Source organism: Cygnus atratus, chromosome 28, assembly GCF_013377495.2.
Source record: "Cygnus atratus isolate AKBS03 ecotype Queensland, Australia chromosome 28, CAtr_DNAZoo_HiC_assembly, whole genome shotgun sequence".
NCBI lineage: Eukaryota > Metazoa > Chordata > Aves > Anseriformes > Anatidae > Cygnus > Cygnus atratus.
In genome coordinates this window covers 812,199-876,804 of record NC_066389.1, presented here as the reverse complement: position 1 = coordinate 876,804, position 64,606 = coordinate 812,199, and the positions used below count along the sequence as shown (strand labels likewise).

The 64,606-nt window shown below is 42.0% G+C and overlaps 9 protein-coding genes across 11 annotated transcripts; 1 reads left to right on the top strand and 8 right to left on the bottom strand.

Moving 5' to 3' along the window:
* Nucleotides 1–2,583: 2,583 nt before the first annotated feature.
* Nucleotides 2,584–3,234, bottom strand: LOC118258478 (scale keratin-like). The gene has a single exon (XM_035567345.1). It carries the CDS (start codon nt 3,232–3,234, stop codon nt 2,584–2,586), a length of 651 nt encoding a protein of 216 aa, XP_035423238.1.
* Nucleotides 3,235–8,056: 4,822 nt separating this feature from the next.
* On the top strand, nt 8,057–8,743 carry LOC118258476 (scale keratin-like). Its single transcript, XM_035567343.1, has one exon. It carries the CDS (start codon nt 8,057–8,059, stop codon nt 8,741–8,743), a length of 687 nt encoding a protein of 228 aa, XP_035423236.1.
* A 1,205-nt stretch (nt 8,744–9,948) lies between these two features.
* LOC118258607 (feather keratin B-4-like) lies at nt 9,949–11,857 on the bottom strand. The gene is made up of 2 exons (XM_050715882.1): nt 11,805–11,857; nt 9,949–10,622 (listed from the first exon to the last, which is right to left on the bottom strand). The coding sequence occupies exon 2, from the start codon at nt 10,599–10,601 to the stop codon at nt 10,257–10,259; it is 345 nt and encodes a 114-aa protein (XP_050571839.1). The 5' UTR covers nt 10,602–10,622; nt 11,805–11,857; the 3' UTR covers nt 9,949–10,256.
* Nucleotides 11,858–16,713: 4,856 nt separating this feature from the next.
* On the bottom strand, nt 16,714–22,221 carry LOC118258481 (feather keratin 1-like). Of its 3 annotated transcripts, none has more exons than XM_050715880.1 (2): nt 22,206–22,221; nt 16,714–17,542 (listed from the first exon to the last, which is right to left on the bottom strand). In XM_050715880.1, the coding sequence occupies exon 2, from the start codon at nt 17,519–17,521 to the stop codon at nt 17,171–17,173; it is 351 nt and encodes a 116-aa protein (XP_050571837.1). In that variant the 5' UTR covers nt 17,522–17,542; nt 22,206–22,221; the 3' UTR covers nt 16,714–17,170. The 3 variants fall into 3 exon arrangements, with proteins under 3 accessions (XP_050571837.1, XP_050571838.1, XP_035423241.1); XM_050715881.1 differs by lacking the exon at nt 22,206–22,221 and adding an exon at nt 18,847–18,941; XM_035567348.1 differs by lacking the exon at nt 22,206–22,221 and adding an exon at nt 17,739–17,852.
* Nucleotides 22,222–23,116: 895 nt separating this feature from the next.
* LOC118258606 (feather keratin 1) lies at nt 23,117–25,222 on the bottom strand. The gene is made up of 3 exons (XM_035567475.2): nt 25,176–25,222; nt 24,933–25,035; nt 23,117–23,836 (listed from the first exon to the last, which is right to left on the bottom strand). Exon 3 carries the CDS (start codon nt 23,813–23,815, stop codon nt 23,462–23,464), a length of 354 nt encoding a protein of 117 aa, XP_035423368.1. The 5' UTR covers nt 23,816–23,836; nt 24,933–25,035; nt 25,176–25,222; the 3' UTR covers nt 23,117–23,461.
* Nucleotides 25,223–28,607: 3,385 nt separating this feature from the next.
* Nucleotides 28,608–28,961, bottom strand: LOC118258528 (feather keratin 1-like). Its single transcript, XM_035567386.1, has one exon. It carries the CDS (start codon nt 28,959–28,961, stop codon nt 28,608–28,610), a length of 354 nt encoding a protein of 117 aa, XP_035423279.1.
* Nucleotides 28,962–35,160: 6,199 nt separating this feature from the next.
* On the bottom strand, nt 35,161–35,457 carry LOC118258547 (feather keratin 1-like). Its single transcript, XM_035567407.2, has one exon. It carries the CDS (start codon nt 35,455–35,457, stop codon nt 35,161–35,163), a length of 297 nt encoding a protein of 98 aa, XP_035423300.1.
* A 3,915-nt stretch (nt 35,458–39,372) lies between these two features.
* Nucleotides 39,373–39,669, bottom strand: LOC118258541 (feather beta keratin). The gene has a single exon (XM_035567400.1). It carries the CDS (start codon nt 39,667–39,669, stop codon nt 39,373–39,375), a length of 297 nt encoding a protein of 98 aa, XP_035423293.1.
* Nucleotides 39,670–42,861: 3,192 nt separating this feature from the next.
* On the bottom strand, nt 42,862–43,158 carry LOC118258549 (feather beta keratin-like). Its single transcript, XM_035567410.1, has one exon. It carries the CDS (start codon nt 43,156–43,158, stop codon nt 42,862–42,864), a length of 297 nt encoding a protein of 98 aa, XP_035423303.1.
* Between the last annotated feature and the right edge of the window lie 21,448 nt (nt 43,159–64,606).

Below are 64,606 nucleotides of genomic sequence, written 5' to 3'. Positions count from 1 at the left end.
AATGTGCACGTCAGCCAAAGCTGAGTCTTACAAAATCTTTGAGCAGCCCTACTTATGACAAATTCATAAAGGACAAGGTAACATGTAGAGTCAGCTTAATGCACATGGTAATTCCAGTCAGGTCACTGTAATGATAGTAGGAATTACACTAGCCAATTAAGAACTAAGATTAAAGAAATCCATCACATGATACGAGAACATGAATAAAATTATAACTATGGCAACCACAAAAATTTCAACATGCAGAACTGTTAAACAATTTCTGTTAGCAGACAAGCGCCAAATGAGTTTCAAATCCTGAAGGCATGCCAAGAAACTCTATATAACCTTTAGCCCCTGAGTACATCCAGACACTTTCTGGGGCTTATTCACCTTGCTGAGCTTAGTGAGTATGGTTTTTAGATTTCTTGTGTTTCCTATAGGCATACTCAGATTTTGAGGAGCATTAGGTGGTTTATCTCTGTAACTATACTGTTAGTGAAAGCAAGGCTGAATGCAGGATTAGGGGAATGGGTGTGAATGCAGAAACTCATTCCTCATAAACAAAATTTGGATATTCTAAGCCAAGAAGATTAAAAATCACAGATGAAAACAATGTTATTTCAGATCATTATTTTAATATTCTATGAAGTTTAAGATACATCTAATAAATGACCACTTTTTCAGCTTTGTTCAGTGGCATTCTGGGGGATATAAGTAAACACTCTATTTCAAGCAAAGCCACATCTTGGGGCTTGCAGTCTGACCTTCATCCTGCAAGATGGCTTGCTACGACCTGTACCCACCGAAAACCAGCGTCGCCATCCCCCAGCCCATCGCTGAGAGCTGCAACGAGCTGTGCGCGTGACAGTGCCCCAACTCGACGGCCTTCATCCAGCTGCCCCCCTGTTGTCATCACCTTCCCCGGCCCCATCCTCAGCTCCTTCCCCCAGCAAGCCGTGGTGGGCTCCTCCTGGGCACCCGCCTTTGGGGGCTCTTCCACCTCTGGTGCATGCATCAGCTCGGGGAGCCTCTGCAGCAGAACTCTGTATAACTCTGGTGCACTTCTTGGCTGCAGGTACGGGAGCTCAGCCCTCTCCACACTCAGCAACAGGTACTCCAGCCCCTTCTCCTCCCACTTCTCCTCCCACTGGTACAGCCAGCTCCTCTAAAGTAGCTGCAGGCCAAGACAGCAGGAGCATCCCTGTTGATGACGCATTAAACACCTCAGACTATTTATCTAAATTCCTCCTGTCTCATTTCTCATTTCATGCTAGTTGAGGATATTTCTCACAGATTAATTTAAAAAATGCAGGGATTTTAAACCATGTCAATGAAGTTTATTGTTTTCCTCCAACTTTCACTGTCTTTGCAGTTTTGATGCGTAATGCAATCAGATTTCTGCTCCCCCAGCCCCAGTCATGTCTTTGTAACAGTCTTACAGGTTGGGAAGTTCAGCTCTTGGTATCAGGTTTCCATACCCATCACTGATAGGCAAAAGTAGCTCACAAAGCTTGCACAAATCCCACTCTTACCATTGGTGGGCTTTTCCCCTTGTTCCCTTGTCTACTGTTGTCTTACAACAAGAACAGTTAAAGCTAAAGACAAAAAAAAAAAAAAAAAAAAAGGCTACCTCCACACTTTTTCTTCATCATGTGAGAGCTCTGCTGCCAAGCAGGTCAGAGCAGGGTCTATGAACTCGTCTGAGCTCAACACACAATTCACACTTTACATCCTAACCTTCAAAGGGTAATAGGATAATATACCAGGACAACTTGTAAAAGTGGAAATAAAAATAAAATAAAATAAAATAAAATAAAATAATAAAATATTTCCTGCACAGGAAAAAAAAAAAAAACACCATACTGCACCCAGTATGTTTCCACATAAAAACACAAATGCAGAAACTGATGTGTAAGCCATTTTAAGGCCACTGACAGTTCTGCAGAATACCTACTGACTAAAGTCCTAGTAAACAATAATCATTATTATTAGTAGTAGTACTACTAATAATAGTAGTAGTACTACTAATAATAAATTAAATGGACACACCTAAGAATTGCATGAAAGTCTGAACAACAGTTCATTTTTTCACATAACGTTTGGATTCCTGAGGGAATCCAGATACCATGTCACTGTACAAGAGCTAATTTTGTTCCCAGAGGAAACTGGGAAAAAAAAAAGTTAACTCAGCACACTAGGGAGCTTTGCTCCCAGAGGAGGCTGAGGGACAAATGAAAACCAAGGAGTCTCACATGCAACACCACAGGACTTTATTGTGACAGGGAAGCATAGCAGGCGATTACAGAAACTCAAGGTGATCCAAGGGGAAAGGCTTGATGCAGGTACTGCGTCGTGGGTACTGGTGCCCTGCTCAGGGCCCCAGGGCCAGTCGAGGTGGCAGGAGGCTGCAGGGGACGCCGAGGCAGCAGCCAGGGCACACTGTGGCACAGGGCAGTGGGGCATTGGGCACATAGCCACATCCAGTCCCCAGGCCCCGGCAGCTGATGGGTGCTGCTGGTCCCCAGGGTTCTTGCTCCATGTCCCCATGCCAGGGTCCTTGCTTCAGGGCTGTCGCTGGCTCTGGGCATGGCTGCGGTGGCCTTAGAAAGACCCACAGCTACCGCGGCGGGACCTTCTCCACCTGGTACCAGGGAGGCAATAGCCCATGCCAGAGGAGGAGAGGCCAGAGCTGTAGGACCTGCCAAAATTGCCAAAGCCACTAGAGCCATACAGGCCCCCGTAGCCCAGGGAGCCCCCGTAGCTCAAGTCATCCCCATAACCTAGGCAGCTCCCATAGCCCAGGGACCCGCCATAGCCCCCCAGGCCAAAGGAGCTCCCGTAGCCCTGGGACCCACCGTAGCCCCCCAGGCCAAAGGAGCTCCTGTAGCCCTGGGACCCGCCATAGCCCCCCAGGCCAAAGGAGCTCCCGTAGCCCTGGGACCCGCCATAGCCCCCCAGGCCAAAGGAGCCCCCAAAGCCTCGGGACCCTCCAAAACCAAAGGGGCCCCCATAGCCCAGGGAGCTTCGGGAGCTGAAGGAGCCCCCCAGAGTGGCTGGGCCCGAGGATCCCACAATGCTCTCCTGAGGAAAAGAGCTGAGCACAGGGCCCGGGACTGTCACCACTGCCGGCGGGGGGATGATCACAGCTCTGGAGGGGGGACACTGCTGCACGCATGGCTCATTGTAGCTCTCGGCAATTGGCTGAGGGCAGGTCACCCCGTAGGGTCTGTAGGACTCCATGGAGCAAGACATCCTTCCTGTGGTGGTTGTGAGTCTGCAGTGCACAGCAGGAAGCAGGTTTAAGGTAAATGGACAAGCCTTAGAGCTTCACTATGAGGAATCTAATGAATCTAATTTATAAGCACAGCTGAAACAAACAAAAATTTGCTAGTATATTTACAGTAGGTTAAGAAAGGAAGTGTCAGTTATACCCAGTCATTTCTCTATGTTCATATTGCTTCTCTAGTAGTACCCAACTTCCAAGTGTGAACATTTGTTCTTATGTGGCAAATGCTACCACAAGAGGTATTTACTATGCTCCCTCTGATACTTTTAAATTTCCTAGTGCATGTAGCTCCTGAATTGGAACTAAAATGCCTGGGAAATGGATAGTCAAAGTAACATTATATAATTGCCCATTTTGTTGTAAGGAGACCTTCCAACACCTGCAGTTCTCCAAGCCTGCCATTCCATAGCATCACATATGATTTAGCATTAATTGAAAAAAGCTTGAGAAGGACAGAGGTTGAGCCAAATAGGACTTACCCTGTTCACCAAGGAGAATAAGCCAGGAGAAGTGGATGGAGAGGCTTGGAGTAGGGAGAGCTTTTATACATGTCTCAAACTGCTTACAGGATATGATACACCCTTTGTGCCTTAGGTCTTACATAGTAACAAAACAACCTTGATATTGAGGGATTTATTTTTGCTTGCTTTGCACTGCCACTCCCCATCTTTGAAAAAAAAGGTGTGATACAATGCCAGTACCAAGTCATGGGCATTGGATTGATGAATGATGGGATCTTCCAGTCATCTAGTGCCCAGCACCAGCATTGGCGCATCTGTTATTTAAGTACACTTTAAGTTTTATATAACACATACGTGTTTTATGTAACATGACTATGTGCCTTACTGGTTAAAAATAAGCCACAGATAACACATTTGCTACTAGTCAATATTTGCTATATAAAGGTTTTACTTTTTTTTGTTGTTGTTTTTTTCAGATAGTGAACTTACAATGACTGTCATCATTTGGGCTGCTCAGTGCGGCAAATCGAATCTGACATCTGAAGTTGCATCACAGGATAGGAAATGATGGGGCCTTTAAATAATTTGGGTCTGTGGTCTTGAATATCTCATTATAGACCAATCACTAGCTCTGCTGCTTGCCTCCAGCGTAATGCACTCAGGGGAGACCATAAAAGATATCTAGAGATACAGTGGTAAATATTGTTGCTACTGAAGTGAATGCATTGAATAAACTACTTTAATTCACATAGCAACTACCTCTATCAGAAATTTGGAGGAGAAATGGTTTAAAAAAATTATCAAAAAGAACAAACTTTTTTTTTTTTTTATATCTCTCTTAAGACCTTTAATGTGAAGAACAATAAATATTCAAGTATAGAAGGAGTGGCAAAGCATCCCCCAGTCAGCCACTTCAAAACAGCCTTTTTTTTTTTTTGAAAATAGTTACAACAGCAACTAGGAGTCATTTTGGAAGGTGAAACGCACTGAAAGTGGATAAAAAGGGGAGAAAGAGGTAGTACAAAGGAGAATTTCAGGTATCCACATCTGGTTTAGAAACATTTTTTTTTTAATCTTTGTTTGCAACCCAAATGACATTAATTACTGATGAATTATAAAGTGGCTTCTATTGTTATTTTACTGTTGTCTTTGAAATGGCAGTGACGCATCTCAGAGATGTTCCAGATCTTCCTAGGAATGATAAGAGGCTTCACAAACACCTACTAAAAATTCATATTCAATTGTTGTAGGATTGTTCTACACCGACGTGCTACCATCAGCATGCAAATCTTGTGCAAGAGCATCAATTTAGAGGTGTGTGGACCAAGTGCTCTGTGTCATAGTGTACAGCTTCATGTGTAAGAGAGGGGTTCATGTAGGGGTGACAGCATGAGGTCTGGAGACTATGAGAGGAGAGAATTTAGGACATCAGTTTGAGACCTTTTGTTTTTCAGAACATGGATGGATAACTTGTTCAGCCTGAAAATTCAGGTAACCTTTAAGGGGGCTCTTATTTTTTCCTTAGAATTTAAGGTATTAGAATTTCAGGCATATTACCAAAATACAGGCTCATAAAGGGAGATGAAGCTACTATTTGCACCCATAGCATGGACATTGTAATCTCCCCAAACTTATTAATATTTATTAGAATAAAGAGCTTGACATTATGAATGAAAATCAAATTGTTGCAAGTGTCAAATTTAAAAATCACAGCCTGATTATGGAAGCAAAATGAATGACGTTGGTTGGCATATTTTTGAATGATGCTGTTTCATAACAAGGGAGCTTCTAAATCCTGCCCTTCTTCATTTAGCATGATTATAACAGAAATTGCAAGCATTAAGTATTAATGAGTGTTTGTGAAGCAGCTTAAAGTCATTATCTTCCAGGTGCCTCTCATTATTATCAGCAGATCCTGATGACACTTCAAAGGTACAGCTATTTAACAATTTCGAGGTCATTTATAGCCTATCTTTTGAAATATTGTTAAATTAGAAAACAACAGATTGGCAAATAATTGTGTGATACCACAGAATTATCCCATTAATAAAATGCTATTAAAAGGGATATATTTTAATTTCCCATTTTTTCTTAAGTTGTCAGTACTTCTGGGATGGGGATTAAAAAAAAAAAAAAAAGGAAAATAAGGATTGTTTTAAAATGTATTTCTAACTTGCATAAGGTGAGATTCCAAATTAAATTTTCAAGTGGTTATTAGCTTTAGACAGAGACCCCATTAACAGTTCTGATGGCATCAAAAAGGCCTTTTCTGCTTCCCTGGAGCAGCCATTCTCAGCTCAGCCTCCCTCTTTTAACCTGGTGTCATCTGAATTGTCTCAGCAGAGTTGAGTGAGTGATGTTGGAAGATGTTTCAATAGATGAATGCCAGCTCCACTTGGGTTGTAGTTAATATTTATAGCAACAACAGGACTGTATCATTCCCCTATGTCACTGGAAATGCATTAAATCAGATACAAATCTCCCTGCCAGAATTAGTTACAGATAAAACGAAAAGCTTAAACCAAGCTAGAAACTTTGTCATGTCCTATTGCTCTCTTGCTGTTACTAGCAATACTGATCATAGAATCACAGAATCTCCCAAGTTGGAAGGGACCCACAAGGACCCATACCGAGTCAAACTCCTGGCTCCATACAGGACCACCAAAAAATCCAATCCTATGTCTGAGAGCAGTATCCAAACGCTTCTTGAACTCCAGCGGGCCTGTTGTTATGACCACTGCCCTGGGGAGCCTGTTCCAGTGCCCGACCACCCTCTCAGTACCCAACCAAAGGACACCAAGGTGGTGTCTGACCACAACATCTATTCCATCAGAAGTGAGCCTGCAAAACGTCAGCCCTTTGCCCTGATCTGTCAGAATGTTTATAGATCCCCAACCAACTGCAAGAGGACAAGAGGCAATGGACACAAACTGGAACACAGAAGGCTTCACCTGAACATCTGGAAACAATTTTTTTTTTTTTAATTTGAGAGTGACTGAGAACTGGCACAGGTTGGCCAGGGAGGTTGTGGAGTCTCTTCTTGGAGATCTTCAAAAGCTGCCTGGACATGATCCTGGGCAACGTGCTCTGGATGGCCCTGCTTGAGCCCGGGGCATGGAACTGATGACCTCCAGAGGTCCCTTCCAAGCTGAACCCTTCTGTGATTCTGTGTGAGGAGAAATTGTGTCCTCTCAGAGCTGAATGTCTAGCTCACATTGGATGACCTTCACCTAGTTCTTGCACATGGCACAGAAAGGGCCCCATGCCATGCAGGTACTATCCCAAACATTAAAATGGGACTAACATGACGCATGTTTCTTGCTCTGGCTTTCAGTCAATGACTGTACAGGATGCATCCGTTTGGATGCAAGTTTCATAAATCCTCTAAAATGAAAATCACAGATAACTGATTGTCATCAGCATTCTATCACACCCATAGTAACTCCTGGGAGGGACAGTGCTGACAAGGCAATATGAAAGCTCCCACTATCATGTTTGTTTTGTAACAAATTAGGACCAGAGGCACAAATGATGGCTTAAAGACAGCGGCTGGGGAAGCATATAAAAGCTCATGTTACCTGCAGCCCTTCTATCCACTTCTCTTGCCTCAGTCTCCACAGCAAACAAGGTAAGCGTGGTTTCCACTCAGTCTTTCTACTACCATTACCTTTTATTTTTACAGTGCTTTTATCATGGAGAAGATTCCTGCATGTGTGATCACAGACTTATACCCTTTGTTTCATTCTGAAAATGAATCTGTCCAGGCAGAGCATCAGGAGTCACTGCGTTAGGATAGGAAGTAAATCTTCAAGCTAGAAAAATACGAATACTTGAAGTGCCTTAGGAAGCCTGAATTAACACATACAGGCAATGAGATTTTTCTCGTATTCATACTGACTTCTTTTTCTCTGGTTCTTATACCTTGTGAGTGCAGTACAAAATGCTGGAGACAGCATTACAAAACGTACCTGTCTCCAGCATTACAAAACGTACCTGTCTCCAGCATTTTGTACCTCAGCAGTTGAGTTGAGTTGAGTTACTCCAGTCTGGCACCTAGTAATTTCTCCAGAACAGAATTTGTGTTTCACATCAGATTTTTTACAAAGCCAATCATGATAAGATTAAAGATAGTATAAGGGCAGTTGATACAAGGAAGAGTTTCATTTGTTATATATATAAATCTACTCTTAACTTCTGGTGATTCAGAAACGCATGCAACACTTAGAAATCTTGGTTCATCTCCTCATAGTGAAGCTCTAAGGCTTGTCCATTTACCTTAAACCTGCTTCCTGCTGTGCACTGCAGACTCACAACCACCACAGGAAGGATGTCTTGCTCCATGGAGTCCTACAGACCCTACGGGGTGACCTGCCCTCAGCCAATTGCCGAGAGCTACAATGAGCCATGCGTGCAGCAGTGTCCCCCCTCCAGAGCTGTGATCATCCCCCCGCCGGCAGTGGTGACAGTCCCGGGCCCTGTGCTCAGCTCTTTTCCTCAGGAGAGCATTGTGGGATCCTCGGGCCCAGCCACTCTGGGGGGCTCCTTCAGCTCCCGAAGCTCCCTGGGCTATGGGGGCCCCTTTGGTTTTGGAGGGTCCCGAGGCTTTGGGGGCTCCTTTGGCCTGGGGGGGGTCCAGGGCTACGGGGGCTCTCTGAGCTTGGGGGGCTATGGCGGGTCCCAGGGCTACAGGAGCTCCTTTGGCCTGGGGGGCTATGGCGGGTCCCAGGGCTACAGGAGCTCCTTTGGCCTGGGGGGCTACGGTGGGTCCCAGGGCTACGGGAGCTCCTTTGGCCTGGGGGGCTATGGCGGGTCCCTGGGCTATGGGAGCTGCCTAGGTTATGGGGATGACTTGAGCTACGGGGGCTCCCTGGGCTACGGGGGCCTGTATGGCTCTAGTGGCTTTGGCAATTTTGGCAGGTCCTACAGCTCTGGCCTCTCCTCCTCTGGCATGGGCTATTGCCTCCCTGGTACCAGGTGGAGAAGGTCCCGCCGCGGTAGCTGTGGGTCTTTCTAAGGCCACCGCAGCCATGCCCAGAGCCAGCGACAGCTCTGAAGCAAGGACCCTGGCATGGGGACATGGAGCAAGAACCCTGGGGACCAGCAGCACCCATCAGCTGCCGGGGCCTGGGGACTGGATGTGGCTATGTGCCCAATGCCCCACTGCCCTGTGCCACAGTGTGCCCTGGCTGCTGCCTCGGCGTCCCCTGCAGCCTCCTGCCACCTCGACTGGCCCTGGGGCCCTGAGCAGGGCACCAGTACCCACGACGCAGTACCTGCATCAAGCCTTTCCCCTTGGATCACCTTGAGTTTCTGTAATCGCCTGCTATGCTTCCCTGTCACAATAAAGTCCTGTGGTGTTGCATGTGAGACTCCTTGGTTTTCATTTGTCCCTCAGCCTCCTCTGGGAGCAAAGCTCCCTAGTGTGCTGAGTTAACTTATCAGAAAATCTGCCCTGGTCCATGTCTTTTCAAATTGTAGAATGAAATTTTAACTGGGATCCTTAAGGCATCAGCATTGTGCTAATGAATATTTGTTTAGCAATTCAGTAGTCATTATCTTCCCCAAGGTTTAGAACAGGAGGGGTAATTGTTATTGCTCTGAGGATTTCTGGTGACACCTCAAAGGTCCCCTAATCACCACATAATTTAGTAACCAATTACCCCTTAATTTCAGTATTCCTAAACAAACAAGGAAACAAAGGAAGAATCATACATATTTTTCTTCTCTAATTTGTTAATTTTTAATGTTTTTGCTATTATTTACTGCCATTTTTCTTATTGGTAATTCTCCTTCATAGTGTGAAAAACGAGTCAGGAAAATAGTATAGGAGGTTGCTGGGATTTTATGAGCTCTAAGGAACTGGAAGAGCAAGAGATGAAAAGACATTGCCTGTAAGACAGGATTAGGTTTCCCCACCTGTTTTACCCACTGTTTGTTAGCCAGGAATGAATATTTAATGTAGTTCTGAAAGAAGCATGGCTAAGGAAAAACACCTTATCAAAAAAGGGGTATTACTCACTGTTTACATATGTCTTTAATTATCTCCTTACTAATTGTTATGGTATGATTTAAATGAAGATCTGCCTGGTACTGACAACTTATAAACTGACAAATTTATCCAAAAAAGAGCTCCAAAGAAAAGAAGAAAGGAAAAACATCAGAGGATATGTTTATAATGCACCATAAGTTTAATGAGCAAGAAGTAGAATAACTAAAAATAAAATAAAATATACAGCACAGGAAAGCGATAGGTTTCAATATGGATAAAACTAATCATCCATTTCAAGGCAATGCTTTATGGCTGGACACCCAATGCCAATATGCAGCAATCAAAGTTACATTTTTCACCTCATTGATAACAGAGAAAGGCATTAAATCAGAAATGCCAAGCTCCTGCAGTCCCATTAGCTCAGGGAAAAGCTGAGGGTGGTCAGCTAGCGTAAGGCCATGGTCATGAACTCAGTCCTGTGTCTGGATCTTGCTTTTAAGCTTCTGGTTCCTTTCCTTTGTGGTTTTTCCTTGGGGTTTTAGCACGGCCCACAGCTCCCACGGCGGTTGTAGCGACGGTAGGACCTCCCATAAAGGCCACCCAGGCCTGAATAGCCAAGGCCCCCGAGTCCCAGTGAGCTGCCAGAGGAGATGGGGACCCCTCCAGCACTGAGAGCATCCCCCACAGCTGCAGACGCCGAGGATCCCACAGTGGTGTTCTGGGGGAAGGAGCTGAGGATGGGACCGGGCAGGGTCACCACCACAGGAGAGGGCTGGATCACATATGTTGAGTCCTGGCACTGCCGGACACAGGGCTCATTGCAGCTGTTGGCAAGTGGGGTTGGGCCACAGGGGTTGGAAGGACAGAGGTCATAGCAGGACATGGCTGCAGGATGGAGGTAAATCTGAAACACAGAGAAGACAGTAAGTACAAGAAACAAGTTGTAATTATAGTTGTGTAACTGAGCTGCTGAGATGCTGGAGAGTACCAAAAACTAACTAGAGACTGTGGGGAGAAAATAATGATGTGTTGGATTGGATTGGATGTGTCTTGGATTGATGTGCCTTGGATTGAAAGGGGATTTCAGTGAAACCCAAACTCCTCTCCATTACGGAGGACAGCTCAAGGGGCAGTTCTGCCTGATCCTGAGCTCTGGTAGCTCATTTCTCACAACACTCCCTAGGTTTTATGGAGCCTGCAGTAGGTAGGAAGTAAGGGACTGTATTTCTGATGTCCTGACCATACTGTTATGAGAAACTTTGTCCCATGTTGCAATTTGTTCCACAACAGAGGGAAGAAGATAAAATTCCTCAGCAGGGACAAGTGAGGAGCATAACCTGATAATGTGGCAGTATCCACCCCGCATACAGTCTTGCCTCTTAAACAGTAAAACAACAAAATATTCTGCCTAACTCTTACTTACTCTTCCCCTGTCCTTTGTGCTTATTTCCTCATACATCAGTCTTGAAGAGAAAGCAACTTTCAGCCTGTTTATTAAAGGAAGAAATGCAAGCTGACACTGTCTCAAATTATTTGCTAAGAAAAAATAGATGGGAGCTGTGCTGATATTTCAGTTACAGGCTACTGAGGTGCTGCCATGGAGATCTAGTGCCAAAGTATACAGAGCATTTTAGGAGACAATTCAAACGTTTTTGATCCCAAAGTACTTAGGGATGGAGAAGGATTATTTTTCCTGGTATCCTGGTGCAAGAAAGGATACACTTTCAATATTACTCAGCATGCTTTTGAAAAATTCAAGTCCACATACCTCTCTACCTTCAGAAAAAGCTCCAAGAGCCAAAAATCTCTGTGAAGGTTCTCCACACCCACTTCTAGTTGCTGAGCAATTCACATGCAGTGATTTCAGCATCTTGGAACTGAATGCTCCAGTGACCCAACTGAAAAATGAGTGAAGTCCTGTGCCCAGCAATTGCTACCCTTCAAAGACCAGCTGCCTCCCTGCATGGGAAGAGCTACTTGCAGGTCTCCCACACACACTGATGAAGAGCATAAACCTTAGACTGGTATAAAACAGGCCAGTGTAAAAATAAAAAATCATTCAGGACATAGAAAGATTCAGACTTACCCTTTCACCAAGGAGAATAAAATAGATGTGGATGGCAGCAACTTGCACTGTGCTGGCTTTTATACTCTGTCCCAGAGTGCCTGAGGACCTGAGACATACTTTCTGCATGAAGCTATTTACCAGCCAATTGCTAAAGACTTCTTGTATGCAAAATATTCCCAGCTGATGATTTATTTTTCCTTGCTGTTGCCTTGTTTTAATTTCCTCATCATAACGTATGCATCCCACTATAGAAGTTTCTTTTATCTCAAGCATCTTATGAGCCCTGTTAATTCCTGGTCAGATCAACTGATTCATCTCAGCTACTAAGGAAATTATTTTGCATCCTAAGGGCAATATATGCCGTGCACATCATTTGACAGAGATGAATAAATATATTAGGAAAGATGCATATGATAAAAACTGCCCTGTGACTTCCCCCTCCCACTTCATGAAGACCATAAGTTGCTCACACATCTGGCTCTGACTTGGAACCAGAGCAATTTCCTCTCAAGCAGCTGTGCAGCTGCACACACTCGGATAACCATGTTGCTACAGAAAGCCCTTAGCAGAGTTGATTCCACTTTAGCACCCTCAAAAGTACTTCCTGGGAAACAGGGAATTATTATTTGAGGGAAAATATTATTTTACTTCCTTGACTCAGGAGACAGGATGAAAGAGTGTCGGCAGTTTTATCTATTCATTTAATATAAGCTAGTGCATTTCCATGAAGGAATTTGAGATCCAGGTCTTCAATTTGGAGACTGAGCGTCAACATCCTTCATCTAAGGAGTCTGCAGTTTTAACTTTATTCCTACATCAGACTCTAGGGAAAGCAGCTCAGGTCAAATTGAGGATGCATGTGAATTTTTTGGCTAGTCAGAGACACTGGCACGCAAAGTTTTGAGCAAGCTTACCTATGGGGTCATTAAAGTCACAGGTTTTACATTTGCAGCTACATAATTCTTTTCCCCTACCCTGTCTTCCAATATTATACAAAATTATACTCCAAATTAATGGTAGCTACCTACAGAAGTGTATAATATATATATATATATATTTTTTTTTCCCTTTCTTGAAAGCAAATAACTTTGTCTTCATTTTGCATGGTCTCAAAGAACATTGCAACGTGCAACATTTCAATTTCTTTTTCAAAGACAATTTCTAGATTAAGAAGTAATTGTATACAATGTATAAGCAGACTTTAGGGCAGAGAGCAGTACTCCAATCTCCCACTCCTAATGTTTAAATCACTTAGAGACATGTAAATTATATCTAAACTGTGAGTATCTTCATGAAGATCTCCTGGGAAATAAATGCTGATTGCACAGTTTTCAAGAACAAAGGTCTTCAAAGTTCACAACAAATTTTCATCAATGGCTCAGACATGCAAATATTGAGTTAACAGAAGATTTGAAGGTGTGTGACATTATTTGAACATAGTCAGTGTTCAAAATGTGACCAGGATTACTAATAAAGTTCCCAAACTGCATCACATTATATGGCTTCAGAAGCTGGAGCCATTCCATTTTTTCCTCAAAATTTAATTTGTCTGCATAAAATCACATGCTTCAAAAATCTCATTCCAATCATCAGTCACTGGATGTCCTTAGGTATGAGATGACATTACCCATACTGCCCCAACCAGTGACACTACTGTCTGAAGCTCTCCTGTCCCTTGAGATTTATCGGTTATTCTCCAATACCCTTACCAATACACACATACAAACACACCACTGTGGTGTCAGAATGTTAAAATACATATTCCTCTGTAGAAGTAGCTATTTCTTGACCATGATAGAAGCATGTATTAAAAATAAATAAATAATAATAATAAAAAAAAAAGCTCATCAAAAGGTACGGTGATGATAAGAGAGTCACAATTTCTCTCCTGAAGGTGTTCATGTGTCAAATTAGCTCCACTGATTCAATCTCATCATCCCAGGAGCTTTGGGATATTGCTCATTGGAATATTACAAAGAGTAGCAAACCTAAATCTCACAGTCACTTATCAGGGATGAAATTGCACACTCAGGTCTTAAATTAAAAGTTCTTGCTATGACGTTACTCTGATGAGCCAGTGTGACCAAAATGCTGAAGAGCAGACAAAATTCCTAACCAAATTGAATTTTGACTCATCCACATCTTGGGAAGGTGGAGTTGGTATTGTGGAGCCAGACATATTTAAAGGATGCAAACCATAAAGATGAAAGAGACACCATGGATCGTGGTTTTCATCTAACACCAGGATAAGTCCAGGCAATAAACATAAACAGTAAACAAAACAATTTTACTAGTTGGAACACAGCCATATGCAAAAAGAGAAGAATTAAAAAATAAAAATAAAAATGCAGGAGCTAGTTAGTAATTGTTCAAGAATGTCTCAGGTCCTCCAGGGAGCCTGAGAAAGCTTTAAAAGCTCTCGTCCTTCAGAACCTTTCTGTCTTCTGTAATCCCTGCAAGCACAGCAGACACTATAATTTTGATTTCAGTTTTATAAAGTTTGGCATTGAAATACGCCTTTACTGACAGCAAGAGCAAAGAGTGTCCCACTTCCGTCCATGGGACCAAATTCTTCAATCTGTTCAGAGATTAACAGATGCAAGTTTATCAGTCTAGAAAGAAGATGATGACTGTTTTTTGTTTGTTTGTTTGTTGCAGAGCATGTATACAGTATCATGCGCTATTTTTTATGCTGCTGCTGTACTGTCTGGTACTGTGTTATTGCACACATGCTTCCCAATTACATAAGCCCCAATCTAACATGGGATGACATTTCTAAAGCCAGAAGAGTAATAATTTGACAAGCAGCTTGTCTTGTCTAGAAAATTTCTTTGGAACACAATAATCTAGCTCACATTCTGCAGCACTGAATAAAACTTTCACTTTTAGGATGGTGCAACACTTGTTGCTACAGTAATTTTATTACAAAAAGGGCAGTCTGTGGTATGAATTAAGGGAGGAAATCATGCTTTAGTTTTTTTTGTTTTGTTTTGTTTGTGTTAAAGAAATAAGCCACATACCAGACCTTTCTCCTTTCTGAATACACAAAGGAAATATCCCAACTTCAGCAAGACTTTATAAGCACAGAGGTTACAACTGCAGAGGGGTTTAATGCAGTCAATTAGATTAAAGCTTATCAGAGAGTTGCAGAAGGAGATTACAGCAGTAGAAAAATGTATTTTTTTAGGGAGAAATGATGCTGTCTGTCCACCTGGGTATGTTAGAGATACTTGAACTGTAGTGCCTTAGTCATGACTCTCCAGTCACATTGCTACTGTGCAATTGTAACTCCTCTGTTGTGTTAGATAGGCAGATTGAGTTCCATAAGAGAAAGTTATTTTGCTGCAACTGTAAATGAAGGATGAAATCTTTGGAATGAATCCCCTTTAATCAAGCAATAGCTTCAGTTGAGACAGCAAAAAATCATATTATACATTTAATTCAGACTAGCCTTCTGCTGTATTATAATATCAAACTGCTAACTTTCCATTCTCTTCTGTTGTTAATTAAGAAAACCTACTCGTTGAAATTATGGATTCTTTCGTCGAACTGATGTACCTCTTTTAATTTAGCTTCAGTAATGACTGTAGTCAATATAACTTTGTCAACATCTTTCTCTGGCCTTAATTATAGTTCAGCATCAGTCTGTACAGACAAAGATTCCAAGTAAGAAATTTCACAGATAGCAGGCTGCGAGCTGTGTGGGGAGACAGAACACTGAATCACCCAGAGCTTTCACATAGAACTTTTCAAGCCTATTTCCTTCAGGGACCAAAGCTCCCAGTCTCTAAAGACCACCTTTATTACAACACATACAACCATGCTAGGACAAAGCAATGCCATATAAAGTTCAGATCTGCTAGGCCCAATAGATAGATCTAAGTATATAAAGACACGGTCGGAAAGGGATGGAACTTAAAATCTTTTAATTTCTCTCTCACAAATACATGTCCCAGGCCAGCAAACTTCAATGACTAATTACTTTGCAAAAACATCACATAGCCTTCTCGTCCTCACTTCCACCACTTGATGGAGTCTGCTCACAGTTGCCAAGAGCTCTGCTGCACCCATCAAAGTGCACTCAAGGGGTTGCAGCAGCTTGCCACCTCTCTCCTTCCACCTTCACCCTTAGCAAGCTCAGGTGCTCTCAAGACAAGCATAAGCACTCCTTTCTTTTAAAGGGTTCCTCTTAAGTGTCACAGATAGGTTAAAAAAGTCACAATCTCCTTCCAGTTTGTAGATCAAACTGAGAACAGATGAGTGGAGGTAGCATTTCAGCACTCCCCATAATTTCTAGTGTTCCTCATATTCCTTCAGATTTTCCTCCAGTATCTCCACCTCTTTTTTTTTTTTTTAATAACTCCTCTTACTTATTATGTCTACAGAAGGATGAGGAGAAATATGATTTCCTTCAGTGAACTTTTCCCTGAATTTAGGCTATTCCACTTCTCATTGAAGGGGAGCTCATCCCCTTTCTCAAGTGAGCCTATTCCTCCATTCTCATCCCTCTTCAAAGAAATCTATGTCAAATTAACAATTTTTCATAGAAGAGTGATATCAAAACAGTTAAAGGACCCACTTCCATCTCCATAGTGCAATAGGTAAAGGGTATTTAAAGAAAGTAAGCAGAAGCAGCTTGCTTACTTTAAGATTGCCTGCTTATGCTACAACAGGAGGCATACCCATTGCAGGGGAACCTCATCTGTTTCTAGCTTTTGACAAATTTTCTTCAGCTAGATTTACCATATATAGAAAAAAAGGAAAAATGTTGTCCACAACTGAAATCTGACTCATTCCCATTTAACAATTGGTTTGAAGTTATTTGCACAGTAGTTTCTGGCATGGATGACGTGCAAACAGACCTGTTTCACCACAGACAGTCTGGAAAATGGGCTGAGAGTAGAAAGAAACACAGACAGACTCAGAATATGATGCAGCACAAATTTAATGAGGCTGAGGAATGGAAGGAAGCAATGTAAAGTGTAAGGAATACATTTTCAAGGTCCAGTAAGGACAGTACCCTCTCATCCCTCCCACAATGACACACTCAGCAAAATGAGATCTTCCTTCTTTGTAACTTAAATGGACTGTACTAATTCAGTCATGCAGAACAACTTCTAATAATTACATATTTTACCTAGTCATTATCAAATACAAAAAAGCATAAGCGAACAAGACATCTGATCAGAAATATATAGTAAAGCATAACAAAAGACAAGCAAAGGCCTGATTTTAGGAGATGCCAAGCTCCCACAGCTCCATGCACTTCAGGTGGAGTTGTGGGGGCCTAACACCACATCTGAAAACCATGGCCATGAGCTCTCTCCTGTGTCAGGTCGTGCTTCAGCGTTTCTGGTCATTTCTTCCTGGTTGCTCCTCATGCTTTAGCATGGCCCACAGAAGCCACTGCGGTAGGTGTTGTAGCGACGGTAGGGCCGGCTGTACCCGCTGCCCAGACCTGGATAGCCAAAGCTCCCAAATCCCAAGGAGCTGCCGGAGGAGATGGGGACTCCCCCAGCACTGAGAGCGCTCCCCACAGCTGCAGATGCCGAGGATCCCACAGCGGTGTTCTGAGGGAAGGAGCTGAGGATGGGGCCAGGCAGGGTCACCACCACAGGAGAGGGCTGGATCACCACTGTCGAGTCCTGGCACTGCCGGACACAGGGCTCATTGCAGCTGTTGGCGAGTGGGGTTGGGCCACAGGGGGTGGGGGGACACAGATCATAGCAGGACATTGCTCTGGGGTGGAGGTAAATCTGAAACAGAAGGAAATCAATGCCATACAAGAATTGGATTAAACTTCTCTTTAATATAGCAAACTGACAAGAGATTAAATGGGGAGCAAGATAAAATTTTTGCTCCAGAGTACTTTGAAAACAGGGTTGAGTTTGCATTTTCTTTAAGGAGACTGCTAAGGAAGGTAGCACTAATGCATTTTGCTCGGTAACTTACCCTGAAGCCTCCGTGGTTAGTAAACTCACCCAGGAACCGGGGCATGTAGCGGTGCTGAAAACCTCGTCGCTCACACTGCAGAGAGTGCCCTAACCACATGGCCATAGTGCTACCCTGGAAAAAGGGAACTTTGAACACTTCCCCTTGCAGTGGCTGCACACAGGAAAGCTATTAGGGCCCGGTGTGTCCTAGAGAAATGGAGGCTGATTCTGTAGCCTTCAGAGGAAGGTGCTCAGCTGGAATGGGTAAGACCTGGCCTGTTATTCCTGATCCAAGGCTGGCATATTTATTTGCTCAACAGTCAAGGATGACAAGCATCCTACCCAAACCTAATACAGGAAATAATCTTCCCCATTTCTTTGTATCACTTTCTTTCATGCAAGTCCCATCTTGGAGGTCCCTTCTCCCAATTTTAAGACACTGGAAAATAGAAACTGAAGCACTCAACATTTGTTTGACAAGAGATGGAAGGCAGGCAGCTGAATTCAGGAACACTTCCACTTTTTGTCTTGCTATTAACATTAAAAACAGTAGCAGCTCTCAGAAGCTACTGTAGAAATCTGTCCAGTTGTTTGGAGCATGGGGAGGCAGTTGGTTAAAGATCACTCCTTATGTGCAGAACTATGAGTTGGGATTCAAAGACAGGCACGGACTGAGGCTTTCTGCATGATGAGCTGGTGACCCAGGACAGCAAAGAATAAAATGCCAGTATTGGCCCCCTATTTCTCTGAATGTCTGGTCTTTGATAAATATTCCACAGACCAGCACACTACTCTGAACAGACCTAAGAAGTGACTGCAGATTTTTTTTATGTTCAGTTGCCATATCTAATAACTTGTTTGGATCCTGAAGTTGAATAAATGGACCTTACTGTCTAACTAACATGTGTCTAACTCCCCCATTCCATGATTTTAATAATTGGCCACCAAGAGAAAACATTCTCTTTCATATGAAAAGCCCTCCCAGCTTCCTCCCTCAGAGGAAAAAAAATAATAAAATAATTAATAAAAAAAAAAAGAATCTACTACAATATTAGAGAGGAAAAGCTACAAAATCATCAAGGTAACAGTTCAACATATAGAAAGAGAACAGATGAGTTCAGACTTACCCTATACACGAAGGCAAGGAAGGCAAGAGAAATGGATGGAAGAACCTTGAGTTGCTCAGGTTTTTATACTGCATCCCAAGTTGCCTGACAACTTGGGACATTCTTTGTGCATGAAGTTATTTATGAGCCACTACTGATTACATGGTTTTTTGCCTCAGTATTTGTGCTTATTACTGCCTCACTTCCTTATCTTGTGGCATGCATATCTGACCACAAGTTTCTTTCATCTTAAAATATTCTGGGCCAAGTTAATTTCTGGTAACATTAGAATAATTAATTCAGAAAAATTTATTCTGCCTTCAAAACTCTTTTGGATCTGCCTGGTGTCATTAAAGGAGATTAAGCTGAATTTACATAATACAGTCCCTTGTACAAGCCCTCCTCTGCAAGGTAAATATTGTTGCAAATCATGAAGAATTTAGCTTTTAATGAGTTGGAAGCCGATCCATGAGCAGCTGTAGTTCGGGGATTCCAGCTGCTCTCAGGGAGAAGAGGAGAGAGATTGAGTTTTTCAGAAAATGACTGGGAATGCACATACAATTTACACCCAACTCAGGCCTCAAAATGAGAGAAAAAACTCAATATTGCCAAAGTGAAGGGAAATGAAGAACTCTGTGAGAATCAGGATGAACTGAAAAGAGTTATGGCTGTGTACAAAGGCCAAGATATAAGTAGAAAAACTAAGATACCACTTTGACATGAAAAAAAAAAAAATGTATAACGTGTCCAGTCCAATGAGATAACATCAAACTGTTCTGTTTCTGTGGAAGATTCTGAAGCACAAATCTTATACAGCATCTTTCCTGGCTGTCTAATTCTGGGCCTCATCTCTTAGGAGTTTTTAATTTATGGAATCCACAGATGCACCTTTATTCTTATCTCAGACCTCAACACATCAGCAGCTGCTTTTAAGCTAACTTCCACATGTATAATAATGCTTGGTGACATTTGTTCTCAAGGAAAAGTCCTACAAAGGATATTGCTTTGCAAAAGTGACCTGTGGAGGCAGAAGCAGTCACATACAAGATTTCTTTCTTTTGTATTGGAGTATTAATTTCTCCTGCTGCCCCTGTAGTACTGGTACATGATGTGTTACAGACCAGTGGCAGCCCAGTGCAGAAGCATCAAAAATACATAAAATATCAGCAATTTCTTCACTTGCTATCATTTTTTTTTCTGAACTGTGCAATGATATCAAACTTCTTCCATAGAAAGGACTTGCAGGATTAGTAAAGGGGTAAAATACAAAAGCAGTCCTTGGCACAGAGATCAGCACTCAGGTCTTTTCTCTCCTAGCACTTTAATTACTTAGACATGCAAATCATCTCCAAATTATGAGCGTCTTTGTGAAGATCCCCTGGGAACAGAAACTTGTTTGGCTTGGTTATATGTTCCTGAGAACATCAAAGTTTATCAGAAACTTTTATTAAAACTCTAGGCATGCAAAGTATCATATTATGTGGAACCTTAAGATATGCGACCCAGATATGAATCCTCATATCACTTCTATAATAATCTATTATTAAGATTTGGGAGTACAGGTCAGTCATTGGCTTCTAAAATTTATGTCACTGTTGCTGGTGGCAGGAATTATGGCTATTTCACTTTTAATTAAAAAATACCTCAAGGTTTGTTTCAAGCTATATCATATTCCAAGGAGATTCAAAAAGAAATTACTCTATCCTTTTTTAGCTTCACCAACCCTGGTCATTCCTCAGTATTTCTCCATACTCTGAGGGATTAGCAAGCTTTTTCAACAGTTATTTAGGGAATTAATTTGCATAGCAGTACTGATAGATGATTTTCATCATTTAAAAAAATATATTCTTTCTTCCAAGCTCTGCTTAAATAATTTTAAAATCAGACTCAGAGTTTAGAAAAGGACCTAGCAATGTTTTCAGAGATGTCTATGACCTTCCTTAAAAGTGATTACAATAATTAGTGTTCTAAGTCCAGCCACTTTATTGTACAGTCAGAATGACTTCATGTCCTGATCTTTGGGCTGAATTAAAGTGAGTGAATCAGAAGTTCATGGCTGTTTCTATATAATCAGAGACAGGTCTGTATATTCATATTATAATTAAAAGTTTTTGCATAATGTGAGAACATCCTCCTGAGACACCTGAAAGTGACTAAATGGCTGAAAAAAAGCTCTTAATCAAAAGGGAACTGGAATCTTACTCACATTAATCTCTGGGCAATGGCTCCAGACACAAAATTGACCCCAAAATCTGTGTGTGGAAACACAGACACACAGAGAACAGAGCAGTTTCCCTGATGAGAAGACTGCCACTTGCAATAACTTTTGAGCTGTAATTAATTAGCTTGTTCAAAGAAATGGATGCCTCAGAGGCTTTGAACGGTTGTACAAATCTGTAAAAGTCCTTACGGCACAGATCCCTCCTGTGCAGTCCCCTTCTCTCACTGTCGACAGTGGGTTTGATAGTTATATCTTTAATCTCAGACCTCAATCTTAGCTAATTGTACTAATACTGATGTTATAGACAGCATTGCAAACAGACTGCACAGCCATTTGAAGTTCACACAATAATCTAGGACACCTGGTTTGAGGCCATTGACAGTGAACTCTGCTAATAGCCTCATAGTATTAGGACTTAGTGCTTAAAACCAAAGATACGTATGTATCTTAAGGTTCTTTTGTTCAATCAGACTGGGTATCTCTGCTGTTTCTGTTGCAAATTGTTGCTGCAAATTGTTGTTTGACACAGGCAGATGAATAATATGCGCTCTGTGTATAATCTGGGATGGCATTTGGTATAGGCACAGCCTGCAACTTGAGCTTCACAATATCAACTTATGCTGCTCAGACACCTCCCCTGAAGGCAAGGATGTTCAAATATAGGTAGATATATACAGTCCTAAAAGTTCATACCTATTTCATACATAGCTATTTTCATTGTTAATGATAATCAAATATTGTTATAAAGAACTTTAAAATGACTAAATTTTGAGGTTTGGCATCTTACTGTGGTCTAATAAGCTTAAACAACTTATATTACAATTTCTCTTTTTGTCAAAAAATAAATGTGACTAACTTCTGCATAGAGACCTGTGGAGTATTTCTGCAAAGAGACAGCTTGTAGTGGGGTTGTTATACCAGAATTCAAAGGGCACAGCAGAAGAAAACAACAACAACAACAATTAGTTCATGCTAGAGGGAAGAAATTATTTACTCACCAGAGCTTCTGCAGAACACCACACCCACAATGGGTGGGCTTTAGTTATTTTTCAAATGCGTTTGAATAATTTTTTTTAATGCATATGTTAATTACATTTCAAATTGTAATTGTGCAATTAGAATTTCTCTACTCATGGCCCTATGTGTCAGATCCACCTACCTCACAGAAAGATGTCTCAGTGCCAAGACAGAAAGACAAATGCATACTTGGAATGCATCAGCTCAGAGCAAGGGGTTGCCTATTATCATTGGTATAAATCCTTTCCACAGTCCCTCCTTTATTTCTGGCAAGGGTTGCATGAGATCTCACTCATGAATTTTGCCACAATTACATGCCAGGTCCCTGATTTTACATTTACTTCCATTAGTCATTTTGGAAGGAAATGATCACAGCCTACTTGCTTGGAGTTGGAGACACAGGACTAACACACACTCTTTTAAAACCTTTCCATCCCAGTAAGAAGAGATGGGTTTTCATGCTGAAAATAGACTTTGAAATTACAGATATTATCATGGGATGAAAACTCAGTCTGTCATTTAACTCCACAGATGCCTGCAGCCAGTGAGTGCATGCAAATATCTCCACCAAACCCAATTATTTCAGCACCACAGAAGCACTAAGAGCACTGTCTACAGTAGAATTTCTACACTTAAGTAGTCTCACATAAGCTGGCATTAATTACAAAAAAATACTCAATATGATTTACAGAGGGAGCAGGTTTCTTCTTAGAGCATAACCCTGCCAAATTCCCTATGGTCTTCCTACCATGCATCTACTTTGCACTTACATGCACGTACACACACACACACACAGACTCTACTTTGCTGCAGAGTATCTACCTTGTATATACAAGGAAGCCAAAGTTTCCTGGCTGTAGAAATGATTTCTTGGCATAGAAGTAGTAAGCCGAATATTTAACTCTAGTCAACATGAAATAGTAGCAGTTAATTACTAAAAAAAATGGTAAGAAATTTTACCAAGAGCAGGCTGCTAGTAGGTGTTACCAAACAAACACCAGGAGACTTGGTTTATGATGCAGCATAATTTTAATGAGAGCAAAAAGTGGAATAAAAAAGTACAAAGTGTAAGCAAATATTTCTAGGAGTCAGTAAGACAATAGCTAATATGTCTTTTCATCCTAGGTTTCTTTTCTCAATGCTGCTGTGTACTGAAACAATGAAGTCCCATCTACAGCAATAGAAGAAAAAAATTTTCATCAGAAATATGAAGTATTCAAAGAATAACACAAGCAAATGCCTGATTTTAGGAGATGCCAAGCTCCCACAGCTCCATTCACTTCAGGTGGAGTTGTGGGGGCCTAACACCACATCTGAAAACCATGGCCATGAGCTCTCTCCTGCGTCAGGTCGTGCTTCAGCGTTTCTGGTCATTTCTTCCTGGTTGCTCCTCATGCTTTAGCATGGCCCACAGAAGCCACTGCGGTAGGTGTTGTAGCGATTATAGGGCCGGCTGTACCCACTGCCCAGACCTGGATAGCCAAAGCTTCCAAATCCCGAAGAGCTGTCCCCAGAGGAGATGGGGACTCCCTCAGAGCTGAGGGTGCTGCCTACAGCAGCCGAGCTGGTGGATCCTACAGCGGTGTTCTGAGGGAAGGAGCTGAGGATGGGGCCAGGCAGGGTCACCACCACAGGAGGCGGCTGGATCACGTACGTTGATTCCTGGCACTGCCGGACACATGGCTCATTGCAGCTGTTGGCGAGTGGCGTTGGGCCACAGGAGGTGGGAGGACACAGGTCATTAGAGGACATGGCTGCAGGACAGAGAGATGTCTGAAACACAGCAAAGAAATCATATGCAATATAAAAGTTGTATTGAATTTATAAAACTCAGATGTGGGGTTAACATGGGAAAGTAACTAGACAAGGTGGTTAGAGGGATAATCATTTCATAGAATTATAGAATCACAGAATCATTCAGGTTGGAAAAGACCTCTAAGATCATCTAGTCCAACCTTTAACCTAGTACTAATGTCATTTATTAGGCCAAAATCCACAGTGAGCAGTCTGAAAATGACATAGAAGTTTCTTGTATCTTTTTCAAGACTGCTGGAGCAGGTGGCCTCTGAACCATGCTGCCAGTTGTGGTAAAACTCCCCCTAACCCTTACGAGCAAAGGCATTTCCCATTCCTTGGCAATTTCCCCTTGCAGCAACTCAGTGGAGATGGTGCCACTGTAGCGGAGATGGAGGACAGCTGCTGGAGCTACCATCTGGGTGGAAACGCTGAGCCTTATCCTGACGCATATCTGAGTTTAATGCCTCAGCGCTAGAATTTACTCTCTAGCAGCCCATCCAGAAGCATTTGCAGAATTGTAGAAAAGTGTTTTAGATGCATCCTTTGCTCCCAAAGTACATATGACCAGAATAGGCAGACATGGAGTGGGAAAAAGGATTATTTTCTTGGTCAGAAGTCTTGCCCTAGTTTGAGTTCAATCTATTTGAGTCTCCTAGGATCTCAGCTCTCCTGCCAGTGGAAAAGAGGACTTGGGATAGATCCCGGAACTCAGAATACATTTATTTTTTGACTAGTCCCTATATCTTAAGACAAGACTGTATTTCCAGCCAGGTCCTTTGGCTAGCTACTCCCTTAGCACCAGCCTCTAAAATGGAGCATGAAGATGAATGTTTTGAGAGACAATATTCCCAGTATTGAAGTTTAAGTCTTGCATCATTACACCCTGCTTCACAAATAAATAAAGCCTTTCTGTTTGATAGAAGTAAGCCTTTCTAATTTTCCTCCCCAAAAGGAAAAAACAAAACAAAACAAAAAAACCTAGCAATGTTTATAAAGAACTAAGAACAACAAAAAGCAGTCATCAAAGTCACAGTTTAGCATTTAAAAAGACACTGGGTAGATTCAGACTTACCTGTTCACCTGGGCGAATAAGGCAAGAGAAGTGGATGGAAGAGTCTTGTGTTGTATAGGCTTTTATACTGCATTCCAGACCGCCTGAAGACCTGAGACATATACTATGCACAAAATTATTTAACAATACATACTTTTGCATGCAAAATCCACCAAACTGATTAACTCTTTTTTTCTTTTTTTTTTTTCCCCCAAAATCTCTTTTGGTATTTCTCTATTTTTCCCCTCCCCTTATTACACTCACATTCCAGTACAGGCAAAGCTTTCATCTTCAGCAATGAGCACCCATTTAATTCCTTGGAAGACTGTGGTGATTCATTTGAATTACAGCAATAATTACATTGCGTCCTAAGGCCAAAGTACATTTTGTTTCATTTCTGTCGTCAAGACATTGCTTAAGGGGAGCGTATGTGATGCACAGTCCTTATTCAAGACTTCACTTCTTTAGGTGAACAATTGTTAAGCTCTGAGATGCAAGCTTGGGCTCAGTTCATGACCATTTCCATTTCAAGGGGTCGGCCTGACTGCAAGATGTGATGCATTATATATATTCCCAAATTTTGCATTTCTGCACTATCTCAACCCCACACAAACATACAGTTGAGAAGAGCACCAAATTTCCATGAGTATTGCAAAAGGTAGAGAAAATTAAGACCAGTGAGAATTGCTGACCAGAGACAATAAAACACTTTCTAGAGTGTTTTATTGTGGGCTAACCCATACTTTTTTTTCCCAGTTTGTACAAACACAGCTAATATACACACAGGACTATATTTTTTAGCTTCTTTTTCCACGTGAAAGTCGAACAATCAGACTTTAATGAAAAAGTGTGATGACATGATCTTATTACTTTAGGGACTTTATTAACTGCCTCTAATTTTTTATCAGATTTCTGCAATCTTTCATCTGAAGAATCAACATTAGTCCTACATGAAACCCCAGCAAGTCAAAGGGATGTACATCAATTTTCACATCAAATTAGATAGGAATATGGATATTAAGACTGCTTGCAGTTTTTGGTTCTTAAAGGCAGTCTCTGCCTGAGCTGAACTACAGCATCAGTAGAAATCGCACCCAGCATTTCTCCATTATATTTATCATTACGTGATTTGTTTCACCTCTGCAGCCTGCAGTGGCCTGACAGAAATATTTGCGCAGATGAAAAGTATTCAAAGAGCAGGGATCAGGTCTCTTCTCTTAGCATCACAGTCCTCCAGCAAGAGATGTGAATTAACTCTCAGTGAGGAGTATCTTTATACATAGGTTGGTCTTGGTCTTCAGAAGAGCAAAGGACTTCAAAGTACAGAATAGCTTTTCACTAATGGCTCAAATATGCAAAGTTTCATGCTACCTAAATTTCAAGGTACATGACAAGATCTCAGCTCTCGCATCACCTGGCTAACAACCTAATTTCAAAGTGTGTGAGTCAAGATCATTCAAAGGACTTCACAAACTAACTCAAAGTACACGCCTTCAGAAACAAATTATTTTATTAAAAAATGTCATAGTTGATTAAGAAAGAAAGAGGGAAATGGGAAGGGAAGGGAAGGGAAGGGAAGGGAAGGGAAGGGAAGGGAAGGGAAGGGAAGGGAAGGGAAGGGAAGGGAAGGGAAGGGAAGGGAAGGGAAGGGAAGGGAAGGGAAGGGAAGGGAAGGGAAGGGAAGGGAAGGGAAGGGAATTTTCCTCTCCTTTCCGACAGTTACTGTCCTTCTCCTTCCACAAAATCTCTAGCTCACATACTACTTTAGAAATTTTTGAAATGTATTTCCTTTGTAAGTGTAAAGAGTAAGTGAAAGAAATCACTCACCTGGGGAATTTTTTCCTTTTCATCCTTAAAACTAGGTAGGCAAAAAATGCTACCTTTTCCTCATTCTTCCCTCTAGTAACACAAAATATATACCCTCCTTTCCTTGGAGGGTATATAATATCTTAGAAACAGCCTGCAAATACTTCAATTGACATTCTGCCAGTTTAGTCTAATTGGCACCTAGCAGAGTTCAGCTAAAATGCTGTGAGTCTTTGGATCTTGGTTTTTGGGACTGCTAAGACTGGTGAACCAGGACTGAACAGCTCTCATGTATGGATCAGTGATGGCATTTCACATTCCATGCACTCAATTAAAACACTTTGTGTAACGACAGAGTGCTCCCATTAGGCTGGTGAACTACCAAATTGCCAGAGCTGACAAATCACTTACATGAACTAAAATTTGTATCATCTTTATGTTGACTTCACAGGAGTGAATGTAACAGTACAAAGTGTTTATTTAAATGATCCACAAGTCTTTGAGATGAAAGAAGCTTTGAGGAAGGCTTTTCATCTGATGCCAGGATGAGACTAGACTGGTGCATAAACTATAAAGAAAACAATTTAACTACCTGGAACAATTTAAGTCTTGGGGACCATTCAACCAGCTGCAATAGAATTTGTTTGATAACTAGAATTATTTGAATGCCTTAAACATTTCCCTACATGAGAACGCCTTCAATTTTTTTCCAAAAATCTATTGCTTTAGTAGCTTCAGTGGCTGTGCAATACTGGTTTTAATCTCAGGTACTTACTTTCAGCACTAATAATTTACTTGAGAGAACTCCTAAGGTTTTGATGCCTACCAGTGTCCTGTATTTATTAGCATGCTTCTTTCCATGTGCTTTCTGTTGGAATTCTGTAGCGCTACAGACAGGACATTAAAGACAGCCAGGCTTTTATTAGGAGCCCTAAAATAGACAGTACTTCTGCAGTAAGTAGCAAACAAATAGACCAAATGGTTTTGCTCTGTCTCTCACAAAAATCTATGTCTATACCTTTCTTGGGACTTGTGCTGCTGTTCGTGTTTGACCTTATGAATCCAAGCATTCAAGCAGTGATTAGATGGTTAATCTTTCTTTGCACCCTGCAGCTCTAGGTCAGAGTTATTGAGAGTGAATCACAACAGGATTCCTTAAAACAAACAAAATTATAGGCTAGATTAGATATGCATTACTCAGTATGTCATTGTTGGATAATAAAACACTTCCTGTCTTGAGAAAACTTTCCTGACAGAGATGCAGAAAATCAAGTATTACAATAAATCACTCTGGAATCAATATGCATTTCAGCTGCAATATATGTTCTTGATCTCAACCTCTAAATATATCTTCTTTTCCTCTTATCGGTGTTTCTGCTAGTATTCATACCATGTCTCTGCCTGGTACTGATGACCTACACAGTGATGAATTTCACCCAGAAAAAGTTACAAAGTAAGGTAGGATGGGGAATAAAAATAACAGAAGACTTGGAATATGGTAAAACTTTAATAATACTAAAGAGTGCATTAAAATACTGCAAAGCAACAGGTTTTAATAAGGGAAGAAAGGTGATGTGTCCCACAGACAGAGCTCTTCTTTCAGTGTAGGACTACACCTTGACAATCAAGTCCCATCTACTGTTTAAAGTATGTTTAGCACTAGGCAGTATCAAATACAGCAATGGGTAGCAGAATTACATACTTGATTAGAAATACAAAGTAGCATATTAAGAACAGGGGCCTCATTTTAGGGAATGACTAACTCCATGCAGTTCAGGTGGAGTTGCGGGTGCCTAACACCACATCTGAAAACCATGGCCATGAGCTCTCTCCTGCATCGGGTCGTGCTTCAGTGTTTCTGGTCATTTCTTCCTGGTTGCTCCTCATGCTTTAGCATGGCCCACTGAAACTGCTGCGGTAGGTGTTGTAGCGACGGTAGGGCCGGCCGTACCCACTGCCCAGGCCTGCATAGCCAAAGCTTCCAAATCCCAAGGAGCTGCCACCAGAGGAGATGGGGACTCCCTCAGCATTGAGTGCGCTCCCAACAGCCGCAGATGCTGAGGATCCCACAGTGGTGTTCTGGGGGAAGGAGCTGAGGATGGGGCCAGGCAGGGTCACCACCACAGGAGAGGGCTGGATCACCACTGTCGAGTCCTGGCACTGCCGGACACAGGGCTCATTGCAGCTGTTGGCAAGTGGGGTTGGGCCACAGGGAGTGGAAGGGCACCGCTCATAGCAGGACATGGCTGCAGGATGGAGGCAAGTCTGAAATACAGGATCAGAACAAATGCAGCATAGGAGTCATATTGCAGTTTACTGTTTACTCATCTCAGGTACCAGGACCACTGGAGCTTTCCAGGTAACCTTTCAAGAGTCAAGTGAAGAAGTAAAACCACTTCTTAACTATACTACAAGAAGATGGAGGCTGGAAAAGTCCTTTATCAGTTTTTGGTGATCCAATGGAATAAATTGCAGCAGAACAAAAGGATACATACCTGTTTCATGACTTATATTTTAGTATTTTGATTTGCTGTCTGGAAAGACACTACTGAGATCCAACCTAAGTATTAAAAGCATTGCAGAAGTAGTAATTATGAGTAATTCCTAGCCACAATTCCTAGCCATGCATTTATGGATAAAGTTCATCAGACAGATGGAAAATGGAATGAAGAATTATTTTCCAGGTGCCAACTTCATCTAAGAAGAGGTACAAATTTCAGTACCATTTGGCGTACTTGAAGCTGAGCTGTTTAGAAATTTGTCCCAAATGACTTGTCCACACACATGCTATCCATGAAAAATCCATGCAGCGCCTGCATGCTCCCTGTGACCAGTTCCAGCATTCCAACAAACACAAATTTCACTATCTCCTATGCCTATCTCAGCCTGTGGGTGCTCGGTTCTCCTCTATTTTTGTTCTTCTTTATCCTCACTGACCCTGAAACCATTTCCCTAAACATGAGGGAGATGTCATTGCAATCTACAATTTCAAAAACCTGGCACCTAAAAGATACCAAGCAGAACATTTTGATGATATCTGCACTATTAAAGTCTATATTAATTACTATAGTATTAGAGTCAGTACCCTTGTTAAACCCAGTGTGAATGCTTCTAATCTCAGTATGCAGCTTCTTTTTTTCCTCATTTAGAAAGTAGTATTTAGATATCAAAAGCTTGTGGTTCAATGTAACTGATTTTTAAGACCCACAAACCTCTGCTTTAAACCTTCCTAATCTTCTTGCTCTCCAGCTGCTTCCTTGAGAATATGGTTCCTTTTACCCTCCTACTTCCCACTGTGCCCAGGAGTAGATTTGTCATAACAAAAATGGAAACACTGGAGAAGCCTCCTACAACATAAACAGCACAGAACCAGATTTTTCTGGACATTTCTGAAGATAAATTTATCCCTTACAAACACTGTTATTTTCTCTTCATGTCAACCCAGATGAAATTTCAAGCATTACAGGTGATGAAACAGACCCTTAAAGATATAAAATACACTTTTTCTCCTGAGCATATAGATCTCTGTATTCTAACCATTCAGTTTGTTAATCTCTAATATTATTAGTATTGGGATTTTCCAAGTCACTTAGCATACCTGAAAGCACACATTTGAATAAATATATATCAGCATTTCAAAGATCTATATAGCCAAGCCTGGCCTCTAGAAATCCCTGCAACTCAAATATTGAAAAAATACTTCCCTAAAAAAAAAGCACCCACCACTGCCCCCCACCCACCCACTTCCCCCAAACCAGCAGCTAGCAGAATACTATGGAGGAAGAAGTACAGTAATCAAATTGTTAGGAAAGGAAGAATTCAGAAAATAGAAAGAGAAGTAGATTTCAACTAACCTTGTTCACGAAAGAGAAAAAGGTAAGAAGTGGTAGGAAGGAACTTGAGTAGAGCTAGCTTTTATACTGAGTCTTGGATGGCCTGGGGACTGCAGACATCCTTTGTGCATGAAATTATTTACCAACAAGTATGCCCTGAATGCAAAATGCTTCCAACCGATTAAATGCCTTTTCCTTACTGTTTATTATTGTTTTCATTTCTTTATCTTCTGACATGAATATTCTGCCATACAAGGTTCTCTCATCTTATGGTATTATGGGCCGAATTTATTCCAGTGCCACCTTTCAGTCACAACAGAATGTATGTGTTGTACATTCAACACACTTCAGTCATCAGGATAAAGATTAAGGAAAATTTATGGAATACATAATTTATCATCCATTTTTTTCTTTTATTAAGAATATGAGTGTAAGTCCTTAACAAATTCTGTGCTCTACCAATGGTTGCAAAGCTCTGACTCCAGCCAAGCATAAGAAAAATCTAGACTGAACTTTTGTGTTTTCTCAAGGCCCTGCAAAAAAACCCACAACCATATGCACACATGAAACAAAATCCCACCAAACCCAACGAGAAAGAACCAGAACCCATTGTGAAATTCAGACAAAAATACTGTTATATGAAACAGCATGATGAAATACAGCAGCAGAAAGTGTTTCTGGTGTGAATTACGGTAATTCACATTTTTCAGTACAGATTCAAATCTGTACAGGATTTTGCTTCTTCACCATGGACAAGACACAAAGGTTAGGAATGGTCTCATCTAATTCATTATCACACACTTTGGTGTCATATTTTGAGGTGCAGCTGCTATCACCTGGGAACGTTTACAGACTGGTTCTGAACTTGATTTCTTAGTTATTCTATGAAGCAAACCTATAACTCCCCTCTGTATCTTCTCAGACAACAAATATGAAGAGCATTTCACAAGTCATCTTGAGGACATATGAATTTTAAACTATTTTGAGATATTATCCTCTTCTCCTCACATGACTTTAACTGTGAAGTTATTGGGGGGGGGGGGGGGGGTGGGGCAGGAAACACAAAAATTAGCCATTTGTGATCATATTTATTCCCCTTGCTACAGACTTCAGTATAGCAGTGATGGTACTCCAGACTGATGTAAATTCATTGCACAAGTGGAATACATATGCAAAATTTTACTATGTCCGCATTTTTCTTCACAACTTTCATTAACAATGTGCATATTCAAGGAATTATCAAACTGCTCATGATATATAATGGGGTTTGATCACTTTTATAATCCACATAATGGGATGTCTTCAAAATCTGTCAGCCTGGATCATCTTTTGCCACCTAGCTTCACAAAAGGGATCCATCTGTATTTTAATGGACTCTATGAAAAACAGCTCTGAACTGTTATTTAAAGAACGATCAATGTTTTAGCAATTTTGAACTGCTCTTCATATTTCAGTAATATAATTTAAAGTGACCCACCTACACTCTTAGATATTTCCCTGCCTTTCCAGACCTAAACGATATCAGTCCATAAACATATATGTGGCACCTACATTTTTTAAAGTTCTTTAAGTTCTCTGTTGCAGCAGGTTCTTATTGGCAACCTGGAGAATTAATTTTCCTGTAAAATGTGTAACAATATTCATAAATACTGTTTTCAGCACTTCTGTTCTTCCTCCTTCTTTTTACACAAGAGCTTCTATTTGATATAATAACTCACTTTAAAAACAAACTCATGAAAGATCACAGCAATGTTTTCAAGAAGGCTTGTGAACTGTCTTCTGATGGTGGCCTAACTTCAGACTGCACAGGTTGGCTCAAAGAACTCATCCAGGAGGCTTGGAGCCTTTCCTGGAAATTTTAAGAATGATGAACAAGTTAAATGACAATTGTTCTTAACTAGGTCAGGCAGGGAATTGCACACAAAGAGCTTTAATAAATGTCTTGAATGTGATCTTAGATTGTACTTCCAAGACACCTGTAAGGTAACAAATTGCTGAGGATCTGAAAAGAATGCTTTATTAGACTGGGCTTTGACTCATTTCGTATTGACATTAATGGAGTCAGTATAGAAGTACCAGAAATTAATTGAACCCATAAATTGTGAAGATGAAAGAATTTTAAATGGATAGAGTATGCTTCTCATGCAATGCCAGAAGGAACCTAGACTGGAAAACTAAAAGCAGAACAATTTCATTATCAAAAAAAGGTTCCACCTGAAAAAAAAAAAAAAAAAAAGTATGTGAGAACTAAGTCATGCAAAAAAAGAAAAAAAAGAAAAAGAAAAAAAATGCTTCAGTAGCCTCAAATAGTCTGAGAAATTTGTAAAAAGTCATAATCATAGTTATTGTATCCATTTCTCCAATCTCAACATGCAAAGAGGACATTGCTTTTAAACAGGCATTCACATTCTTCAGGAAGTTTCTAATACCACATTTACTTTTACTAAAGGCTTCAGCACTCTGCACAAACATTCCTTGTTGCCATATTATCTGAAGATGGTTAGTTCTAGGAGACTATTTTTTTTTTAATCAACAAGTATTGCAAGGCAAAGACTTAAATACTTACGGAAGAGGCTAGATCTCCAATCTATTTCATTCACAAGAAGAACCACAGAACACACTTTTCAGCATACGCCGTTGTCAGAGACAGGCCACTAAGCTAGGCAGTTCCTTCTTCTGAAACACATTTCTATACTCTGTATGTGTCTATTTGCATCATAGAAAGACACTTACCTTCCACCAAACAGAAAGACATTTTTTGATGTATATCAGTGTTATCAGTGATTCCCCACAGATCTGGGTGAATAACTAATTACCTCAATCATACCAGTTCTGTTGATAGGACACCATATACTCAGGTATACATTTGTTCTTTTATTTTTTTTAAATACACTCAAGGAAGTGATTTTTTTCAGCAGAAGCTCTATTCAGTCTAACATCTATTGACTTTTCATCTTTTATACTTTGCTGCCTCAAGCCACAGTCTAAAAAAGGCCATAAGCCATCTTATCTCTAAACTAAATATTCTTTTCCTAATTTTGCAACTTCGCGAGAAAGCAGTTCTTAAATGAAGAGAAGGGAAGGGAAAGGGAAAGGGAAATAAGCGTAAGACATTTGAGAAGAATACATCTGCCTTTTTACCCCCACTGTTTGGATAATGGGCTAGTTCCAGCTTTGAACCTGAATGTCTGCTGACTTCAACCTGGTTCCTTCACTGTTTTTACTTCAGCACTATGACACTTCCATTTTCAAATAGAAGCTTTTGTGCTCCTAAAGAGAAAGCTATGCACAAGCTTTAGAGTCATCAGAAATTAGATGCTACTCTTACTGCTTTCCTGTTCTGTGTCATACTGGACCCCACACTGCTCTGCCACTGGAGCTAATGAGGTAATGACACAATTAAGAGCTCAGATGGATTTCTAGATGGTTTTGTACCTAGACAAAACAAGCATTTGTTACTATTTTTGATAAACCTCAGTAGCACACAAAGCATGGGGTTTCAACATTCTTTGAGAAAAGTCTTAGCTGGAAGCAGGATTAAAATCTGTTAAGGCAAACACAGCCATTTAACTAGTTCTTCACCCACAATTTTTTGTGTGTGGATTAGAGTTCTTGTACAGATTAGCTAAGGAATAAGATCTACTTTGTTGAAGGCTTGAAAGAGAGAACGTGGAAGTTGACCATAAAAATGTATTAATGATTAATCATACAGAGTCTTCTTATTCTTAGGAGTTGTGAACAATCATTTCAGTCCTGAAGCTTTGAGTCAAGATCACAAGTTTGAGTCAAAGCCTATTGTGGTTAGATCTTCAGAGGTTAGTAGCATTCATGCTAATAAAAATAAAAAACAACCAACCAAACAAAAACCCAGACAAAGTTCTGAGAAGCTACTCCGCACTTACCAATTTTCAGAGTTTCAAAGAATACTAAGAGACAAGATGAGAAAGCTACCAACGTGAAAGTTCGCAATAGTAACATTCCACATGGATGTGGAAAAAATGGAAAAAGCTAGCAAGAAAACCTGTTGAATGCTTCAAGAACAGTATAAATAGTGAAAAAACTTCACATTGATTGTTGCTGACTATTCAATTCTCAAATTCAACTGTGAAGGTATGGTTTAATAAATGCATAGATTTTACCATATAATGATATACTCCAGCCAAAAGGGTGGAAGTAGAGAACAAAAAACAATGAAATTCAAATTAAGATGCAGAATCAGTTTAATGAGAAAGGCAAATGTTCCACAATGCAAAAGCAAAGTACATATTTATGTAAAGAAAGGAAGCCATTTAAGCCATTAAAACTGAAACACAGACAAGACACTGCTTTTCCTTACTCAGGCCTTAAGTACCCTCAACTTAAAGAGAGGATTACACAAAGCAAAGTTAAAATGCAACAGAAGTAATCAGAAGCAGATATTTAAAGATTAAGGTATTTGCCATGTTTCCAGGACAGCACAGGCTGGCACCCTGGCTTCCCTCTCTGCTCTGCAGGAGGCCACGAGGATGCATCTCAGCCCATCTGGAAACCTGGCCAGCAGCTCCGTCCTCAGTCCGGCACCTGGCTTCGGGCTTCCTGGTCGATGCGCTCACTGGTCGTCCTCGTGGGCTTTAGCAGGGCAGGCACCTTCTGCCACTGTAGCGGCCACCAAAGCCAGAGAGGCCAAAGCCCCCGGAGGAGATGGGCACTCCCTCCTCACTCAGGATGCTGCCAACGGCAGCAGATGCTGAAGATCCCACAGCGGTGTTCTGGGGGAAGGAGCTGAGGATGGGGCCGGGCAGGGTCACCACCACGGGAGAGGGCTGGATCACCACACGGGAGTCCTGGCACTGCCGGACACAGGGCTCGTTGCAGCTGTTGGCAAGCGGGGTTGGGCCACAGGGACGGCACAGATCGTAGCAGGACATGGCTGCGGGATGGAGGCGCACCTGGGAGAGAGGGCAGGGAAAGAACAAGCAGCGTGTCAGCAGCAGCCTGACAGCCTGCTGGCCAAGACAGAAGGCATAGTCTGGGGAGCAGCGACAGGCTGGCTGAGAACAGAGGACAGGGCTTGCGAGCCTGGTCCCCAAGGGCCCCTGCAAAGACAGCCCAAGACCTTCTCCCACCTCCCCCTGCAGTGGCAAGCAGAACAGCGATGGAGGGAGCAGCATCAAGGAGCAAGGCCCACACCAAAGCTACACAGAGGAAAAGACCTGGTCAAGGCCAGAAGGCCAAGGGGAGAAGAGAAAGAGAGGAGTGAGGAGAAGGCACTTGCAGCTCACCTTGTTCACCAAGGAGGAGAAGGCAAGAGAAGTGGATGAGGGAGCATGCTGTTGGACAGGCTTTTTTATACAGTTCCAGACTGCCCCAGGCCCAGAGGCACCATTTGCACTTGTAATGTTTTTACCAACAAGACTCATCTCAGTATGCAAAACACCACAATTAAAGAAATCTCTGCACTTATTGTTCCCTGCAATGCTCCCTTTTCATTTTCCTGTTCATGACATAGCCATTCCATCCACGCTGGCTCCTTTCAAGTCACAGGATTACAGGCCAAAATGTTTCTGGGGAAGTGACACAAAAGCACAGGAAGAAGATGAAGGCAAAAGAGGAGATGCCAAATTTCAAGTGGAATGCCGAGCCTCTACTCCTGGAGCTTCCTTCAACAGGCTTTGTCCTAAATGCATGGGTACTCATTTCCTTGCAAACCCACCCTTAAAGTTTCAGGCCGGACTTCCAGCTGTGAGGGTCAGCAAAGAGCAAGACCCCCTTTGCTTTACCTATCAACCTGCTCAGGTTCTGCCTTAGGCAATTGATTTCAAGCATGGCACCTCTGCCATCAGGCCTCAGACTCCCTTCTGTGGGATAAGCATTGCTCTCAGGAGACAAAAGCTTGCTGGTTTTTCTCTTTCTGCACTCAACAACTAGAGGTCCCCTTCATACCACAGCACACCTCTTTTCAGAAACAAGGACATGGCTCTCTCTCTACCACACACTCCTGCTGCCCACTCCTGTTAAACCGGGGTGTCTCCTGCAGACAAAGCCCATGACTGGATTGAACAAATAGAGCTGCTTTCCTCATTCCCCATCTCCACGCCTCAGATTCTGCTGAACCCACATACTGACAGCACAGTACAGGCACCAGCAAAAATGTGACCATATTTCCATGCAACACAGAACTCTGCCCAGAAACAAGGGACGGTCTGGGAGTGCCATCGACGGCAGCCTGATGCAGCAAGCAGCTATCAGACGTCCCTGGGGACGTGTGCCTGGGGCAACGACCAAGCCATTTCCAACACCAAAGCACTTTCCTTCAGAGGCACGTATTCCTGGGGGGAACAACCGCCCAGCTTGGGATACTCGGCATACAGATCTCAGGCCCCTCAGCCAGGCCTCTTGGGTGGACAAAAGCCTTCCCATGAGGCTTGGGACTCCACCAGCCACACAGCAGCAACTCTCTAAGTCACAGAGGCCCAACCAAATTCCTCATTTAGGAAGATGAGGAAGGGTTTGAAGGTGCACAGTAACTACCCTGATGATGACAGTAAACATCTATCCCAAGAGTGCTGTCACAGCTCAGTAGGAAGAGCCACTGTCCTGCCTACAGAACGGGAGCCAGGAGTTTTCAAGCAAGGCCGCATTCTCCAGCCCTTTCAGGGAAAGCAGTTACACCAGCAATGGCCTCGTTGCACAGCTCCCCTGAGCAAGGAAGATGAGGAGATGGAAGGCAGATTCATCAGGATCGTCCAGCTCAATGGTCAGATTCACCCTGGTAAAAACACAGGACTGGATGACAAGCCTGTCCCACACTTCAGGGTCAGGTCCAGTGACAGCAACCTCAGGGCTTCAACACAGGGCCCAAGGACTGCTGACCAGGCCCAGAAAAAAACGAAACAAACAAACAAAACAAAAAACCATCAGGCAGACCCAAGTTGGGAAAGCCTGGAAACCACTGGGCAACTTTGGCCCACCATCCGCAGGAAGGTTTCCACGCCAACAGCGAAAGGATCAAACTTCTTCAAGGTTGTGGGTGACGGAGCACTAGAACAGGCTGCTCCGGGGAGGTTGTGGAGATCCTTCTCTGGAGATACCACAAGGCCCATCTGTCACCTACAAAGACCAAATCTGCTCTAGGGAACCTGCATTTGGCAGAGGGTTTCTATGTCTGGCTGGAGGCCGATGTCTCTTGGGGTCCCTTCCAACCTCTACAATTCTGTGATTCTGTGGTAAGCAAATCTGCAACAGACTTCAGGCAACCCACACTGAGACGAGCTGAAGGGGAGGCTCAGAAGGTTTCAGGACAGCTTAACTATAGCCCTGGTGGTCGTCAATAGAGGGAAGAGGGTGTGGTGCGAGGCCCCAGGAGAGCCTGATGAGGGCCATTGGGCCTCTGCTGCACTCAAAGGCTGATGTATCAAGAAGAGGAAATCTCCTGTAGCACCTGGGACATAGGACACCAGCTGCATCTACCAGCCCAAAAGAAGAAGGACTTGGAAGCTTCAATTAATTTTCCAAAGCAAAACATGTCTCGCAGCTCAGGGTCTGCCCCAAAGTTGCAAGCCCCAGCACCCTGCGCTCCCTGATCTCCTGCTGCAGATGTTAAAGAAGCCTTCCCTTCCTGGTATCAGCTGTTCACTGCACTTTGCTCCTGCTGTCTGCTCAAGGTGGCTCAGGAATGTTGACAACCAGTGTGTTTCCTGAGGGTCTTCCTGCACAGCAAGAACTGAGGGCTTTGGCCTGACACCAGTGGGCCGGTCAGAGAATGCAGGGCCTTTAGTTACAGTGTAAGGCATCGTAGGATTTCCCCAGCATAGGGAATAGCATGAGAGTGCCCCTCACTCTGCCTCAAGCAGGATTGCCCACAGAGAAAAAGAGCAGCGGAGGGAGGGACTTAGACCCAAAAATAGGAGCTCACATCACCCTCTAATCAACTGCCCTGGCTTTCACTCCTCCCTTTGCCTTCTTTGGGACTCTTTCCAATCTGAGGCTTTGGCAGACAGTGCTTGGAGGAGGGAGGGGCAGAACGAAATATTTAGAGTGGTAATATACCATCAGAGCTTCATCCAGTTGGGCATTGGCCTGCACAAACATACCTTCCAGCAATTCAAAGGTTTGCCTCATAAACTGGAAGACAGCAGCAAACCTCCCATGTTGGTGACAAATCTCTTGGGTTAAATCTTGGACACTCTCATTATAGCTTGCACACACCAGACACAACTCCACCTCTCCACATCTCCACCAATGACCATCTTTCTTGAGGCTAGCTAACTCCTCCAGACATGAAGGAGGTCCACATTAGGGCCATATTCACCCACGCTTTTCCACACCAAGACATCACATTTCTCCCTGGAAAGGTTCACTGGACATCCCAATAGAAAAGGAACATGACAAGACACAGATTACAATGCAGCGTAAACTTTAATGAGTCTGAAGAAGGAATCAAAGCAGCTCGTGGTGGAAAGAATCCAGTGCCAGGCTGCCACAAGGACAGCTGGCAGCCAGACCCCCCCCTTCACCACAACAGGATGCACGTCTTCCTCCCTCACATGGCGAAAGGAAGAACAAAGAGGACACTCTTGACTTGCTTCTGGATGAACTCATGGCACAGGACAGCAGGAGACAACAAGGACGCATGATGCAGAGAAGAAAGCGGGAGAAGAAGATGTCTGCTGGCCAGTGTTTCCAGACAGCACAGGCTGGCACCCTGGCTTCCCTCTCTGCTCTGCAGGAGGCCACGAGGGTGCTCAGCCCATCTGGAAACCCTGGCCAGCAGCTCCGTCCTCAGTCCGGCATCTGGCTTCGGGCTTCCTGGTCGATGCGCTCACTGGTCATCCTCGTGGGCTTTAGCAGGGCAGGCACCTTCTGCCACTGTAGCGGCCACCAAAGCCAGAGAGGCCAAAGCCCCCGGAGGAGATGGGCACTCCCTCAGCACTCAGGATGCTGCCAACGGCAGCCGAGGTGGTGGATCCCACAGCGGTGTTCTGGGGGAAGGAGCTGAGGATGGGGCCGGGCAGGGTCACCACCACGGGAGATGGTTCAATCACCACACGGGAGTCCTGGCACTGCCGGACACAGGGCTCGTTGCAGCTGTTGGCAAGCGGGGTTGGGCCACAGGGACGGCACAGATCGTAGCAGGACATGGCTGCGGGATGGAGGCGCACCTGGGAGAGAGGGCAGGGAAAGAACAAGCAGCGTGTCAGCAGCAGCCTGACAGCCTGCTGGCCAAGACAGAAGGCATAGTCTGGGGAGCAGCGACAGGCTATGCCGAGGACAGAGAGGGGCTTGCGAGCCTGTGTCCCCAAGGGCCCCTGCAAAGACAGCCCAAGACCTCCTCCCTGCCTTCCCCCTACAGTGGCATGCAGAACAGCGATGGAGGGAGCAGCATCAAGGAGCAAGGCCTACACCAAGAGCTACACGGAGGGAAAGACTCGGCTGAGGCCAGAAGGCCAAGGGGAGAAGAGAAAGAGAGGAGTGAGGAGAAGGCACTTGCAGCTCACCTTGTTCACCAAGGAGGAGAAGGCAAGAGAAGTGGATGAGGCAGCCTGCTGTTGGATGTGTTTTTATACTGTTCCAGACTGCCCCAGGCCTAGAAGCACCATTTGAGCTTGAATGTGTTTCACAACAAGCTCATTTTCTATGCAAAACAGTGAAGTCAAGTAAATGGGGACACTATTTTTTGTTCCCATTAATGCTCCCTTTTCATTTCCCTGTTCATGACATGCGTATTTTGCCATGCACACTCCTTAAAAGGGACAGAATTAGAGACCAAAATATTTCCATTGGAAATGATGGATCAGCACAGGAAAATGATACAGCCAGTGATGAGAGGTATTCAACTACAGTATTTGATGACAGCCTTATATCCTAAGGAGCCTTCCTTTGAGGATTTCAAAAATGCTTAACCCACATTTCCTTCCCATCCTAAAATACAAGGCATGACTTAAAAAAACTTTTCTATGACAGGAGTGGACACCACCAATGCTTCACATAATAAATAATTCTACGTTAGGTCTGAACTTGCCAGTCAGGTTGGATACCGTGTTGGCTTTTAGACTGTCTGCAATCTAACATCAGGAGAAATTCACGTTTGTTGTCCTTCCCTCCTTTGGCTGGGCAGCCTCCTGAAGTCCCCAATCAACAGAAGAAGGACGTTTGAGGAGAGACACCGCTTTCCAAAACGTGCTAAGTCTACACCCCTCATACCACCAAAGGTCAGTGCAGTAATGTAGTGGCTTCACAACTCCTCCTTCCTCCTCCTCAAGGCTTCCTGCAACTTCTGCTTTGAAACTGCATGCTAATTCAATAACCTCCATTGCAAAATGCTTAGAAAACTTTCCATGCAACACGAAAACTCATCACAAGCTGGCTTGGCCTGACAATGACAGCAGGATGTCTATAGAGGAAAGTATGCGTCATGACCTCTGTTTCATAGAATCCTAGAATATCCTGAGTTGGAAGGAATCCACAAGGATCATCAAGTACAACTTCTATCTCCACACAGGACCACCAAACAATCAGAACATATGTCTGAGAGTGGTGTCCGAGCACTTCCTGAACGTCAGCAGGCTCAGTGCCATGGCCACTCCCAGGGGGTGCCTGTTCCACTGCCTGACCGCCTTCTCAGTGTGAAGAAGCTTTTCCTAACATCTAGCCTGAAGCTCCCCTGTTGCAGATCCATGCCGTTCCCTCAGGTCCTGCCACTGTCACCACAGAGAAGTGAACAGGGCCTACATTTCACTTCCCTCATAAGGAAGCTGTAGTCCTGCAAGGAGGCCTCCCCTCAGTCTCCTGTTCTCTACGCTGAAAAAAAAAGTGACTGAGACCACTGGTCATATGTCTTCCCCTCGAGACCTTTCACCAACTTGTAGCCCTCCTTTGGACACTCTGATAGTTTTATAACCGTCTTATACTGTGGCAGCCAAAACTGAACACAGTACTCAAGGTGAGGCTGCACCATCACAGCGCAAAGCACAACAATCGCTTCCCTCAATTTCCTCTCCCCATGCATCTCAGCACACTTACACATGTGGTTTCCCACTGGCCAGTGCTAGCCCAGCAGTCGGTCTTCAGAATGCTGGTCTGCCCAAAGGCTCCAGTGCCCTGCAGCACCCTGCGCTCCCTGATAACCTGCTGCAGATGTTGCCTTCCTTCCCCAGTACCAGCTTTTCACTGCACTTTGCTCCTGCTGTCAGCTCAAGGTGGCTCAGGAATGTTGACAACCAGTGTGTTTCCTGAGGGTCTTCCTGCACAGCAACGCTGAGGGCTTTGCCTGACACCAGTGGTCGGTCAGAGAATGCAGGCCTTTAGTTACAGTGTAAGGTATCGTAGGATTTCCCCAGCATAGGGAATAGCATGAGAGGTGCCCCTCACTCTGCCTCAAGCAGGAGTGGGTGACACAGACAAAAGCATCTCCTGTGGAGGACTAGAGCATATGGGAAGAAGGGCTATGGAGCTTGTTTTCCCTTGTGTCCCCTGTGGCAGGGGCAATCACCAGAGCCCGGTGTAGTTGCACCCAAAAAGTATGTGCCACCTCCACACACAAGCCATGTTGCTTCCCTCTCTGTTTTTGGGTCTCTTACAGGTTGAGGAAGAAGGTCAGGAAGGCACAACGGCTTCATCCAGGAGGATTTCTTCCTCTCCTTGCTCTGGTAGGCAAGGGTCAGACAGGGACTTGGCAGAAGCCCTCACCTGAATGCTGCAGAATGGTCTGGCAAACACACAAGCACTGCATGTGCAGCCCTGCTGGACTGGTTGACTGCTTCAGAAACAGGAGTATAGGCACACAGAGATGATGTGGGGGGTAACCAGGACTTTAGACTCCATGATATCCCAGTTCCCTCTACAGAGCATGGCTGGGAATCCCAAAAGGGAAGGAATATGAGGAGACACAGATTACAATGCAGCATAATCTTTAATGAGTCTGAAGAAGGAATCAAAGCAGCACTTGGAGGAAGGGATCCGGCCCAGGCTGCCACAAGGACAGCTGGCAGCCAGACCCCCCTTCACCACAACAGGATGCATGCATTCCTCCCTCACATGGCGAAAGGAAGAACAAAGAGGACACTCTTGACTTGCTTCTGGATGAACTCATGGCACAGGACAGCAGGAGACAACAAGGACGCATGATGCAGAGAAGAAAGCAGGAGAAGAAGATGTCTGCTGGCCGTGTTTCCAGACAGCACAGGCTGGCACCCTGGCTTCCCTCTCTGCTCTGCAGGAGGCCACGAGGGTGCTCAGCCCATCTGGAAACCCTGGCCAGCAGCTCCGTCCTCAGTCCGGCACCTGGCTTCGGGCTTCCTGGTCGATGCGCTCACTGGTCGTCCTCGTGGGCTTTAGCAGGGCAGGCACCTTCTGCCATAGTAGCGGCCACCAAAGCCAGAGAGGCCAAAGCCCCCGGAGGAGATGGGCACTCCCTCAGCACTCAGGATGCTGCCAACGGCAGCCGAGGTGGTGGATCCCACAGCGGTGTTCTGGGGGAAGGAGCTGAGGATGGGGCCGGGCAGGGTCACCACCACGGGAGATGGTTCAATCACCACACGGGAGTCCTGGCACTGCCGGACACAGGGCTCGTTGCAGCTGTTGGCAAGCGGGGTTGGGCCACAGGGACGGCACAGATCGTAGCAGGACATGGCTGCGGGATGGAGGCGCACCTGGGAGAGAGGGCAGGGAAAGAACAAGCAGCGTGTCAGCAGCAGCCTGACAGCCTGCTGGCCAAGACAGAAGGCATAGTCTGGGGAGCGAGGAGAGGGTGCACGAGGACAGAGGAGGGCTTGGGGGCCTGGGTGCTCAAGGGCCCCTGCAAAGACAGCCTAAGTCCTTCCTCCCACCTCCCCCTCAGTGGCAAGCAGAACAATGATGGAGTGAGGAGTGTCAAAGAGCAAGGCCCATACCAAAGACTCGGTCGAGGCCAGAAGGCCAAGAGGAGAAGAAGAGAATGAGGGGAGTGAGGAGAAGGCACTTGCAGCTCACCTTGTTCACCAAGGAGGAGAAGGCAAGAGAAGTGGATGAGGAAGCTTACTGTTGGATGGGCTTTTATACTCTTCCAGGCTGCCCCAGGCCCAGAGGCACCCCATGCATTTATAATTTGTGTACCAACAAGTTCGTCTCGAATGCAAAGCAGTCCCTACTAGTGACACAGTCTTTGGGTTTGGTGCTTGCAATGCTCCCAGTGCAATTCCTTGCTAATGGTATGTCTCTTCCACCTCGGATCCTTGTCTTTTGCATCGTAATTTCAGATCAAATGAATTTCAGTCACAGTATTCTTTATTCATGTAATTTGGCCATTTATGGTACTCTGCTTAAAAGCAATGGTCTTTTCCTCCTCTCTCTGTTAGTTTAATCACTTACTTGTCTTGGGGCCATTCAGAAGTTAGGATGATGCCAGACTCATCCTAAGCAGCTATATAATGAGAAAATTTACATCATTTGCAGAAAATATTTTCCAGGTATTTTTCTGTAGTTCCTAGATTTGTTGTAGAAATCAAGTTCGTATATGGCCTTGATATATATTTTACAGTGAATTAATTTTTTTTTAGGAAATCATAACTGCATCACATCCCCTGTGTAATATGAACTTTTGTTTTGTTTGTCAAATTAACTATTTTATTTCAGAAATAATATTGTGGTTTATATTTCATTGTGCCATTACTTTCTAGCTTTGTAGAATCTCTAACTACTTTTAATTCCCCATATGCAGCATGGTAACATCATGTTTAAACGTTTAAAATATGTATTCTCCAAGGCAACTTAAAACTTCAATCCATTTTTTTTTTTTGAAATAACTTACCCATCTGATCTGCAGAGCAATTTCTGTAAAACATCCTAAGGAGTGTGTTTCCCTTTTTTTCTGACTTCCAACAGTAAACCAATGCATTCTTGGAGGAAATCTCATATTTTTGGATGGAGTCAGAAAGAGAAGCCACTAGTAGTTAGATTTCTGAATCCTTTCCTGATATCAGTCAGAGTGAGAATTGTCTCAATAAGCTGAGACCAAAAACTTCCAGACTTTTGGACTCTTGTTCAAACTGTTCAAGGACAATGAATTGCACAGTTCATCTGTTTCTTCAGGGCAGAGACTGAATTGCACATTCAAGATATCAATCACAATCCATTGGGCTTCATCAGGCAGTCCAGACACCTGTGAAGTACAGACAAAACTGTTCTCACAACAGGACTTTGAATCATCCATGTACTGGCAGCAGTGGAGACCACGACAGTACAAGAAAAATAAACAACTCATTAAATATTTGAGATGAAACTCAATGGACAAAGTGTTGCACCTGTTAAGAGATGCTGACTTAGGGATTTAGCACAGCAGATGAGCTGTTTTTTTAAAGCAATACAAAATTATTCTACAGAGCATTTCTCATCTGATGTTGGATATGGGCTATTGAACCAGTTGTTTTCCTTGTCTAGTTATGGATGTAATACACTAAGATTTTATGTACTTGAATAACAATTTTGTATGCAGAACATCCGCTTAAAGTATTCAGACACCTCTCCTATAGGAAAGACATTAAATCAATTGACATCATGAGAAGATGGCATCCATGTAATTGCTTGGACACATACTTTCTGTTGATTTATTACCATACCAAAACACAGAAAACCAAATGCTTCATTGAGGTGGTGTACTAAACAATCACTTATATTAGATTCATATAATTTGAGTTGGTAATTTTGGCTAACCAAATAAAGAAAAATGAACAAAGTCTGAAGCTTGATTTTTTCTCCATTGCATGAAACATTTCTGAGAAATGTTTTAATTTTGTTCATTAAAATCATGCCTAATGCATCATGACTACAGCAAAACAAGAATTCAACTATGAAGGGATCAAATTATATACCTATCAGTGTTCCTACAAAACATCACATCCAGTTTTGTTATTTTATGATTATTATTATATGAGTTCAGTACTTATTTCTCTATCCTCATTAGAGCATGAGTCAAGCCCACTATCATCCACAAAACATATTTTACTGCAACTGAGGAACAAGAACAAATTAATTGGGAATTCATCCAATGGTGATCTTTGAGGTGAAATAAGTGATCAATTACCTGATTGATGGAAATGTTTTTATAAAATATTATTTCGTTCTACAAAAGTGTATTTCACTTAAAATAAAGTTTTCTACCTGCAATATCACCATCTTGATCTTTCATTTACCTCTATTATATGTTTAGAAGCCACTGAGGTGTGTCTGTCTGCAGATCCCTAGGGCTGTATAACAATATTGACGCTGCTTCTTTGGCTTCTTTAAAGTTATAACTTCAAAGTTAGTCTCAAATATTCATTAATGGTTGAGACATACAAAGCGCATATAGTATGTAAATATTCCAAGTATATGACAAAATTTAAACAGGTATGTCACTTGGATAATAACATCACTTTAAATTTGAGAGTCGTGGTTACTCCATAAGCAGACAACATTTAATAGCTTCAAACCAGGGTTATTACATTTTTCATTAAAAAGTAGTTTTGTGTGTCACAATAGTAACCTTTTATAAAAATTCTGGAGCAGATCTTCATCTACTCTAAATTCTTATGACTAAATAATGCAGCAGCACCAGGCAACAAAATAAGGCTGGAATATGGTGGGGGTTTTTTTTTGAAACCACCAACACAAACCACCCACTTTCCCAAGCATTAGACTGCTGCCACAACTTCTGTGTCTGTTCCCGTCGTTACTGCAAAATTTGCATTTTATACAAATTCTGTGACTTATTGCTTCTCTCTGTTTGTCTTTCACCAGCTTGTCCATCTCAGTGAAAAATTATTTCCTCAGTTCTACTAAGAGAAGACTAATTAAAGCGTTTACCTGCATAGCTAGCGCCATATGTCTGCTCCAGATTCATAGTAAAAATTTACACCCAGTGATCCCAAGGCAAGTAGGCTTCTTCAGGTGAGAGAAGGAAGGATTTGAGACTTGCCAGGAGACTGAAGAGGCTGCCTACATTGTAATTGCTTTTACTTCGGTGTGTTTTCTAGACAGAAAATGGTACTTTTTTTTATTTGTTTGTTTGTTTGTTGTTTGTTTGTTTTGTTTTGGAAAAAGATCTTTCTGGCCTTCCTTGCCCTTTCTGATGGATAGCATCATTCTGTGCACAAGCTTTGGTTGTCCCCCAGGGACAAGTGCTTGTTTGGGCACTGATCCTGATTAAAGGGTCTGTTGGTTAGAATGACGGTGAAAAGCTGCAGCCACAAAGGATGACAAAGTTTTTTCCTGTCCTGCATAGTTCATCCTTGGGCTGTTGTGTCAGAAGCTGTAGCTGGCAGCCCACAGAACAAGCTCATCAGGGAAAGTGCCTCACATACCCTAAGATCTGCCCTTCCCTACAGACAGATCTCCTGTCTGGTGTTGTTTACCTGCTACTTGTTTGCTTCTCTAATAGAGTGGTAAAAAAAATAAATCTGTAAATCCCTTCTAAATTATAAGGTGTGTTAGAAGGATCTCTGGGGCAGCAACTCTTATCAGGAAGCTCTGTGGCCTCCTTGGATCAAATGTCATATCACAAGTATTCATTAATGATTTATACATGCAAAGTGCTGTGTTATTATACTTAAAGTGTGGTACTGGCTTCAGACACCCATGAATTGAGTAATAGCATCTCTTTACGATAAACAGATCAAAGTCACGCATGTCACACCACCAATCAGGTCTTAATCAGGTCTTAATCAGGTCATGATTTCTTGCCTCATAATGCAATTTTTTTCCTACACTGCATTCTCATTAGATCCCCCTCCCACCTTAAAGAATCTTGGGTGACCCCAGTAGATGCAAATAAAGACCATTCCATAGATTTCTGTCATTGCAATGATTTTTACCACCAAGGTTAGAAATAATAATGTTAATCATATTGTCTCAGGATAGAAGTCATATCAGTGACAGATTTTCTCTTTTTATAAATGTATTTGAAGGACTGGTCCCTTATCAATGGCACAATTACTGGTGTATTTAGTAGGCTGCCTGTCATCAGTCCAATGCTTTTGTTCTCCAGTCACCTCTCCCTTCAAATCACATTTAGATGTGGTACTCACTGACAGATGGGCTGGGAGTTGGAGCCCACTGCTTGGAAAGATAAACAGACCATCACAGTGACTTGTTACTTCTGGATTTAAATTTGGAGCTGCTCAGAGATGTCTTGGCTTTCAAGGCAAATCATTTCTAAAACTCTTTCTCATTTGAGGCATTGTGGCTTTGGCAACCAAAACCTCTGATCATTTTTCAATGGGAGTGAACATTAGCTTTCGCTGTAAAGCAGGAGGCATTTGGGTGACTTCTTTTGCCTTCTTTCTCCTTAGATGTCTCTCACAGCTTTTACCCACGTTCAAAGTCAGACTCCTGAGGATCTCAGAGAATGGATTACAGGGAATCACCAGACTCTGTACGAAGCAATATTGAAGTCAGTGGTTATTACTTTAGTGCCCTCTGTCATTGGCCATGTCCAGAGAATCCGTATGCTCAGGGGGAGTGAGTGCACAGGAACTGAAATACAAGAAGAAGATTTTTTTATATTTTCTTTGCTCCCTAATTTTATAATCTGATACTCTAAGAGAGCTGGCTCCTACCCTCAGACCAGCAGTATAATTTGGTTGCATATGGTCTTAGCAATCAGCTCTTTGGACAATGTTGATAAGCAGTAAAGAGGACTCTTTCATATTACTTGAATTACATTTATAGTTGTGTGTGAAAAACTCTCTCAGCAAGTTTAATGTATAAACTTTACCATCTTATCTCATGAAAGATGAGAGATTTCAGCATAGAAAGTGTTTATACTCCACCACCTTTCTCTAAAGACTATTTAATTTTCTTACTTGCTAATATTTTCCTTTTTTTTTTCTTTTTTTTAATAATCTTTCAATCTGTGGTCCTCATCTTCTAAAGTATTCCTGTACAGTAGATGTCTTTGTAAAGGTCCCAAAGCAATGACAGTCATTGGAAACAGCCTGCGGAAGTTTCATATTAAAGGATTTCAAAGCACTCTGCAAATCCTCATTAATGATTTATACATGCAAAACACTTATTATCATATTTTAAGTATCCAGCATGATTGCAGTGTTTTAAAAGAGTTACAAAGTCACCTTGAAATGTGTCAAGGTTATTAATATACATTCTCTAGTTATGTATTAAAGTGTTTGCAACATATGCATTTTTGTTTGATTTTCATTTGAAAAGTAGCTTTGTACTGCTGTCAGGTTTCTCAAAATATGCAACCGAAAAAATAAAAAAAAATAAAAAAGTGTTACAAAGAAAACCTGAACCTTCTCATACAAAATCATTTTCCCAGAAATTACACAAATGAGCACCTGCTTGCTTGCCCTCTTCTATGTATGTGCAAACAAGAAAGAATAAGAATTGTGTAAGAGTGCATGATCTGCACATGTATTTTAGTTTTGTTTGCATTTGCAGGGGGAGTCTCAGAAAGACCTGAAACATTCATAGACTCAGACTGAAAAATGAGTGACAAAATAAATACCTTTCAATTCCAGAGGCTGTTTTCAGAGTCAGGAGAATGATCTTCTGCATTTCTAATGAAAGAAACCTAAAGGCAGAATATGAAGGTCAGAAAATGTGCTTATCAGGCCAGTCTGACACATGCAAACAGCATGAAGAGCTTACTTGTGGAAATAAAAATCTGGGTAGGTAAATAACTCACACACACACACACAAAAAAATCTTTTGTAATCCTTCAGTTATTTTAAGAAAGTCCCCACAACAGAGGCTTCCTATTTCTCGACTTATTGTTTCCTTTACTTGTTTCCTTGATTTGTTTCTCTTTAGCTATTCTCCTCAGAAAAGCAGATAAATCCACCTTAATGAAATTGTTCCTTGGTAACCAACTATTACTTAAAGGATGATTTTGAATGTAGTTTTTTCTTTAAGGGGATTTCTTTTTAATAAAGATCATTTTATTCCATAGGCATTAATTTGCATGCATTGATAATTGCAGATTTGTTAAATGACAGCTTAGGTTTCAAAAAACATAAAGGAAGCCACGGATTTTAACTAGGGATGGTAATAATACTTTAGCTTTGAAAAACTTGGAATTTTTTTCTGTTTTATGAAAAAAAGCAATGCTCACTATTCATTCCAAGCAAAGGAAAAAAAAAACAGTTTGAGTCTCCAGCCTTCTTGAAAAGTTACATTTTGTCCAGACCAAGAATGTCTCCATAAAGCTAGGATTTATAATCCCTTTGGATGCTTATTCCCTCAGATTCAAAATCAGGTCTCTTTTCTCTAGAAGTAGTTATCCCAGAGAGAAGGACACTCCGTTATCCCAAACCACTGGTCTAGTCACGGTCACACACGCTTCTGACATCTTAGGGACTGAGGTTTTGCACCAAATCCTCAGTTTTATTGTAGAAACAGCACTGGGAAAATATGACTATAATGGGTACTCTTGGAGTTCAATCATTTATTAAAATTCAGGTCTGTGTTTACTTCCTGACTGCCACAGATTTCCTATGTCATTTCAGGACATGTCAAAAATTGCTCACTGTGCTTTTCTCAACTGACAGCCCCTCCCTTAATCCCTGTGCATTAAAGTTGCATTTGTAAGAGATAATAATCCCTCCTCTTTTGTTTCTCAGGTCTAATCAGTTCCAGTGCTTGCTGTTCAGTGCATAGACTTGTCCTTTGTTTGCCTGATACAACACAGTCTCAGTGAAGACTTCAAAGATTGCTGGAATTCAAATTATAAATACGATAAACGCCAAGGAAGAAAGCCTGTTTTACTCCAGGCTGTTCCATTTGCTCACCAAGTGACCTCTGGTGATTCATTTAGCCTCTGTGCTTCCCTTTATTAAACCTAGATAATAATTAGAATTAAAATTTGCTCAAGGCAATGAAAAATTAAGCTGCGAGGGAAGTTGGGTAGCATTCAATATAGTGTCCAGAATTGCAAAGAAAGTAAAAGTCTTAGGGAACCCCACAACATAATATGACAAGGGGCTGGAAAACGAGGATGCAATGAGCATGAAGCACTGACGAGTCTCTGGGACAGCATTTAGAAAGGAGTCGGAAGATGCATAAGAGGAGCAGTGGCTATGCTAAGCCTGGATTAATGTCACAAAGTGCTGAAACCACAGAAGGTGAGCATAGTTGGCAGCTAAGGTGTTTGTGTTTTTGTTTACCGGACACTTCCAGTTATCTTCCTGTACTGTTTACTAAAGACCGTATCCAGTTTGCCTGAAGCGCTTGCAGCAAAGCCTCCATAGGGCATTGTGCTGGTTCAAGCAAGGTCCAAGGATAACCAGAACCCCAGCCCTGGGGAAAGAACAGCCACCGCTGCTCTTGGGCTCCTGCATGGCACCCACATGAGTGTCTCCCACTGTGGGGCTCCATGTCTGGACCATCACAGGGATTCTTGTTCTCTGCTTATAAAACTAAATAAATGGGCACTTCCTGTAATTAAGAGATCTTCTGCATACAACAGCTTTCATTGCTAAGAATGGCACCAGTGGTGTGTTATAGTTGGTTAAAAACTGCCTTTTTTTTTAAAAAAAAAAAAAAAAAAAAAAAAGGGTTTTCAGGTTTATCCTGACTTGGCATATGAGAAGCACATTGTGTGAATTTTATATTGTGGTCAAATTGCAAGAACCAGAATTTTGTTAAAAGAATTTATTTAGTAGATTCATTCAAAATATATATGGTTCTCCATATATGTGTGTGACCATACCTGCAGCTCTTCAGCTGAGTGCTCAGGCAGTTTAATTATACAGGTAGATTTTAGGACATTCCTACCTGCCTTTACGCTTTTCTTCCTGCTGTGCTCAGAAATCCTATTTTTAATCAGAAAACTGATTTTCCCCATTTCTTAACATGTTCCTGAAAAACAACCTGGCTAAGAGGTAACAGCACTTTGCTGGGGAGGAAAAATAAATATCAAGGCAGCTGTAAGGGTTAAACACAAATCTACCTTTTTACTCCAGACTTGCCACCTTCTGGCAGAAGGGAAGCACCCATTTCACTCAATGGCATTCCCCACAAATGCCTATTCACACAGTAAAGATCAACACAAGACAATCGAGAAACTTAGCTCTTAATCTGTACAATAAAACATTTGCCTTCAGTGAATAGAAGCTATATCTTATGCAGAAGGAATAGGCAAATTTTTTCCCCATAGCTTCAAGCAGACATTTGATTTTGAAATATTTTAGACAAATCAGGGTAAATGCTCTGGTAATCTCTGCAAAGACTGAAGGCATGCTGATGCACAGGCACAAGCACAACATATCTGGCAGGGAGTCAATCAGGGTTTAAAGTTTCCTAACAAGGATGGAGAAGAGAAGCAAAAAGGGACCAAACATGGGAAAATCGGCTCCAAATAAATATACTGCATTATGCAAACTTGCAGCGTCCAGTCGCCAGCCTTGACTTCAGTCCTTCTTCAGGACTGTGAAGTGCTAATGAAATAATGTATTTCAGCTTTAGATCTTTACTGTCTCCAGCACGGCTGGTGCATCTCTTCTCTCAAAGGAGGACCCTTCAGGGCTCCTCACGTATCTTGATAAAGCAGTGATGCTACCTTTCATCTGGACAGGGATGTCTTTCCTGGAGTCCTCTCAACTGGGTCACTTCTCTTAGTTACTCCAGTCCTAGAAAGCTTTTTTTTCCTGTAATATACTTCATTATTTTAAAGCAGATGTCAGGCTATGGAACCCCACGACAAAGACCCTGCTATCAAAACTACCATTTCTCTTTCACAAGATTTATATTCCAAGTGAAAGCGAACCATTGTGTGGTGCTAGGAAGATGACATGCCTGCCTCCCTTGCCTTACAAACTTGATGAAGGATTCTTTTGTTTGTAATTATTTACCCAAAGTTTTCCTTCATATCATAAGCTATCTGTAGCTTGGGAGGATGTTCACAGGGGTCCTAAGGCAAAAGCATTTACAGAGACTTGTGAACAGAACAAAAGATTTCAGACCAATTCCCAGTCATTTATGCAGATAAAACATCATGCATCAGGTATGCTAACGCAACACAGTGAGTTCTATTGTACTACCCAAGTGTGTTTCCAAACATGTAAATGATCCATATCCTTTGTATTGCTAAAAGAGTTTAATTAAGAACTTTTATGTATTTTAAGTATTTTAATTAAGAACATTCTGAGTTATGAGCTGCTGTGTCATGTGACTGACATCAAAAACTCTTCTATCTACACTAACTTCTCCAGAAGTCTGTTCCCAAGCAAATCCTGGTTTTCTTCTCCTCATTTAACATGCTTCTGTCATACTGCTTTGCTCTTTAAAGTAACTAGAAAAACATTTTTAATTCTACATCTTTGTCTCACTCATAAAAATCTTGACAAACTGACAGCCCCCATTTTCTCTGATTCTTCAGTAGTCTTATATTAAGCTTATGTCTCTCGTGTTAAATTAATTTCTAATCAGGATAGAGCTATTTTTTGTGTACGTTCTTTCCAGTCATCACCTTGGTACTGTCACTGAAAAAAACAAAGGCTGGATGGAAACACCAGTTTCAGAGTACAGTCCAATCTGTTGCAATCTTCCCTTTTCTGTAGTATTGCCCTTTTCAACCCAGTCAAAAAAAAAACACCCTGAAAACACACTACCATGATGCTCTATGACTTCACTTTGAGTCAGTGGCAAAAAAACGTGGGTGACACCTGCCTGCCTTTAATTGTAACATGGTCAAACCCTACAAAGAAAGCTGAAATAAATCTACATGCTCCACTCAAATCCTATGCGAGCACTATAGGTGAAGACTAAAGTGGATGTTAAATAACAGATATCTCTCCCTAGAAACCAATCCTATTCAAATACAGTCTCATTCGGAAGATGGCTACAGATATATTTATTTCTCCTTAAATGTGAATATTCACTGAGAGCCATAACAGCTTCAGGTTAAGCTCCCTGTAAGGAATTTTAGGGGCAAACTCTCTTCTTTTCCATACTGCACACCAGCACAAATTAGGGAAAAAAAATAAAATCCTGTTCCCTGACAGCAAGTGGTACTACTGGTGCTCCCTTGAATTTCTATCAGAAGTTGAATTTGATGGGCGGCAGGGGGGAGATAGAGCAAAATCATGAATGTGTGGTCAACTTGTAACTGAAATGTGGCTAATGAAGTATATCTAGTTCTTTTTGACCTATGAAATGTTAGTGAATCCTGCCTGCAGGGTGTAGTAGCATGTTAGCACACTACTTGAAGGTCCAATAGCTAGCAAACACAAACAGCGAGCAAAACAGTTTCATTACTTGCATGAAGTTATGCATGCAGCAAACTTTGTTTTGCAACTAATTAAGACTGCATGCAAAAAGGGTGTCACATCCTCCAGGCAATTTGACTAAGTGTATAAAAGCATTTGCTACGTAGAACTCTTCTAATCACTTTTCTTAAACTCTTCTCCTTGGTGATCCGGGTAAGTAAATTTTGAATCAATTACTTATTGCTATCTAAATATTATCAAATGATAGGTTAAACTTAGGAAATGGTAAGGGGGTATTCTTCCAGAAATATACTTTCTATTGACCTTTAGTTTTAAGTCAATTGAAGTTTTATACTTCAGAGGTGGAAGCTGGCATTTGCAAACTATGTTAGTGTTCAGGACAACAGTTCGTTTAGACTAGGAATGGTATATAAAATTCCCTCAGAACTCTAGAAAGTCTCAATAATTTCATACTGGCAAGCATTCTTTTCATACTATAAAGACTATGTTACATTAAACAAATTAACATTGGAAAAAAATATATATTTTTTGTGACTGTTCTCACCTTCAGCTGTCTTCACAGAAAGTAGTGTCTTTTAACAGCTGAAGCTGCCCTAAATATTTTTTAAAGCCTATGGAGACTGGAGCTCATTTTTTCCTATTAAAAAGTCACTTTACTGCTGGTTTTGTTTAAAATATATTTTAAGCAGTGCTGAATTACAAATCTAGAAGGATCATACAAATTCTCCTTCACCTCTCTTCGTGGGTTCTAGGATGAGTTTCCACAAGTTGTTGGTCTCCATCACACCACTTGGGGATCCCTGCCCTTGGACTGATCTGTGGTAGCGATTCTTACCCGGTCAGAGGAAAACTAGCCATTCCAGATCCAGCACTTCAGCTGACAAAATATTCTGTTGTTGCCTTTGTCTTACCTTCAACTGAAAGGCATAGGGTCAATTGGCAAAAGCTGAAGATGCAGCCCTGAGGTTGGGAGAGGACAACACAGACGCGTGGCTAAAACAAGACATTTAGATAGAGACAAGAAATCTCCCCTGCATTTTCTTTCTCCTGCAGACTTATGGAGTAAATGTTAGGATTCATTTGGGAAATCAGTTTAGGCCCACCCTTTCTGCCAACCCTTAATCTCTTCCACATCAGTTTCACGCTGATCAAGTGAAGAAAATTATCACTTCTCCCTCACTGTGTTTGCTGCACCTAATTAGTGTGGGCACAATTCAGGGCAAGGACTGCCTGTCAATCTATAATTAAACAATGCCCAAGAAAACCTGGCCTTGATATCAGGAGCAGTTTTAAAGAGCTGTGTGATTTCAAATATAAGAATCTGTAATCTGGAGGATAAATAATGAGACTAATAAAAGATGGGTGGATCTCCATCCCAGTTCTTACTGTTCCACTTCTAACCAGGTGAGGTGAGGTGAGGTAACTTGCTTCATCCCTGTGTTTTGGTTTTGCCAGTCCTGGGGATTAAAACTGGAGTTTTAACATGGAGTTGGGCTTGGGTTACGGCTCTCAGCAAGGTTTGAACAGGCAGTAGGAGGGAGACAGAGCATTGCAAAAGGAGGATACTGGACATCCAATCACCTAAAATACTTGCACCTTGGAATACTCCCAATTGCTGTATCTAGCACACAACCCTGTCTTCCAAAAATCTTGACATCCAATATGTTATCTTCTTGCTGGACTGACAGCCTCCTTTTCTCCCCTCCCCTCCTGCTGTGTTTCAGGTCTGGATCCATCACATGTCTCCCTACGACGAGTGCTGCCTGCCGCCGGGGGTGGTATGCCCTGAGCCATTTGCCCTCACCTCCAATGAGACCTGTGTCATAAAATACCCCGACACGATAGTGGACATAGTGGACCCTGACTCGCCACCATATTCTGTGATCTATCCAGGCCCAACTCTCACCACTTTCCCTCAGCAAACCATAGTGGGATCTACTGCGCTGTTCGATATTGGGAATTTACTTGGTTCCAGGGGATCTCTTGGGTTCAGGGGCATGTGTGGTTCTGGGACAGCATGTAACTCAGGATTACCATTTTTTGATGCAGGAAACTGTAATACTTTGTCTCCTCACTTCTCCAAGCCATTTTGTTATAGAACTTGCAGGCCAGCCTAAATCCATGGATATCCGTGCTGGATTAAGTAAAAATGAGAACTGAAAAGACAGATCATGACTAAGTTTATGGATAATGGGTTGTAGAAGTGCTGAGCTCCCACAGTTCCCAGTGGAGTCGATAAAAGCATGGCTTCCTGGCACTAGACCTGCATGAGGACTAGAATTTCCAAACTACAAGAAATTGGAATTTCACCATTGATCTTATTCAAAATTAGGATGAAATGAAAAAGAATTCTTCAAGAAACAAGATTTTCAAAAATATATTTTTGGTTTGACAAAACTGTATCTCTCAATAAATTAAAGATTTTATGCCAACATTGACTTTTTATTATCAATTCATCTTGAAAAAAAAATTCTTAAAATTATATGACTGAAAATCTTGGGTTCCAAAATGAATTTTTTATCAAAATTGACATTCACTTGTACACTTTGCTGAACCAGCATTTACCACCAAAAAAAAAAAAAAGTTAGCTCTTAGGCATTAGTAAGTCTTCCTTATGCTTTATTTCTGCTTAAGACCCATGATGTACTGGCTTACCAGCTTATTTTTCTGCCTATATCTCATTTAATGCATACCAGGGCAAAAAAAAAAAAAAAAAAAAAGGCAAAACAACAACAACAAAAAACATTCAAGCAATTGTAACAGCAGATTTCATTGTGACATATTTGTGAGCAAATAAAGAACAACCTATGCAGAACCATGGAACTGGAGATTCACTGTAGACCCTCATGAAGTCCTGGAACTCTTCTGATTATATCCTATCCATCTAATTTTGTGCATGTATATTCAGCTTTTCATTCGCATTAAACATTATCATGCAGCATGCACTTTTTGTTTTTCCTTTTTCTCCCCTACACTCTATTTTTGAACCCTTATGAGTCCCACCACAAGCAGTGCTGTCACCTGCCTGAGGTGCACCACCCACACTAGCATTAACTAAATCACTACCTGATGTTTGGAAACCTTTGCATTTTTTAAAGCATCCATCCCAACTGCATTTTTGCGTGGAAGAAAAATGCTGTTGTATTCAGAGGGGGCCGTGCCCTGCACAGCAGCACAGTGGTTCACAGAAATCCACGTCGCTGCAGCAGCGCAGAGCACCATGAAATACCCTCCACACTCCTTCCCCAGCGGTTAGGAGCACAGACATGCACAACACATGCAGATTTTTAGATTGTCTTGAGTGCTACCATGAGTTTCCTAGCCAACTAGCAAGTCTATTCCCCAAAAATTGCGTAAAATGCGTCAGCTGAGCACTTGGCAGGCAGCAGCAGGGCACTGTGACACTCTCTGGGTCACTCTGTTGGGACAACTTGCACAAAAATCACCTGCAACCTGGATACGTGCAACTTAAAAATGCAAAGCAAACATCAATTGGCCAACAGACAATAACAGCTAGAACTAATGTGCTATTAGGCTAAGTATTAATGTGCTGAAGAGGCCAAGCAGGGGAGTGATTCTGCTTTTAAATTGTCTATATTCTGTGACTAGGAAGAATCAATTACTTCTCCCCTACCCCATTATCCTGTGCTTCCAAAATGTTTGGAAAAAAAGACAAATAGAAGGGGACGGATTTGAGGCTAGGCCTGTAGCAGTAAATCCATGAAAAATGACATAAAAATTTGTACCCTGAAGTCATAGACAAATGCTGATGCCTCACAAGATTTTTCAAGTGGAAACCTTCTTCCCCCATTGTAATTTCTAGAGGACTATTTCCAACAGCCCTCCCTGTCCCCCAGGACATCCTCTCCATACTAATCTACTTGAGTTCTTGGAGTCTGCAAATTAAAGCTGTAGCTTCTATTCCCATAAATTAGACCCACTTCTGATGGATTCTACGTGATCCTTGCAGTAATAGCATGTATCTCTGAAGTTTCCAGGTTATTTCATAAACATTAATTATGTTTGTACACACACAGTGTTGCAAAACTAAGTGTATGCCTTCAGATTTAGACATCCAGCTGTTGAGTAACACCCACACTTTAGAAATGTGTGAGGATTTCAAGAAGCATTTTGCAGGTGAGATCGTTATTTTACAGCTTTTCATTAAAACAAGCTTTTTTTTTTTCCTTCCCCCCCCCCCCCCCCCCCCCCCCATATTAAACAAACCACCTCTCACATACCCTAAGGCTTTTTGAAGTGCAGGGGACAAACACCAAGAGAGTGGAATCCAGGCATCTCCCTCTCTCTCCCCTTTAGCAACCCAGTATGCATTATACTCAGTTTACATTGGGCATGAATACAAAATATTCATGTATTTTGAATATCTGCACCCTGCAATAGTCCAGCCCCATGAACATATTTCATGTAGTGGTTTATGTAATCAACTAGTCAGGCACTAGTAGCTACTCTCACCTGCAAAGTCACCTCACTGTCTGCTACCACCACACGTCCTACATATTTAGCTGTGACACCTGTCCTAGCACTGGTGATGGAGGATCCTGGATCCTTCAGGCCAAAGCCCAAAACAAGGGGAGGGTGTATATGTTCCTTGTTATTCCTTCCCCAAGGATCTGTGAAAGGCTTTTGTTGGTCACAGACCTGTAAGTGACCTGGCATATAGGTGTAATTTTGCTGCTGATGCAGTCAGCTGCTACGTGGTCCCGACCCTCAAACAACAGCCGTCCTATAAAGGAGGACAGGTGTGCACAGCACTGATGTCAGCACTGGGAAGCTCCATGGAACTATGCACTGCAGGAAGGGGAAGGACCGCTGGGGTCCAGGTTGTGTACTAGAAGCCGGCTTCTATTGCTGCACACTGTTTCTGTACAACCTGCGCTTTGATTTAATCAGATTTATACTCCCAACTGCCCCCTGCACTTTGGGAGGTGCTTCTCTGAGGGTCGCAGAGACAAAATCATTCACTGGGAAATCTCCAAAATGCCCTCAGGGAAAGAGTTTCAAAATAATTCCCAAGTGCTTCGTATTGATTTACATAGACAAAGTGCCTATTATAAAGTTAATATCACTTAACTTTGATGCCCTGGAATCAGATCTTTACTAAGAAGTAGCTATTTGTCTGGATCAGATGCATTCAATAATAAACCTTGAGTGTGCAAAAGGACTGTTCATCACTTCAAACTTTCCCATGAGGTAGGCTATGTTCCTGATTCTCCCTAACATTCTCTTCTACTCCTCTTCCATTTCAGAGATCTTCTATGTGCATGTAGGACCGGAATAATCTACTCATACAATTTGTATTCTTGTCTTTTTTTTATTCCCTAAATTGCTACTTCTACAGTCCTTATCCCTAATTTCTGGTCTGCCCTCTAAAGGAACTGTTCAGTAATAACACCTATCTATGGCTGTTTTAGAAGAAACAAGTTCAAAATTCTCATCTCAAACTCATTTTTACTTTTTCTGCACCAACCACAGGAACAAAACAAATTGAACCCTACCTTATCAGGCTCTGCACACAAATATCAAGTAAAAAAGAGCACTTTAAATTATGCGTACAAACTTCGTTCGTGACACTTTACTGACACAGTAATCTTCACTTCCAGCCCCTGAGCTCTGAGTACTTTTACTGCCACTAAGGGCCAGACCCCCAGGCTGCGATGTGGGACACTGGCAGCAGAGGTCTGTATGCCGGACAGCATTCCTCACCCTGTAACCATCCCAACTCTGAGGTCTGCCAGGGAGGACATAGGATGACTCGCAATGAATTAAGCTGCTACACCCACAGATTGCTAAAAATACTTTCTTCGTTCTCCTGTATAATTTGTTTACATTCCTGTGGTTTGATCCTGATTAAATAACTTCAGGTTTCCATGCCATAAATTGTCCTTAAATTTTGAGGTGAATATGTGGGATCTCCCTGAGGGGAAACTCACTTGTTAAATATATCCTGCGGAATGCTGAGAGCAAATACTTTCAAAGAATTTTGTGAAGGCTCTACAATATCTTCTATATGCACCACACTGCATTATTAGAAATAATCAGTGTTTCAGTAAGCTCTACTACCACAAGATTGACACCCCCCCTTTCTTTTTATATGCCAAAACCCATTCTGTATGTTCTCTATTCATCTTTCATTGAGAAATAACTGCTTTAAAGCAAAGTTTCAGATCTGTACAATGAATTTTAGATAACATCATTCAGAATAGCAGAGGGATGTTAGAGATTGATAGAGCCAAATTGCACCAGATGAGGATCTAATTATTGGTTAATCTAAGATTTTTCTTAGGTCTCTGATCCAAACTCTCGTTCCTTCACAGGGATTTTTTTCCTCCTATCTGAACCTCTCTCACTGTTTACACCTATTGCTCCTCATATTCCTGCAATGTGTCTCCATAAAGGGGCTGGCTCCATTTTCTCTATAACTTGTGCTCACCTAGAATGACAGTTCAGCCTTTTACTTTTGTGCATCTGCTCATGTATAGTGACAAATACAGAGCAACAATAGCTCCTTCTAAACCTTTTGACAGATCAGTCTGATGATCCCAGATATGATCCCATTCAGGGACCGTCCCTTACATTGCTATTTCATAGTCAACACCAGGCAGGCTTCAGCTTGATTGTGACATTTCAGGTAGTGAAACTTGGATGTACACCATTACAATTTAATCTGGTCTGCTCTTTAATTCTAGGAAACCAAACAGCATCTTCAGCATCCATATTTATAGTCACGTTGAAGACAACAAGTCACTTAAGAATAGGGCTGTGCACCTTACCTGTGGCAAAAGGAAAGCAGCTTGCTGCTTAACTGTTAGGTACCATCTGTGCTGCTGCCTGACACTGTGCAATGAGGGGCTGGGGGCCAGTGCTTGGGAAGCAGGTTAGAAAAGTAAAGAAAACTCAAAGCAAAGGGAAACTGAGGCAGGTTATGTAGTGTCACACAGGGCAACTAGAGGGAGCTGTGGAGGCTAAATAAACCAGGGTTAACTCAGTGTCTTCTAAACCTGTCTGCAGGGTTCACGTTTCTGTCTAAACGTTAAAAAAAAAAAAAAAAAAAAAAAAAAAAAAACAACCAGAATTAGCAGGAAAAAATAAATAAAATCTGCGGTAGGATCAGAGACAACACACAACCTACATATACTCCAAACACATTTTAAATCATTTAAATGATTTCTTTTGGTTTCCTGTTCCTAATAAACTAGCACTGAGACTTTCTTGTATTACAATACATTTCAATACTGCTCTGGTCAGCACATAGTGAAGGAGGTGTCTCATCTGTACTGCTCCCTCCGCTCCCTTCTGTGTTCCTTGAACACCTACTTCCTCTGAGTTTCTCACGCAGACTTTAATTTGTTGACAGTTCTTTGTTGTTTTTCCATGCTCAAAACCTAGGTTAATCCCACATAGCAGGGAACAAAAAGTAGAAGTCTTTGCTTCTTTTACCCTGTTTCCTGGGCTGTTAAAACCAAGTAATGAGTTGGTGAAGACACGGAATATCCAGGGAGCCCTGGACCTCACGTCACTGGTCCTGACAAGCCTGGAAAGCAGAGAGCCAGCCAGCAACCACATGTCACAAGGCCATTACACAAGAAAAATTTCCCCTTTTTAATTCACTAATGCTGTCAAAAGACCTTCAGAAAAGTGCCTGTTCTGTTGAACTGACAAACATGCTTGGAGAAAACTATCCCTAACCCTGCCTGATACACAGCCTGGTGGACTTTTCCAGTAGCTGTGCAGCTTTATTCAATTGTTCTCCTTCTGCCATACATTGGGATTTATGAGGTGTTTCTGGAAACACCCTATGTAGTTAAACACCATGAGAATGCTGAGGACTGCAAATGTTTCACAATCATTTATGAATATGTGGCCTATGCAAATAGGTCTATAACGATAATAGCCATTGGTGACGCCTAGTGTTGGGCAATAGTATCACCTTAAAGGAGAGATATAAAGGTCATTTCTGGCATTGGCCTAATTAGACTCTGATGCCCTGCCTCAATTTTTGAATTACTCAACTTTCACTTGTAGTTTGTATAAAACCAGAAAGCCAGAGATTCGGCTAGCGTAAGAAATGTTGGATCTAAGCATTAATACAAAATTGATTAACCTTTGCTAATGATCTGGACTTATATTTCAGTTCTTACTTGCCTAATGGGCAGAATTTTTGCTGATATAATGTGTTTACAGATGATGTAAGCATGTAGAGCTTCTTTGAAGTCCCCAGAATGAATGTTGCAGATCTACATCAGCAGAGCATCCATCCACAAGCATTTTCCTTTGATTATTTCTTCATTAGCAAGTGCCCCTGACTCAGCTTTACAAACAGGACTTCTGTGCTCTGAAGTTGAACAGAACAGGTTTGGCCACATAGATCATATCTTAGCTAGGCAAGAGCTATTATTAATGTTGTCCCTGCCTTATACAAGGATATAATTTTCTAAAATGATTTTAAAATTAATAGATGCTCACAATATTAACATTGTATATTGTGGTGTATGCAGTCTTCTTTACTCTTTACCTTTTGTTGCCTTTCTTAGTCACTCCAGAGTACAACATGAAAACCAGAAGGGGAAAAAAAAATTAAAAAAAATCTGTAGAGTATTGCTAAATTATGAGGGAATTCTGAAGAGTTCATTTTCCTGTGGAGCAAAGGGACTACATCTTAATATGACAGCCAGAATTCAGTTCCTACTTATTTCCTGTACTCATGGGTATCTCCCAAATGCTGTGGAGATGAAGCAAAAATCCAGTATGCTTAGCTAGAATACTTTTACTTGGGATGAATTTCACTCTTGTTACATGTGCTTCAAAAGCCATGCTTTGAAATAGCAATTCTGGGGGGGGGGGGGGGGGCGGGCAGCTGTCTTCTAGCTACAAGTTATGCATAACTTAGAACCAGGAGACCTTTAGAACTTCGGAGAAAAAAAAAAACACCAACACTATTTGCAGTTGAATTGTGAGTTCCTTTGATGCATACTCCATATCGACACCACCTCGCAAGAACCAAACCATGAACACCTGAGGCCACCTCTGTTGTGGCCTACGTCCACAGCTCAAAGACTGCCCCAGCAGCCCCAATACCTGAACTCTGCCCTCATGTGCACAGAGGAGCAGTGCACTGAGGGGAGGCTCCTGAACATATGGAGGCTCCCTCTGGTGGAGGCAGCCTCCGGGGGGGGGACCTCAGTGACAGGCATGGGTGGGACACCCATTTTCTAAGAAATCGGTCCACTGCACTCTCTCTTCCCTCTGGATGAAAGCTTCGTGCATAAAGACAACAAGCACATTAAATAAGAATAATTCATGTCATAAACACCATGACAGTGGGTTTAATTCTTTTTAATGAAGACACCCTAAACATCCCCCAGGCTGTAGAGCTTATCAGGAATATTCTGGAGACATGGAGAAACAAGATTTCAAAGTACTTCACAAACATGTTAGTATGCCAAACTTGGAAGTTATTTTATGTTAATAGTAATAATATCCTAGTGGATTTAGAGTGCTCTGACCTCATACAGAATGAAAAGTGTAAAACATTTATTTAATCAACTCCTCATTTTAGGCTTCATAATTGGAGATGACTTCATTTTTATTTAATAGATAGTGTTGTGATAGTTCTGCTGTTTAAAGTTTTTGCACCAGATAATTCCTCTGGCTTGGGTAAGAACACATCCATCAGCTTCACTAACATTATATCAGATGAGGAAGAAGCCCTGTGCTTCTAGAGATTTATCTAGGCACGGAGAAGGTTAGGAGATGTTACCTGTATTTCCAATATGGAAAATAAATCTTGCATGTGTTGACACAATTTGTCACTGACATTTCTAAAACTCCCTGTGCAATCATGTTTTTAGCAAAGATAAGTCACTAGAAGCCTATTCATTCATGTATCTTTAATTCCTAATGAAATCAGTAGAGTAAAACAAGGAAATTTCAAGATGAAAGGAACTTGCAGCCTACAGTCTGCATTTTGAATTATTACCTAACTTAGCTTTAGATAATCATAAACAGTGAGCAAAACAATTACAGCAAGTACAGGAGTAATACATGCAACAAAGTTTGCTTCATAAGTAATTAAGGCCCTTTATACAAAGGGCGTCTCAGATCCTCCAGGCAATCTGAGAAAGGATATAAATACACTTTCCGTGCAAGGTTCTTCTCACTACTTCTCTTGACTTGTTCTCTGCGGTACACTGAGTAAGTCTGATTTGACAACTATAAAAATCTTGAGCTTAATGTTATTTTAGTGCAAGTTTTGTTAAAATTGGGACTAAATCCTCTATCAGAGACATTATTAAGCATCTTTCTACAGATTTTTCTTATCTGCTGGATAAAGGCTGTAAAATAAAAGGAAGAGTTTTTCAAGACTCCTTTGGGCTACTAATTTTATGGGAGAATTGGGAAATTTTACTCTCCATTTCGTAAATTTCTCAGAAAAACATTAAGAATAGATTTTAGCTCTGTTTTTACATATATGCCATGCATAGGAAATTTGTCAGTTGTTAAGTGGGGGAATTTCCTAGACGACTGTTGAGGTAAAACCTCATTATTTGAAGGTAGTTCGGTGTAACTACAGAGATGCAGCATTGCTTTTATTCTTAATCTGTCCATCCTTAGCTAACTTAGTTGGAGTCCCAACAAATTACACCTGGTGATGGTTCGATACTATTACTTAATGTAACTGTGGAAAATAAGCTTTCATTTCTAACTAATAAAATGTGACTTTGCTAGCATTTTAATGTGTTCTTACAGAGATGGAGGTAAGCATTTTTTCAGGTCAAAGCTAAATTCTAACCTAAGGGTATTTGGGGAAAAATAGCAGACATGCTTCCCCCCTCCCTGAAGAAAGATGCATTTGAGAATA

Coding starts and splice junctions, on each gene's coding strand:
- LOC118258478 (XM_035567345.1), bottom strand. CDS start 3,234: ATGTCTTGCTCCATGGAGTCCTACAGACCCTACGGGGTGACCTGCCCT.
- LOC118258528 (XM_035567386.1), bottom strand. CDS start 28,961: ATGTCCTGCTATGAGCGGTGCCCTTCCACTCCCTGTGGCCCAACCCCA.
- LOC118258541 (XM_035567400.1), bottom strand. CDS start 39,669: ATGTCCTGCTACGATCTGTGCCGTCCCTGTGGCCCAACCCCGCTTGCC.
- LOC118258476 (XM_035567343.1), top strand. CDS start 8,057: ATGTCTTGCTCCATGGAGTCCTACAGACCCTACGGGGTGACCTGCCCT.
- LOC118258547 (XM_035567407.2), bottom strand. CDS start 35,457: ATGTCCTGCTACGATCTGTGCCGTCCCTGTGGCCCAACCCCGCTTGCC.
- LOC118258481 (XM_035567348.1), bottom strand. CDS start 17,843: ATGGCCATGTGGTTAGGGCACTCTCTGCAGTGTGAGCGACGAGGTTTT. Junction 17,543..17,738: donor CTAACCACGGAGGCTTCAGG/GTAAGTTACCGA, acceptor CTTCTGTTTCAG/ATTTACCTCCACCCCAGAGC.
- LOC118258549 (XM_035567410.1), bottom strand. CDS start 43,158: ATGTCCTGCTACGATCTGTGCCGTCCCTGTGGCCCAACCCCGCTTGCC.
- LOC118258606 (XM_035567475.2), bottom strand. CDS start 23,815: ATGTCCTCTAATGACCTGTGTCCTCCCACCTCCTGTGGCCCAACGCCA.
- LOC118258607 (XM_050715882.1), bottom strand. CDS start 10,601: ATGTCCTGCTATGACCTCTGTCCTTCCAACCCCTGTGGCCCAACCCCA.